The sequence below is a fragment of the Capricornis sumatraensis genome, chromosome X, assembly GCF_032405125.1.
Source record: "Capricornis sumatraensis isolate serow.1 chromosome X, serow.2, whole genome shotgun sequence".
Taxonomy (NCBI): Eukaryota; Metazoa; Chordata; class Mammalia; order Artiodactyla; family Bovidae; genus Capricornis; species Capricornis sumatraensis.
This window is the reverse complement of record NC_091092.1, coordinates 20,040,546-20,112,634: the sequence shown is the minus strand read 5'-3', so window position 1 is coordinate 20,112,634 and position 72,089 is coordinate 20,040,546. Positions and strand designations below refer to the sequence as shown.

At 41.2% G+C, this 72,089-nt stretch overlaps 1 protein-coding gene across 1 annotated transcript; it reads left to right on the top strand.

Moving 5' to 3' along the window:
- The first annotated feature begins 20,992 nt into the window (after positions 1-20,992).
- Positions 20,993-69,296, top strand: LHFPL1 (LHFPL tetraspan subfamily member 1). Its single transcript, XM_068962965.1, has 3 exons — positions 20,993-21,374; positions 33,028-33,126; positions 69,115-69,296. Exons 1-3 carry the CDS (start codon positions 20,993-20,995, stop codon positions 69,294-69,296), a joined length of 663 nt encoding a protein of 220 aa, XP_068819066.1.
- Positions 69,297-72,089: the final 2,793 nt, after the last annotated feature.

Genomic DNA, 72,089 nt, shown 5'->3' with positions numbered 1-72,089 from the left:
GCCTCTGCTTTCCCTCTAGGGAAGTTTCTTACCTTGGCTGTTTGCGTGCCTGGCTCCTTCTGATCTTTTAGGTCTCATGTCAAATATCACCTCAGAGCCTCTCTGAACTACTTCATCTAATCTAAAGTTGCCCTTATTCATACCTCAACACCTTATCTTATGACCAAATTTTATTTTTGTTTTAGACATTATCATTGTATTTTATTAGTTGTTCACTGTGTTTGTTTTCTAAATTTCTTCTTCACCAGAATGTGAGCTTGGTGAGAGCAAGGATCATGTATTTCTGATACACAACACATGGTCAACACTTCATTGCAGAGTGAACAGAGTGGTCCCATCAGTAGTATAATACTGACAACTATGTCCTCTAAGTCATTTTGGAACTTAATAAATGATCTGTTTCTGCTGTGCATGAGGCTGGTTTTTAATTTTCTAAAATCTTTCTCTAGATAGGAAAATTAAATTCTGGGAACGATATAAGTGACTCCCCAAGGTCAAACAGAGTCTTTCATTTGTGGAGTGATTCCCACAGCATTAATTTAGCTTGTGGTATCCCACAAGAGTAGAGAAGGAGGCACAGGAGAGACTGTTCAAGGCCAAATCCAAGGTGCTTGAACCTGCTTTTAGCCTCCCTACTGTTTCTCGATATTTCTCTTAACTCAAGGAAGAAAACCGGGTGGTACCAGAGTTGATGGCTCTTTGCCAAGCACAGCAAGCATCAGCCTACTGAGTGGCCCATTAAAACTCATTAAAAATGAAAGAGACTTGTTAAACAACCTGGAAATACTGTAGTGAGATTGGTTTCTCACAGCTCATCCCTGGTTACCTTAGGACAGTGGTTGATCAATAAAGCACTTAACACTGAAAGATTTTTAACCACTCTGCTGCCTCAGCCTCCATACCCCCACATCCTTCCTGAGCCAGCTCTGTTCTTGAGTGGCTGTGGTGTGTGGGAAGCAGGATGATAAGGGGAGGACTGAGCAATTTGTGTCTCCTTCATAGGTCCTTGTCTCTTTGTGTGCGGTCTCAGTCACTCAGTCCCCTTTGACTCTTGTGACCCCATGGACTGTAGCCTGCCAGGCTTCTTTGTCTATGGATTTCTCCTGGCAAGAATACTGGAGTGGATTGCCATGTGCTTCTCCAGGGGATCTTCCTGACTGAGGGATCAAACCTGTGTCTCCTGCATTGCAGGCAGATTCTTCTTTACCACTGAGCTACCTGGAAAGCGCTCACCACCATCTTATCTCTTTGTGAAAGTTGCTCAGTTGTGTCCAACTGTTTACAACCCCACGGACTGTATTGTCTCTTTAGCCATCCTTTTAATGTGGAGATAAACTTTATCAGGGTTATTCATGTCCTCAGCCCTCCTATTTGACAAACACCTTGGTCTTATAATCTACTCTTGGGGCTTCTGTCTTCCACATTTGAACTTTCAGTATAGACTTCCCTCTGAGCTTCAGGCTCACATAAACTATCTATTTACTATGTGCTAGTATATTCCAGAGATGCTTCTAACAGCCAAGATGAACTCAGTTATTTCTAGTTCTTCACTATCCATCACCAAAGAGAAAGGATGTAGGGAGGTCACACTGCAATCTGCCTTTATTCTTATTTTAATGAAGGATGTCTCCATGCACCTGGTTTCTCAAAGCAGAAATGTAGGGTTCATGCCATGTTTCTCCCTTTCTCTCATACTCCTTTTGATCCATCCCCTCTGTTCCCATGCAATCTGTCTTCTGTCTCCAAGTCTTTTTCTGAATATATTACTTAAGAGCTCCCTGGCTTTAGGAAAGCCATTTAACTTTTTTTTTTTTTTTAATATTTCATTTATATTTTTGGCTGGGCTGGGTCTTAGTTGCAGCACATGAAATCTTCGATCTTCATTGTGGAATCTTTAGTTGCCGCATGTGAAATCGTTTTAGTTGCGGCATGTAAATTCTCAATTGTGGCCTGTGGGATCTAGCTGCCTGACAAGGGATCAAACCCAGGCCCCTTGCATTGGGAGCATGGAGCCTTAGACACTGTATCACCAGGGAAATCTCCCCATTTAACTTTTCTAAGCTCCAGTTTTCTGCCCTGAAAATGGAGGTAATGTCTACTTTATAAGGCTGCTGTGAGGAACAACTGTACTATTCAAATTTAAGGGTCAATTACTAAGTAAAAGGCAAGTTCTGCTTGTGCAGATGAGGCAATGTCTGCCCCTAATTCCCAGCAAATATCCATGATGACAGCCTTGGAGGCAGGTCTTCTAGATAGAAGGCATTTTACTTTTAGTTAATTAATTTTTTGTAGTTCTTCTTTACCTGGTGGCTCAGTGGTAAAGAATCTGCCTGCGATGCAGAAGATGCAGGAGACCCAGGTTCGATCTCTGGGTGGGAAAGATCCCCTGGAGAAGAGCATGGCAACCCACTCCAGTACTCTTGCCTGGAGAATCCCATGAACAGAGGGGCCTGGCGATCTATAGTCCTTGGGGTCGCAAAGAGTCAGACATGACTGAAGTGACTGAGTACCCACATGTGGATAAAATTTTATTTTCATATTTAAAAGATATTATTTTATCCTTAATAATAATGCTCTTTTTTCTGATTTTATTTATTTTTTTAATTGAAGGATAATTGCTTTACAGAATTTTGTTGTTTTCTGCGAAGTAGATGAGCCTATGACGTCCCCAGAAAGCAGGTACATTGGCTGCCAACTGTGTTTTACCCATAACTGCCAGGAAAACATGGTATATACCATATATACATGGTCTCTAGGCAAATGCCCAAATATGCCCTCGGGTGGTGTTACCCCAGCGCCCAAACACTTACCCAGAGAACAAATCCAAGGTTCATATAGCAGGGCCTTTCTTATCGTGTAGTCCTTTCTTCCTGTGGCTGTTGCTTCATGGGATTTTGTGGGCAAGTAGACTGGCTCCTAGCACTGTCTCTGCTGGCCAGCCACTAGCCCTATCAGATTACCTCTGTGGAAAATGCTGTCATATATTTCCTGAGCTCTACATCTCATTTCCTGAGCATTTGGGGGTTATCCTGTAACCCTCACTTTCCCTGCAGCTTCTAAGACTGTACTGAACTGGCAGGAGGCACACTTATTGTTTCAATTCTTTTCATGTCCTTCTGGAGTATGATAGCCCAGACGTTTTGGAGCAGCCCAGCTGGCTACACCGGTCAGCAAAGCCAGGGAAGTGTAGTAATGCTGTGATAACCAATGGGATGTCCAGAAACCAATCTTTGGGAGTGAGGTCCCCAAATTGCCAAAGCTCCATGACTTGCTTCAGGGATCAGAGACAAGGATAATATGGATTTATTGGTTCTGGAATGCTGCTTCTCTTGTTTCATCAAAACTCTTATACCTCAGATTATCCTCTGGGAAATGAATCAGGGTGGTTTAGAAAATCAGTTATGCTATCAGAAGACACTCCCCACATGGTTTGGCTGGCTGTGAAGACAGGAGCTTACACTGATGGCTTTGCAGTGAGAGGTGAGATAGAGAAGAAGGACAGAGGAAATACTGTTGAGAGACTTGGGATAAGACTGTTTTTTTTTTTTTTTTAAACTATGTGGACCATCATTTAGAACATTGCCCTAGGAATAGAATTCTAGTCACTTTTTGATTGACTGATGCACGAGAATAGACCTTCTGTTCCTAGGCAAGACAATTTCATAATTAGTCAGTATTGGGGTACCTTGAATGCAGAGGCTCAAAGGGAAAGGAAAAGTGAAGTTTGGTGATCATAAATGTAAGATGATTACCTGGAACAGATGAAAGCTTTGAGGAAGACCTGGACTGCAAGGAGATCCAACCAGTCCATCCTAAAGGAAATCAGTCCTGAATGTTCATTGGAAGGACTGATGTTGAAGCTAAAACTCCAATACGTTGACCACCTGATGTGAAGAGCTGACTCATTTGAAAAGACTCTGATGCTGGGAAAGATTGAAGGCAAGAGGAGAAGGGGATGACAGAGGATGAGATGGTTGGATGGCATCACTGACTGAATGGACATGAGTCTGAGTGAACTCCAGGAGCTGGTGATAGACAGGGAAGGCTGGCATGCTCCAGTCCTTGGGGTCGCAAAGAGTTGGACATGACTGAGTGACTGAACTGAACTGGAAATACTAATATTGCATTTTTTTTAAAGAGAAGACAGTTTTCAAATATAAATCAGATAATTGCTTAAACTAGGAAGTGTATTCTCATTGGTCTGATCTGGCCATATCAGAAAATCAGGTCAAGGGTCAAAGACTGGTGAAGATAATGACTTAGATTAGGTCAAGGCAGACTAAGTGATAAAGTACTAAACCTCAGTTTACTGCTAATAATCTTGAATAGTAGTACCTCAGAAGCCCTGAGATAAACATAAAATGATGGTTACCGTTTCCTTGTAGCTGCTCCTGTTTTCACAGCAGTACATATGAAGGTGTGTGGTCTTAGAAACCTAGTGGGCTTCCCTGGTGGCTCAGCTGGTAAAGAATCCGCTTGTGATGCAGGAGACCTGGGTTTGATCCCTGGGTTGGAAAGATCCCCTGGAGAAGGGAATGGCTGCCCACTCCATTATTCTGGCCTGTAGAATTCCACAGTCCATGGGGGTCACAAAGAGTCAGACATGACTGAGCAACTTTCACTTTCACTTTAGGCTTCCCTGGTGGCTCAGATGGTAAAGAAACTGCCTGCAATGTAGGAGACCTGAGTTTGATCCCTGAGTCAGGAAGATCCCCTGGAGTAGGAAATGACAACCCATTCCATTATTCTTGCCTGGAGAATTCCATGGACAGAGGAGCCTGGTGGGCTACAGTTCACGGGATCGCAAAGAGTCAGACACAATTGAGTGATTAACACTTTCACACTTTCACATAAATCCTTGCAGCAGCTGCCCTCTGCTTACCTCTCCACCCTTCCCTGGTACCACTCCTGCTGGGTTCACTATGTTCCAGTGCCATTGGCCTTTCTGTTCCTTAGTATGCCAAGATCCTTCCACAGAGCCTTTCCATTTACAATCCGCACTCAATTTCTTCCACCTCTTCTCTTACTTCTCATTCTTAAGCTTGTATACTCCAAGCCACATGAGAGAAGCTTTCCATGATTCCTCTATTTAAAGTAGGTCTCCTATGATACAGAGTGAAGTAAGCCAGAAAGAAAAACACCAATACAGTATACTAACGCATATATATGGAATTTAGAAAGATGGTAATGATAATCCTGTATGCGAGACAGCAAAAGAGACACAGATGTATAGAATAGTCTTTTGGACTCTGTGGTAGAGGAAGAGGGTGGGATGATTTGGGAGAATAGCACTGAAACATGTATAATATCATACATGAAATGAATCACCAGTCTAGGTTCGATGCAGGATACAGGATGCTTGGGGCTGGTGCACTGAGACGACCCAGAGGGATGGTACAGGGAGGGAGGTGGGAGGGGGCTTCAGGATGGGGAACACGTGTACACCCGTGGCGGATTCATGTTGATATATGGCAAAACCAATACAATAGTGTAAAGTAATTAACCTCCAATTAAAATAAATAAATTTATTTTTTAAAAAGTAGGTCTCCCTCATTTATTCTTTGTCGATTTTTTGATGATGGCCATTCTGACCTGTGTGAGGTGATATCTTATTGTAGTTTTGATTTACATCTCTCTAATACTTAGGGTTGCTGAGCACCTTTTCATGTATCTCTTGGTTATCTATATGTCTTCTATAGAAAAATGCCTATTTAGGTCTTCTGCCCATTTTTTGATTGGTGTGTTTGCTTTGGTGACGTCAAGCCTCATGAGCTGTTTGTAGACTTTGGAGGTTAATCACTTGTCAGTCACATCATTTGCATATATTTTCTCCCAATGGTTGAGTCCCTTTGCTGTCCACCTGAAACTATCACAACATTGTTCATCAGCTATTCTCCAATACAAAAAGTTTAAAAAAAACAGTAGATCTCCCTCAACCTCATTACTCTTTCAGTATAACTATTTTTTAAATTAGTATTCATCACTGTTTATTATTATCATGTTTTTTTTTCCACTTGAAACTATCACAACATTGTTAGTCAGCTATACTCTAAAAGAAAATAAAAAGTTAAAAAACAAAAATAAAGTAGGTCTTCCTCAACCTCATTACTCTATCAGTATCACTATTTTTAAATTACTCAGTATTCATCACTATCCATTATTATCATGTTTGTTTGCTTGTTTAATCTTTTGCATCTCTTTGAGTCAAATGTAAACTTCACAAGGGAACTTGTCTATCTTTAACTCTTGTGTTTCCAGCACCTAACACAGAGTCTGGCACATTAGTGATTAAGCAGTAATTGTCAGGTAGCCTTTCTCCAAGAGGGAAACAACAGCATGAGTGATGGATCTCCCCACCTAATATATAGGACTTTTTAAGAATTTTGTTTGCTGACAAACTTTTTCCATATTTTTTTCTTTTTAAAAGTTACTTTCCATATAAACATGCTTACAGAAAGATACTCATAGTAGTTAATATAATACAATTTAGTTTAATTTATACTGCACAAGATGGAATAAAAACATTGTATATTGTTTTTAAAAAAGGATTGCAATCTGTTTTTTAAAAAAATTATTATAAATATAATAAAGATTCTCTCTCAGAAGTTGTTAAAGCAGTCAGTAGTATCCATAAACAAGTTATCTTTGGTTTACTTCTTAATAATACACCCATTGCACTCTAAAGACTCTAAGTTGGTGCAGTAAAAAATTTTGATATGTTTCAGTGTTGGCTGAATAGTGTGTTGAGAGTGGGGAGACGTCTGTGTGCAACACATAAACAACTATGGTAGCTATTGTATTTTGGTTAATATTGTATACAACTTATAAATCTACACAAACCAAGACTGAAGTAATTCCCTGAATCTGAGTTCCAGTAATGTGTGGGAATTGGATTGTACCAGCTCGTGAGAGTAGACTGTGTATGTATCTTTCCAACTCCACTTTCATTGACTTCAAGTTGGTAGCTTGAAATTGGCCATGGTGGGAGTATTTACACCATGGAGATCAGCAAATGTCACCAATTAGGGCTCTCTTGCTCCCATGACACCCAAAACCAGTTATTAAATTAAGTATTTACCTGCCCAACACATCGCTGGTTAACACTAATAAGGTCATCGTCTGAGGGTAATAAGAAAACTCAACAAAAAGTTGTTAGTTCTAATTTTTATACAAAAAAGAAATGTAAGTTTCATCCACACTGTGAAAACTCCGTTAATAGCTGAATGGATAAAGAAGGTGTACGTATCTATATACAATGGAATATTACTCAGCCGTTTAAAAAATGAAAACTTGCCATTTGGGACATCTTGAACAGATCTAAACAGTGTTATGCTAAGTGAAATAAGTCAGATAGAGAAAGACTAATACTATATGATTTCACTTATATGATGAATCTAAAAAATAAATCAAATAAATATACAAAACAAAAAGAAACATACTCATAGAAAACAAGCTGGTGGATGCTAGGGGGGTGGGAGAAGGGGCAAGTGTTGGATGAAATAGGTGAAGAGAATAAAGTGTACAAGGGTAGGTAATATACAATATAAGAAATATATAAATAATACTATAATAACTTTGTATGATGATAAATGTTTGCAAGACTTATGGTGATCATTTTGTGTTAGATTTAAGTGTCAAATCAATATATTGTACACCTGAACCTAATATACAGAGAAGGCAATGGCAACCCACTCCAGTACTCTTGCCTGGAGAACCCCATGGATGGAGGAGCCTGGTGGGCTGCAGTCCATGGTGTCGCTAAGAGTCGGACATGACTGAGCGACTTCACTTTGACTTTTCACTTTCATGCATTGGAGAAGGAAATGGCAACCCACTCCAGTGTTCTTGCCTGGAGAATCCCAGGGACAGAGGAGCCTGTTGGGCTTCTGTCTATGGGGTCGCACAGAGTTGGACACGACTGATGCGACTTAGCAGTAGCAGCAGCAGAACCTAATATAACACTGTACATAAACTATACTTCAATAAAATTTTAATCTCTTGGTAATGTGAAAAAAAGAAATATAAATTTCATTTCTAGGTTTTCAGTCTAGAACTGAAAATATAGTATAAGCAAGGTGTAGCTACTGCATCCAACCTGCATGAGTGACAGGTCATAGGGTCTATGTGGTTTTAAATTTGTATGCACATAATGCAAATTCTCCCAGGTTCAAAGGCAATGGGACTCTGGAAATAAATGATCCCTTCCAGTAAGACTAGAACAGAGCATAGAACCAGAGTAAGAAGAAAGTTTATTAAATATTTTTTAAAAAAGTAGCCCCTAAAGAAAAAGCAGCTCTGACAAAAGAGGAAAAATAATTTAAGTTATATGCTAGCTTAGTTTTGGGGTGGTTAAAATGTTCTGGAATTATATTGCAGTGATGGAGTGTACAACTTTGTGAATATACTAAGAAAATCATGTTGATGTATGGCAAAACCAATACAATATTATAAAGTAATTAGCCTCCAATTAAAATAAATAAATTTAAATTAAAAAAATAAACATACCACATTTTCTGTGAAAAAAAAAAAAAGAAAACCATATTTTATACTTTTAAAGGGTGAACCTCATGGTATGTGACATATGTCTATAAAATTGTCAGTTAAAGACTTAAAGCATATTGAAGAAGTACCTAAATGCAGGTTCAAAAAAGAGTCAGTTAACAGAGAAATACATTTTTGTAGACTTAGCAAATATTTGGTTTATTCTAATCTATAGTGCATTCTTTTTTTTTTTAATTTAAATTTATTTATTTTAATTGGATGTTAATTACTTTACAATATTGTATTGGTTTTGCCATACATCAACATGAATCCGCCACGGGTGTACACGTGTTCCCCATCCTGAACCCCCCTCCCACGTCCCTCCCCGTACCATCCCTCTGGGTCATCCCAGTGCACCAGCCCAAAGCATCCTGTATCCTGCATTGAACCTAGACTGGCGATTCGTTTCTTATATGATATTATACATGTTTCAATGCCATTCTCCCAAATCATCCCACCCTCTCCCACAGAGTCCAAAAGACTGTTCTATACATCTTCTCTTTATTTCACTTTCCCTCCCTTTTTTATCAACACCTTTCTTATAATAATTAACATGTCTCTGCTATAATCTATTGGTATGGATCTAAACCAGTAGTCAGATTTTTTTTTTTTAAATAGCCAGAGTATAAATATTTTAGGCTTTGTGGACCATGAAATCTTTGTCACAACTACTCAACTCTTCAGCTGTAACATGAAAACAGCCATAGATGATACATAAATGAATAAGTTATGTCTGTGTGCCAATAAAACTACAAAAACAGGCAGCCTATTGAATTTGGTGCATGGCACAGGCTCCAGCTTGCTGACCCCTTGTCTAGACTGCAAATGTTGTGGGAGTGTTGATTCTGCTTGGGAAATTCTATTGTGCAGAGCAGTGTTTTGCAAACTAAGAATGGGGGTGAATCACCTGTCACCATATTTTATCTTTGCAGGATCTCTTGTTTCATACTGATCAAAGGCAGGGTGTAGGTATTCCCCAGGTCCCTGACCAATACCCATTTTAGTATTATTAAAATATTATATATCACCCTGTCCCTTAAATGACTAATAAGATGTGTTCCCTTCTCAGTCCTTCCCATATGATATTATGGAAGCAGGGCTTTTCAGATGTAAATTTACCAAGAGCTGCAAGATGCCAGCAATTTTTTTTTTCCCCAAGGTCACTATCAATTGTTAAATTAAGAACAGGAAACAAACCTTTACTCAATATATTTGATTATTATTTAGCATACATTTACGTTTCCATGGTATTCCACTCAAAGGAACTGGAGGCACAGGAAAAAGAGAATTAAAATAAAGGTAAGTAAAAATTAGCTCTTCTTAGAATTGCAGATAGTGATGTTACCCAAATGTCAGGTGTAGCCATAAGCAAAAGGCAGTCATTATCAATGCATAGCAAGGAATCACTATCTTTCTGATGTCAAAATTTTCAGCTATATCTCACACACAGTGTCAGTTAATATTGACTTAATTTTAATGGGAAAAGGTCAGCATTTCTCTTTATATAGTCCCATATCTGAAGCAGTAGTGCTCAAGAGGACATGAACAGGAAGATTATAAAACTTATCTTGGGAGTTCATACTACTGAAAGTTTGACATTCAACCTATGGGGTCACCTCTTCCTCCCCCAGAAACTCCCTTAGTAAGCCATTATTACAGATGGGAATGTGGTTTATCAGTGTGCTGGAGCAGGAAAAAAATTGGTTAGAAAGTGCTGGTGGAAAGTAGCAAGATAGACAAATGCATACATTCATGAATATAAGGCTATATCACTGATGAAAGACAGGAATGCCGGTGGGAAAAATTTCGACAACTTCATTGAATACTCAGGCTACAATGAATGTGCTAAACTGCTAGTTCATTTGCTCTCATATTCTGAATTATAACAGGCCTGATAACCTCCATAGCATTCTGAGAAGGTAAGTGGGCCATTATGGAAGGAAAATTTCTTTGGGTCAGTCTAGTATGCTCTATTAGGGCTTCCCTGGTAGCTCAGATGGTAAAGAACCCACCTTCAATGCAGGAAACCCCAGTTTGATCCCTGGTTCAAGAAGATCCCCTGGAGAAGTGAATGGCTACCCACTCCAATATTCTTGCCTGGAAAATTCCGTGGACAGAGGAGCCTGGCGGGCTACAGTCTATGGGATTGCAAAGAGTCAGACACAACTGGGCAACTAACACACAGCAACACAACAATATGCTCTAGTAAGTTTAGCTAGTTACCATTCCTTCTTCTAATTCATTTTGTTTAGCCGAGTTCCCTGTTCACAAGGCAACTCAGAGGTGAAAGGAGACATATATGCAAAAAGTTGATACAAGGTAGAAGGTAATACATTTCCTGAAATAAATATAGAATGCCAGGGACATTAGAGGTGGGAGAAATGCCATCAGCTTGGAGCAGAGTGTCAGGCAAAGCTTCATGAATCTCCAGACTTCTCAACTCTTCTCTCAAACATAAAAACAGTTATTGTGACTTTTGGTAGTGCTGCTATTATTTTTTGATAGTAGTGTCATTTTTTACAAAAGTATTATTTAGCCTTTTCAATGTGTGATTTTTACTTTTTCAAGGTAAACTTGCGACAGCTTGGAGTCATGGATGGCCCTGTTGGAGCACCTTCCCTGTCATATAGTGGAAATCAGTTTGGGGAAAACAGTCTATTCTGTCCTACTCCCTTCAGGCATGTGCCTAGTGAGTCATTTCCAGCCACGTAAATCGGCTATGTAATATACATGGTGAGATTATTTAGGGTTTGGGAAGTTAGGGAGAACCTCTATTCCTCGGCAGGCATTTGGGCAGCAGGTGAGGAAGTGAGACAGGTATGCAGTTCAAGTGTGGACATGCCTGCACACGCTCATACACAGACACACACACACATACACATGCATGCACACACTCTCACTTACTCTCGCACAGCTGACTTGGCATCTGTGAGGATGGAGGTTTGGGATGCTGTGCCCGCTGAGCTACAAGTGCCTGCATGTCCGAGGCTGACTTTGAAGACTCCAGCATGTTTGGAGTTAATTTCCATTAGGTTAGACTCCGCCTCTCTCTCCCAAAGGTAAAGCAAGTTTTTTTTTTCAGGCATCACTGCAAAGAGCAGCTGGAATTCCCATCCCCTCTGACAAGCTGTGAGGAGAAGTTGTTTCTCAGATGTGAGTCCGAAGAGAGGGAACAAGTCAATCAGCCTTCGTGGTCAGAAGGTAAATTTGCAACTTGGGCCAAATACAATTGAAACAGCTGGATAAGAAACTGTTTGCTCTCCCCTTGCTCAGCCCCCCTTCTCCCCTTCCTTTCTCAGGCTTCCTGCCCTTTCATCTGACAGCTCAGAGAAGCTGTTTTCTTCCCAAAGGCAAACTGGTTCATTTTTACTTCCTCAAGTCTGTTGTTTGCACAGAGGCTAAGAGGAATCGGGGCTGGATTCCCGTTTCGTGTTGACACGGTGTGAAGACCTAAGAGTTAAATGCTGGTTGGTTTCCCCAGGAGAGTTGGTAACTTGAGGAGAGGAAGTCCGTGTCTCTGGGAGTGGAGGGAAGGATTTTGTTCTGACCTGTCTATAAAAATAAAAGTGGATCGGGTTTGCTGATGTGCTGGGTTGACTTCTTAGACTTGCCAAAATTGGGGTTATGGTACTGAAATGGGGTGCTGGGGTTAAACTGAAATGCAGATGTTGAAGTGAGTTGGACTGAAAGTAAAAGATTGCATTTGCTCAGTAAATATTTGAGTTCCTACTGTGTGCCAAAGCATGATGATTTCCAGAAAAACCTGAAATAGTTTAGCTATAAATCCATTCTTGAAAGGAACACTGGGCCAAATGATTCTGTTTCATGGTGGGAAACAAAGCAGAAAGAAATCTCATGGTGAGGAGAAGTCACTGAGATACTGGTTAGGGGAGAAAGGGAAGAAGAATAATATTCTCCTTCTTGAGTGACTCTGAGTCTTCTCTATTACTTAATGGGACGATATTGTCTTCTCTAGTAGATGGGAGAATTACCTATCCTGGTGTTAGGATAACAGCACAGATGATACTTCACCTGAACTCTGTGTTCCATCATCTTCATTTTATCGAGGAAACTCAAACTCAGAGGTTTTAAGTGAGCCTTTCAAATTCATCTAACTTGTAAGGGGCAGACCTCAGGACCCTATCCCAGATCTGGATTCCAAAATCTGGACTCTTGTCCATGAAGATGCTATTTCTCAATCATTAGTTTCCATCAGAATCAACTGAGGATTTTTTGAAAAATGCAAATTCCATAGATTCTAATTTAGTGAATCCTAAAAAGAGGTTGTAGTCTACATTTTGGACAAGTACTGATGGTGATTCTGATGCAGAGGTGTTAGGGGACCCCATTTGAAAAACACTCTTCACATGCCAGGCTGCCTCTCATGTCTGCTGAAGGAGGAGAAGCATTCAGTGCACCTTCTTCCTACACTGCTAGATTCATTGAATGGAGGAGGTCAGCTGTGGTGGCATTTTATTCACTACTGGAGGTCATGGGTAGAAGAAGTACTGGGCAACAATACTAGGGCTGGGGATATTAACTTAAAGTTGTAGGGAAATGCTTTACCAGCTAATCCATTGTTGATAGAACTTAACTGTGTCTTGCCAGAGCAGGCTGCTTGGAGTAGTTCCTAACCCATGGAGGGTGTGAGAGAGGTCTCCTAGCTGACCAACTGAACACTAAAGGTGGTGGCACTGGTCCAGGCAAAATAAGACCTGGAGTGAAGATCTCTGATTGATACCCCACTTTCCAAAGCAAAAGACAGGGAGCTCAATGAGCAGTATTTTATTTTATTTTTACAAAGAAGGGAGAAGCTCATATAAAATTTAGGGAAATCATTCCAATTTCCACCTTTCTAATCTCAGACCCAGGAGAAAGGGAATAGCCCAGGATATAACATGGAGATTCTTTTTATGGGCTTTCCCTGTCTCTCCATGGCCAACGTGATTATTTAGAATTGACCTTCTGGGTTATTGATGACTCGGTTGGTCCTCTCTCAGCACTAACTCCCTGGCTTCCTGCCTCCCAAGATCTTACCTCCTGGTGAACGTCTTCACCTCAGGATGGAGAAATGCAAGTAAATGAACAAACACACCCAACACAGGTACTTCTGATAGTCTTCCTACCCCAGATTAAAAGAGGATGGGAGGAGGGAGAAGACTTAGAAAGACAATCCACAAGCAAGAAAACTGAGGATTTGAAAGACAAGATTTAGACCTAAAGTGAGGTCTTTATAAGCATAGAGTAGAATGGTGGTTGCCAGGGGCTGGAGGAAGGGGGAATGTGTTTTTCAGTAGGCATAAAGTTTCATTTACACAAGGTGAGTAACTTCTAGAGATATTCTGTACAGCTTTGTGCTTGTGGTATGGTGTTGTGCACTTCAAAAACACATTGCAAGGATAAACCTTATGTTAAGTTTTCTTAACACACACAAACCCACAAAACAATACAAGGAGCTTGTTTTTTCAATTGGTTTATTTATTTTTACTTGGAGGATAATTGCTTTACAATGTTGTGTTGGTTTCTGCTGTACAACAGCATGAATCAGCTATGAGTATACATGTCTCCTCCCTCTCCAAACTCCCTCCTGCCCCCATCCCATAGCACCCCTCTAGGTTGTCACAGAGCACTGGGTTGAGCTCCCTGTGTTATACAGCAACTTCCCATTAGCTATATGCTTTACACACGGTAGTTTATATGTTTCAGTGCTACTCTCTCAATTCGTTCCACCCTCTCCTTACCCTCTATGTCCACAAGTCCACTCTCTAGGTCTGCATCTCTACTCCTGCCCTGCAAATAGGTTCATCAGTACAGTTTTTCTATATTTCATATATACGGGTTAACACATGATATTTTCCTCTTTCTGACTTACTTCACCCTGTGTAACAGGCTCTAGGTTCATCCACCTCACTAGAACTGACCCAAATTCATTACAAGGAACTTTTTGAAGATTATGAATATATTCAGTGTCTTGGCTGTGGTGATGGTGCTACAGATGTAGGCATGTGTCCAAACTCATCGAGATAGATACATTGAATATGTGCAGATTTTCATATATCAAGTATACCTCAATAAACCTTACAAAAAGTGAGGTCTTCAAGTCACCATGATATGAATGGGAAACAAACACAATTCTGGGGGTAGATAAGTCATGAGATGATTTCAGGCATAGGAGAATCTGGAGAGATGCCCATTGTGGAGATGTATAGAGGAGAAAATTCTAGGGGAACTCAGGTGGCAGAAAATCACGTGAGCAATACTTGGAAAGTGGTTATAGATTCTTTTTGAGGCTGTGTCTGAAGCAGGTGGCACTTGTGGTAAAGAATCCATCTGCAGTGCAGGAGACCAAGGTTCCATCTCGGGTCGGGAAGATCCCCTGGAAAAGGAAATAGCTACCTATTCCAGTATTCTAGCTTGGAGAATCCCATGGACAGAGGAGCCTGGCAGGCTAGAGTCTGTAGGGTCACACAGAGTTGGACATGACTGAAGTGACTTAGCACGCACTGAAGCAGAAAGATCTAGAATGGTCATGTTGCTTATATACCCAATTTGATACAAGAGCAAGAAATTTTTCTGGAAGGGAAGTGAAGTGAAGTGAAGTCACTCAGTTGTGTCCGACTCTTTGCAACCCTATAGACTGTAGCCTACCAGGCTCCTCTGTCCACGGGATTTTCCAGGCAGTAGTACTGGAGTGGGTTGCCATTTCCTTCTCCAGGGGATCTTCCCAACGCAGGGCTTGAACCCGGGTCTCCTGCATTGTAGACAGACGCTTTACCGTCTGAGCCACCGGAGTAAGACTCTATTTATACACTGAAAACCATATGCCCATGCTTATTAATTATTTCCTAAAGTCTCAACACTGAGTATGATGAATAGGGCTGGCCAAAAAGTTCTTTCAGGTTTTTCTGTAAGCCGTTATGGAAAAAGCTGCGCAAACTTTTTGGCCAACCCACTATTTGTTAAAGGGTTGGCTAGTAGGCTATGCACACTGTTTGGGGATGTGAGGAGAAATGCCCGTTCGTATTCCCTTGCCAATAACAGTGCCAACAAAGCTGCTTCTCACAAACCAGTCCAAAACCAGTAGTGTTTTGAGTCCTTTTTCATGGAGACTGGGGAGGAGATAAGGTGTTGGAAGAATTTGCTTTATTTTTCTCCACCAAGAAAAATACAAGAGCAATGTTTCCTGTTTCACTGATACTAAGTGCGTGCTCACATATAAGTAGGGATACACGGGAGTGAAAAGTTGAGAACAAATGATTACAGACTCGGGAAGGAGACACCACAGGGAGAGGTAGAGTGCCCATCTGGGGGAGGAGAAGTCCAAAGGCAAGGTACCAGCAGGGCTTCCCCTGTGGTTCAGGCGGTAAAGAATCCTCCTGCCAATGCAAGAGATGCAAGAGACACAGGTTCAATCCCTGGGCTGGGAAGATTCCCTGGAGGAGGGCATGGCAACCCACTCTAGTATTCTTGCCTGGAGAATCCCACGCACAGCAAAGCCTGGTGGGCTATGATCCACGGGGTCACGAGAGTTTGACACAACTGAGCAACTGAGCACAAGATACCAGCAATCTGAGTTAATCTGTGTTGATGAAGGGCTCTTGTCTGGATGACAGTGGCCAATCTGTCCTCCATTTCCTCTGAGGACCTGACCAAAGGAATTGGTCTTAAGTTGGGAGTTGGTGATGGACAGGGAAGCCTGGAGTGCTGAGATTCATGGAGTTGTAAAGAGTCAGACACGACTGAGTGACTGAATTAAATTGAACTGAACTGTATCAGAAAAAGGTTTAAAATGAGACATAAATGATTTATTGACAGTGAGAGTCATCAAGCTACTGAGAAAAACTGGTGAGTCCTCTTTTCTCTAGAGTTCTTTAAAAGCAGTGTAGATGATCATTTGATATGTATGGCTTAGGAGTGTTTTCTGCATCTTGTAGGTTGAAATGACCTCTATCCATGAGTCTATTTTAGAATGACCACAGTATCCTTACTACTAGTCTCTAGTAAGGACAATAAATTTAGAACAGTCTTCATGCTTCCACCCTGGTCATTATAACTTTCTAGCCACACTCACTGCATCTCATACAGCCACTCTCAGAAACAGGCATGTGATCCATTGAGGAGATAGAGCAGCCAAGGGGGAGAGACCATGTGATAAACAAAGAAAGAGGGACAGTAGCCAACCTAGCAATACCTGGTTACTGGATCATTTAGCAGGAGCACCAGGGTGAGTTCTTGGTTTCTGAAATCCAGTGTGGCTGTGTGGTGAGGCCTTCCAGGACAGGGAAACAAAGTGATTGCTACATGAAATATACAAGAGAAGTAAAGTGAAGTATAGCATTGTGTGTGACTTTTATTTATGTGAATGTAAAAGAGACTTGGCTAGCTCCTGGGAATGAACTTGATTGCTTTGGAGGGCTGTCATGAAGGGAGGTTACTCCATGACAGGTGGCTCAGTAACTCAAAGCATTTGGTTGAATGCATTTCTCTGTGTGAACGTATAACAGTGTATATGCAGACCCCACATGGCCCATTGCCATAGGAGAAGCTGGGCTGGGGCTTATTTTGTGCTCAGAAAATATTGAGCAATGGGATCTTTGACCTCCCTTTTTTGACTGCATGAGGTCAAGCCTATGATTCAGAAAGATTTTACCTTCAGGATATAAAGATTTCATCTCTCCATTATTTAATTCCATGGTCACTTTTCACTTTTTATTGTTTGAGTCCTGGAGAGAGAGCAAGAGAAAATTATCTGTGTCAGTGATTCTCAACCTGCTGTCCATGGATTGTGCTGGCTCACCACACTTCTAGTCCTAGATAGAATAACTAACTCATCCATTTGGGGACTTTCCTATTAATAGTTTCATCCCTGACAATCCCACATTCCTTAGTCCCAAGTTAACTAGCATGGTTGGACATCCTAGTTCTAAATGAGATAAGAAGAAAGTTTTTCCTGAAGTTGAAAGTATTTAATTTAAATTCTGAAAGCCAATGAGTTTTTCTAAAGCTAAGCATATGTAATTTAAACTGAATTTTGTAATTCCACCTTCCTATCTCTTGGCTTCAAAATGGCATCTTTAAAATGAAATGATGGTTGGTAGTCTTATAGTTTTTTAAACAGCCTGACTTGGCACAGATGGTGATTACCTTATATCAGAAGCCCTCCTCCTATTTTACTATAGTCCAGGTACCACTCACCGATTTAGTCCCTTTCTCTGCCTTATACTCTCTGCCCTTCTATTGGCTTTTGTCCTGGGACTTGATCTCAAGATGATAAACATTCATGGTGGACATATGGCGTTAGTTCTGACTACAAACTTGAAACATCTAATGCCCTGATCCTGGTGGTGACATGCTGGGTAGAGAAAGTCGCTTTCCTCCTGCCTTGCCTGTCCTTCCTGTCTGATTTTTTTTCATCATCCTTAAACAGATTTGCCATTGTGGGTGGGAAACCATGGAGGCTTTTCGTCAAAACACTTCTGGGGAGATGAGGAAGAATATGGGGAGGGTGAAGTGAGAGGTGAGAAATGATGGTGCTGCCATTTGAGTCACTGTGTAAATTTGAGCAAGTTCCTTAGCTTTCTTTTTAAAATTTATTTTTAATGGGAGAAAAATTGCTTTACAATGTTGGTTTCTGCCATACAAAATGCAAAACAACAGTAATTATACATATACCCCCTCCCTCTGGAGCCTCCCTCCCTTCCCCACATCCCACCCTTCTGGGTAATCACAGAGGACCAGGCTGGACTACAATAGCTTCCCACTAGTTATCACTTTACACGTGATAGTGTATATATGTCAGTGCTACTTTCTCCATTCATCTTGCTCTCCTTCCCCCACTGTGTCCACAAGTCCACTCTTTACATCTGCATCTCCATTCTTTCCCTGCAAATGGGTTCATCAGTACCATTTTTCTAGATTCCATATTTGCTCATTTGTAAACCAGGGGGTACTACCTTTCTTACCAACCTGAGATTGTTTGGCAAAGCACATGAAACAATGGTCTTGGAAGGGAATATGATGGTGCACCCAGCAGCTGTTTATCAGCTTGTTTCCTCTCATCCTCTGGCCTGGGCTTCTTCACCAGGAAGTGATCTCATAAGAGAGAGCTGCTTGCATTTTCCATAATCTTACATGCTCTAATATAGCAAGCAGAGGCATTACCTCATTGCGGCCAAGCATACCTGCTTTCTAACAGCAATTACTCAAGACTAGTTTCACTTCTCCTGTTGGCTTTCAACCCTGCATCACATCTTTCTTTCATTCCCCCAACTCTCAGGCACAAAGCCTCATTCCCTGGGGCCCAGCTCAGGGCACTTTCTTCCCAAGCCCTAACATTCCAAAGTAAACACCTGCAATTTATAGTCTCTGCTCCCTTCCTGCGCAAAACACACAGCACACAATATATCTGTATTGGGAGGGGAATTGTGGTGAAGCAAGAAAAGAGCATTATACTAAGAATCGGATAACTGGACTCTGATCCAGCCAGGGTACTTCACTAGTTCTTTACCCTTGAGGAAATCATTTCCTCTCTGTATTTCCATCTGTAAAGTGATAGAGGAGGAGGGTGGTTTGCACTGTGGAGTACAACAGTACAGGCTTAGGCATCTGTAGATTGGGTTTCTTATTCCAGTCTGGCTGCTTGCTAGCTTCTCCATGATTTGGGGGAAATCACTACCCACTTACAAGGCCACACCTCCCCATATGTTAAAAAAAAAAAAAGGTTGAATTAGGTGATTCATCAAGATTTCTGCCAGCCTAGAAATTGGATGCTTCTCTAGAATGGATTTCATTAAACATACTTGGATGGCAGTGCCTGCTTCATGCCAGACATTGTTTGATGATAGTTGTGACACAGCTCATGACTGGGCAAGGTCCTTGAGACCCTGAGTACAACTGCTACTTGTTTCTGGCCATGTCTCAACTGGCAAGGTGGTGACCCCAAGGACAGATCCTATAATTTCCCTGCCTTTGGTCCCCTACCCACCTCTCCCCTTTCCCACCACCTGTAACTTTAAGCAGTGGTGATGAATCATGAAGAAGTTTCTGAAACAGATTCCACCATCTGTTTGCTGGAGATGTTCACAGTGCTGTCAGCAGGCTGCAGTGTGGTCTCTGGCTGCTTTCATCGAGAAACAGGCCAGAAAGCAATGGCAGATGAATGTAGTTGGGAGGGAAGCAGTTGATTTTTGACAGTGGGGTCTGTGAAAGCCATTTGTGAGCAGGGCTGAGGAGATTAGATCTAAAAAGGCACTCAGCGTCTTGAATCTGAGATGACTTGTTCCAAAAGGCATTTTGAAAGGCCCTTACAGCTTGAGATCTATGTTCCTGCGGCCAGGCAGGGGAAACCAGATCTGTTTCAGAGAGAGAAGTTTTCATGATTATATTCAGCAAAGGACTGGGCAGCTCTTCTTAGTAGACAGTTTAGTGTTAAACAACTCTCACTGTTTGGGAAGGTGCTTCCCATTTTGTTCTTGGGGAAAAGTGACTGAACAGAGCTCACTCAGTGATGAACATAGGGAATGAGACTAGGTGCCCCTTATTTTATTTACCCATTTCAACCTAACTGATGCAACACTGAGAAAGCCCAAGTTAATGCTCTCTTGGATATCCTACTAAGGTCAAATGGGCACATGCTTTAACTCCAAGGTGAGTGCTCCTTCCATCTTTTCCCTTGGAGTATGGGCAGGCGCTGTGAGTGATCTTCCTTCTTCCTTCATTCTCTGAAAGCACCTTGGTTCCTGGCCCTCTTGAGGCAGTACCTCCTTCCAGGACTCAGGTAAACAAGGTCGTTCCATCAGAAACTGGGGGCTCCCTGGAGAGCCTAGGTTTGATTCAGGCCTCCCTCCTACCCCTGGTTCCAAGCTAGATGTCCAGAACTAAAAGCTGTCTGTTTGGGCTGCATTGGGCTTCCCAGGTGATGCTAGTGGTAAAGAACCTGCTTGCCAATGCAGGAGATGTAAGAGATGTGGGTTAAATCCCTGGATTGGGAGGATCCCCTGGAGAAGGGCATGGCAAACCACTCCAGTATTCTTGCCTGGAGAATCACATGGACAGAGGAGCCTGGTGGGCTATAATCCATAGTGTCACAAAGGGTTGGTCACAACTAAAATGACTTAGCATTCACACACTCAGGCAGGCTGCATTGGAGTAGACGGAACAGTCACTAATTCACTTCTGTGGTTCTTCCATTGCAGCCTAGAGATCATAGAAGTCTGAACCAGGTGGAAGGAAGGGAAGATGGGAAAAGTGGTGGAGAGCAGAATCCCATAGGGACCCAAATGGTCCTCAAGACAATAACCTTATCCAGAAGTAAGGGCCAAGAAGCACATGACTGAGCCCTGGGGCTGGCCAGGCAGATGAAAACTAGGCTGGTGGAGCCTACATGACAACTTTCTGCATTTGGTGCTGTGAACCGACTCATCTCCCCATCCCCACCGAGAAACCTGGGACTATGAGGAGCAGCCTGACCCTGGTGGGGACCCTCTGGGCCTTCCTGTCCCTTGTTACCGCCGTGGCCAGTTCTACCAGTTACTTCCTGCCTTATTGGCTCTTTGGATCTCAGCTGGGGAAGCCAGTGTCATTCAGCACATTCCGGAGGTGCAATTACCCTGTGAGGGGAGAGGGGCAGAGTCTGATCATGGTTGAAGAGTGTGGGCGCTATGCCAGCTTCAGTGCCATCCCCAGCCTGGCCTGGCAGATGTGCACGGTGGTGACAGGTGCTGGCTGTGCTCTGCTGCTCCTGGTGGCACTGGCTGCTGTCCTGGGCTGCTGCATGGAAGAACTCATCTCCAGAATGATGGGACGTTGCATGGGAGCTGCACAGTTCGTGGGAGGTAAGACTGTGTGGCTGAGATTGGGGAGGTTGGGGAGCTTTGCAGGGGTGGGCATAGTGGGCGTGTTGCCTTACAGGGAAATCCACTCTGAGCTTCTCCTCTTTGTCCAACTCTAAGGCTGTGAATGGGCTAAGGCTGTGACTAGGCTTCCCTGGTGACTCAGATGGTAAAGAATCTGCCTGCCAATGCAGGAGACGTAGGTTCAATCCCTGAGTTGGGAAGATCCTCTGTGGAAGGAAATGGCAGTCCACTCCAGTATTCTTGCCTGGGGAATCCCATGGACAGAGGAGCCTGGGGTGCTACAGTCCAGGGGGTCACAAAGAATCAGACATGACTTGGCAACTGGACAACAACAACAAGGCTCTGAATGGGGGCTCCTTTGAAATACCTGGTCTGGGACTCCCCAAAGTGCAATCTACATCAGGGTTTTATTCAGAGCAAGATTGGCTAGTAGGCAGAATTGATATCTGGTTTTTTGGCCCTGATTTTCATCACATTCTTTTGCCTGCAGAGTGCCTATTTAACAGTATTATCCAGGTCTGCTTTGCAGAGGAAGCAACTCTAGTATACTGCTAGTATGGTATACAACTCTATACTCTAGTATTACAGTTCCCAAGTAAACTTGACCTCTAAGATCCCTGATCACTGGTAGTTATCTGAGGACCGTGATCTCATTAACACATACACAGAGATGCTAATTACTGAATGAGTTTAATATGCAGTCCTCACCAAAAAAATACATCTCTAATAGTGAAATGCTAGCTACCAGGCAGATTGCAGTTGACCACTTATCTGGCAACATCTAAGGCTAGCCCTGACTGGTAGCCATCAACAATCTATCTAGGTTTCCTCTGTCCCTGACTCACCCTGCTTATCTTTTCCTTCATTCAGTCTGCCTCTAAATTTAGTGCAGGAGACCTGGGATGCTGCAGTGTGTGGATGGGCTAAGAAAGAACAAAATGCAAAAATGGCAGACAGTAGGAAAGCAATGGGAGTGGTTTCATTTGAACTGAGAAGAAAAAGGGAAGTTTAGACACAGGCAAATATGTGTGTGAATATATGAGCTATTTTTCACACCTGGATGGGGAAATGGAAAAAAAGTGCTGGTAGAATCTATGGCTGAAGTTTGTTGTTGCTCCTGAAGTTTTAGAATTCCTATTCAGTATAACTGTCATCTCCATTAGCAGCACAGTGTGGGTGACTGGAGCCAGGAAACTTCGATCCCACTTCTGGCTCTTTCACTAAGTTGCCCTGTGGTTTTAAGCAAATGACTGACCTCTCTCATGTTCACTTCCTTTCTTTCCTTGAATTGGTTCATTGGCAAGATAGCCCAGATCCTAATTTTCTTCTTCTCTCTGATGACTGCATTCAAGTGGTCTTGGGGTGCAATGATAGTGATGAGCTAAGACAGTGCTTCTCATCAGGGACTGACTTTTTACACCCTTCACCCCCCACCCCCACCAGAAGACATTTAGTAATGTCTTTGAGACATTTATGGTTATCACATATTCGGGAGGGTGTTACTGACAATCAGTGGATAAAGGTGAGGGATGCTGTTAAATATACCACAATGCATAAGAATAAAACAGTTGCCTACTCCCAAAAATAAAGAAATATCTGGCCCCAAATGTCAATAGTGCCGAGGTTGAGAAACCCTAAGCTAAGATATGATTTCCTTGCCTTCTTATGAAAAGTACCGGATTCTCTTTTGTGCCAGTTAAGGTGATGTTTTCTGTTTCCCTCTTTCCTTAGACTCATTGTAAAAAATTTAAGTTTGAATTAACATTCTAGTCTAATGAACTAATCCATAAACTGAGTGGGGAAGAACTTTAACTGAGTGGCAGATGTCATGCAGAGGCAACAGAAACATCAGTATAAGTTTCATCTCATATGATTCTGCCATTTTATATTCCCCATTGGCTATTGCTCATAAGAACATAGTCACAGTGTTTACGCTTAGATGAAGATCTTTAAAACTCAAGAATAAAATGCCATTTGACAGTAGTCATGGAAAGAATTAAGACCCAAGGTGTGCTACAAGGTTTCTCTCTGGGCAAGGGAATAATATTGGACAGATGGCTGAATTTCCACAACTTCCCCATCTGTAATACCAGCCAACTAAGAGTCATTTTCATTTCCTTTTTAGAAACTGGAGCCTGTCAAGGTTATATCAGATGTGAAGGAATGGTAAAGCCTGCTTGAATGTATCATATTTTCTAGGCATCCCTTGGCATACAACCATTATCCAAGGTTCTTCAGGGATCTTGTGCTTCACTCCTCAGAGATGGGCACTGTTAGTGGCAGAAAGCCAAACCTGAAGAGTGCTTTGAGCTACACGGATAAAAGACATAAGAGAAAGCTGTGGGGGTTAAGTTGAAGCCTGTTGTTCAACTGAGAGAAATTGATTTCATTGCTCCAGGCCGGACTGCTTCTCAGCAGCTAGTGCATTAACCAAAATATATCAGGGGGAGGAGCCCATTTGTTTCAGGTTTGGTTTATCTCTGCCAGACCTCAAACCACTGAAGAGATGGAGTATCCATTAAGAACTACTCCCTCCCTTCTGCCTGACTTTTGTTCCCCAGTTTGGCGGCTGTCCACAGAGATGAGTGGTGGGAAGTGGGAGAGACAGGAAGAAATAAAGAACTGCTGGCCTGAGTCAGATTCAGCAAGGTGACCTGATGGGGCCCTTGGGTCCTATTTGCTCCACCTGCAGCCAATCCAGCTGGACAAGTGTAGGGTCCAGAGAGCCTTCCACTGGGACCTTCATGCCCTCCTCTAACCAGGGAAGGAAACATCTGGTTAGGAGATTATTTCAACCCCGGGGATGCTGAGGTTTCCAACCAGCTGGCCCCTGATCCCAGAGAATAAGGTCATTATTTACATTCCCCTGTGTATACACATGCAAGATGCTTGTGAATTATCCTCTACCTTCAGTGAGAGCTAACTGAAGAAGAAATAGGTGAGAAGTAAATATAAAGAAGTCTTGGCAGGAAAAAGTGTAAGATCTTGGATCAGGTTACTTGAGGGAGGCCAAGAATCTTTCTAGAGCAGAGAATGTATCAGAATCACCTGGAGTGCTTAAAAAAAATGGTTTCTCTCTCACTCTTTCCCATACTGATATACATAGCAACAGGTGGAAGGCTACATGTTTTTAAAAATTTCCCCAGTGACCCTGATGTGTGTGTTGTGTTCCCTTTCCCCAACCCAAGTGAGAACTACCACTCTGGACTTTTTTGTTTTGGTTTAGTTAAGCAGATAGAATTCAACAAACCCAGACAGGCACTAATGTTTTGCTCCATGTAAGGTCCTAATGCTACATGCTTCAAGCTGAATGAAAATTGCCACTGGAGACAGATCACTGAGAATGTGATTCAAGGAAAGGGTGCTGTTTTCTAAAAACCATTATCTTCTCTGCAAACCAAGCATTTCCTGAAAAGTCTTCCAAGCTGTCATCAGTCATCATTTAACTTATCTTTACCATGTTGAGCAAGGATTATAAAAGTGGCTTTCTGTTTGGGAAATGGTATTTAAAGAAGTTAACCTATTAACAAAGACTCATGTGGAAGATTTGAAGCAGAGCAGAGAATGTGGTCCAGGCCTTCTGACTCTCAGCCCTGGGCTTTATGCACTGGTGTCATTGATTTTTCTTTATCTCTTTTTTTAAATATAAATTTATTTATTTTAATTGGAGGTTAATTACTTTACAATATTGTATTGGTTTTGCCATACATCAACATGAATCCGCCATGGGTATACATGTGTTCCCCATCCTGAACCCCTTTCCCACCTCCCTCCCCATACCATCCCTCTGGGTCATCCCAGTGCACCAGCCCTAAGCTGTATCATGCATGGAACCTGGACTGGTGATTCATTTCATATAGGATATTATACATGTTTCAATGCCATTCTCCTAAATCATCCCACCCTCTTCCTCTCCCACAGAGTCCAAAAGACTGTTCTATACATCTGTGTCTCTTTTGCTGTCTCGCATACAGGGTTATCATTACCATCTTTCTAAATTCCATATATATGCATTAGTATACTGTATTGGTGTTTTTCTTTCTGGCTTACTTCACTCTGTATAATAGGCTCCAGTTTCATCCACCTCATTAGGACTGATTCAAATGTATTCTTTTTAATGGCTGTTTAATCTCTTTAGAGAGGAAGTTCTATCACAGTGTTTCTCAGAGTGGTCCTTGAAGAACTTGTATAAGAATTTCTTGGTGTGCTTATTAAATGCATATTCCTTAGTGCCTTCCTAAACTTCTGAAAGAGGTGGGAATACCAGACCACCTGACCTGCCTCTTGAGAAACCTATATGCAGGTCAGGAAGCAACAGTTAGAACTGGACATGGAGAAACAGACTGGTTCCAAATATGAAAAGGAGTACATCAAAGCTGTATACTGTCACCCTGCTTATTTAACTTCTATGCAGAGTACATCGTGAGACACTCTGGGCTGGAAGAAGCACAAGCTGGAATCAAGATTGCCGGGAGAAATATCAATAACCTCAGATATGCAGATGACACCACCCTTATGGCAGAAAGTGAAGAGGAACTAAAAAGCCTCTTGATGAAAGTGAAAGAGGAGAGTGAAAAAGTTGGCTTAAAGCTCAACATTCAGAAAACTAAGATCATAGCATCTGGTCCTATCACTTCATGGGAAATAGATGGGGAAACAGTGGAAACAGTGTCAGGCTTTATTTTTGGGGGCTCCAAAATCACTGCAGATGGTGACTGCAGTCATGAAATTAAAATACGCTTACTCCTTGGAAGGAAAGTTATGACCAACCTAGACAGCATATTAAAAAGCGGAGATATTACTTTGCCAACAAAAGTCCGTCTAGTCAAGGCTATGGTTTTTCCAGTGGTTATGTATGAATGTGACAGTTAGACTGTGAAGAAATCTGAACGTCAAAGAATTGATGCTTTTGAACTGTGGTGTTGGAGAAGACTCTTGAGAGTCCCTTGGACTGCAAGGAGATCCAACCAGTCCATCCTAAAGAAGACCAGTCCTGGGTGTTCATTGGAAGGAATGATGCTGAGGCTAGAACTCCAATACTTTGGCCACCTCATGAGAAGAGTTGACCCATTGGAAAAGACCCTGATGCTGGGAGGGATTGTGGGCAGGAGGAGAAGGGGATGAGAGGATGAGATGGCTGGATGGCATCACCGACTCAATGCACATGAGTCTGAGTGAACTCCGGGGGTTGGTCATGGACAGAGAGGCCTGCTGTGCTGCAGTTCATGGGGTCGCAAAGAGTCAGACACGACTGAGTGACTGAAGTGAACTGAAACCTCCCGAATAAGAGCTGATGCCTGGCACTCTGGATTCTACATAGCCTGTCAGGCTGACTTATTTATTTTTGAAAGTATAGTATAAAATATTTCAGATATATGCATCATAAGGCTTAAGGAATAGACTATTACTGATGTTGTTGAAGTTTTCATACCCTGATCGTATTCCCTTGTCTCCACAGCAAAGGTAACTACTCACATCCATATATGTATTACTACAGGAAAAACCATAGCTTTGACTAGATGGACCTTTGCTGGCAAAGTAATGTCTCTGCTGTGTAATATGCTGTATAGATTGGTAACAGCTATTCTTTCAAGGAGCAAGCATCTTTTAATTTCATGTCTGCAGTCACCATCTGCAGTGATATTGGAGCCCCCCAAAATAAAGCCCCTCACTGTCTCCATTGTTTCCACATCTATTTGCCATGAAATGATGGGACTGGTGGAGAAGGAAATGGCAACCACTCCAGTATTCTTGCCTGGAGAATCCTGTGGACAGAGGAGCCTTGTGGGCTGCTGTCCATAGGGTCACACAGGGTCGGACATGACTGAAGTGACTTGGCATGCATGCATGCATGGTGGAATTGGATGCCATGATCTTAGTTTTCTGAATGTTGAATATTAAACCAGCTTTTTCTCTCTCCTCTTTCACTTTCATCAAAAGGCTCTTGAGTTCTTCTTCGCTTTCTGCCATAATGGTGGTGTCATCTTCATATCTGAGGTTATTGATATTTCTCCCAGCAATCTTGATTCCAGCTTGTGCTTCATCTAGCCCAGCATTTCACATGATGTACTCTGCATATAAGTTAAATAAGCAGGGTGACAATATACAGCCTTGACGTACTCCTTTCCTTATTTGGAACCAGTCTGTTGTTCCATGTCCAGTTCTAACGGTTGCTTCTTGATCTGCATACAGATTTCTCAAGAGTCAGGGCAGATGGTCTGGTATTCCCATCTCTTGAAGAATTTTCCAGTTTGTTGTGATTCACCTAATCAAAGGCTTTGGTGTAGTCAATAAAGCAGAAATAGATGCTTTTCTGGAACTCTCTTGCTTTTCTGATGATCCAATGGATGCTAGCAATTTGATCTCTCATTCCTCTGCTTTCTCTAAATCCAGCTTAAACATCTGGAAGTTCACAGTTCACATACTGCTGAAGCCTGGCTTGGAGAATTTTGAGCATTAGTTTGCTAGTGTGTGAGATGAGTGCAATTGTGTGGTAGTTTGAGCATTCTTTGGCATTACCTTTCTTTGGGATTGGAATGAAAACTGACCTTTTCCAGTCCTGTGGCCACTGCTGAGATTTCCAAATTGCTGGTATATTGAGTGCAGCACTTTCACAGCATCATCTTTCAGGATTTGAAATAGCTCAACTGGAATTCCATCACTTCCAATAGCTTTGTTTGTAATGATGCTTCCTATAGCCCACTTGAGTTTGGAGTCCAGGATGTGTGGCTCTAGGTGAGTGATCACACCATCATGGTTATCTAAGTCATGAAGATCTTTTTTGTATAGTTCTTCTGTGTATTCTTGCCACCTCTTCTTAATATCTTCTGCTTCTGTTAGGTCCATACCATTTCTGTCCTTTATTGTGCCCATCTTTGCATGAAATGTTCCCTTGGTATCTCTAATTTTCTTGAAGTGATCTCTGGTCTTTCCCATTCTATTGTTTTCCTCTATTTCTTTACATTGATCACTGAGGAAGGCTTTCTTATCTCTCCTTGTTGTTCTTAGGAACTCTGCATTTAGATGGGTATATCTTTCCTTTTCTCCTTTGCCTTTAATTTCTCTTTTTTGCTCAGCTATTTGTAAAGCCTCCTCAGACAACTATTTTGCCTCTTTGCATTTCTTTTTCTTGGGGATAGTTTTGATCCCTGCCTCCTGTACAATGTCATGAACCTCCGTCCATATTTCTTCAGTCACTCTGTCTATTAGATCTAATCTCTTGAATCTATTTCTCACTTCCACTGTATAATCATAAGAGCTATGATTTAGGTCATACCTGAGTGGCTTATTGGTTTTCCCTACTTTCTTCAATTTAAGTCTGAATTTGGCAATAAGGAGTTCATCATCGGAGCCACAGTCAGCTCCCAGTCTTGTTTTTTGCTGACTGTATAGAGCTTCTCCATCTTTGGCTGCAAGGAATATAATCAATTTGATTTCGATATTGACCGTCTGGTGATGTCCATGTGTAGAGTTTTCTCTTGTGTTGTTGGAAGAGGGTGTTTTCTGTAACCAGTGCATTCTCTTGGCAAAACTCTGCTAGCCTTTGACCTGTTTCGTTTTGTCCTCCAAGGCCAAATTTACCTGTTACTCCAGGTATCTCTTGACTTCCTACTTTTGCATTCCAGTCCCCTATAATGAAAAGGACATCTTTTTCGAGTGTTAGTTCTAGAAGATCTCGTGGGTCTTCACAGAACCTTTCAACAATGAGGATAAATGACCCTGTGACTTTGTTTTTAAAATAATTTGTCTCCTTGGACATCTTTATCCATCTATGATCAAATGTGATATAATCCTCTGATACAAGTGCAATGAAGTATGCACTTGTATGTTACAAGTTCATGACGTATGTTTACAACCTATTGTGCTCACCTGTCTGAAAGGCAGGAGGGAGAATGGGGGATGGGAGGGGTGGTAGGGCAGGTTGAGAAGAGCATGTGGCCACCTGCACTGGGGCAGAACACATACCTGGCAGATTCCTACTTTCTGACTTGGTGCCTGAGAAAAATGGCAAGAAAACAACTCCAAGCAGGTGACTTTTCAATCAAGCCTTGTTCTGCTTTTGACTTTTCAACTGTTATGAGGACAAAAATGTGAGGAAGAAATTAGCATGGTGAATATAAGTAGAAAGTGAAGGAAAAGCCAGAGGGAGTGGCTGCTGTTTAATAATAGTAATAAATCTTTATTGAGCACATTCTATGTGCCTGGCAGCTTTATGAGCACTACTTTTTGAAACAGCCCTGTAAGTTACAGTACTATTATTCCTATTTTAAAGATGAGGTAACTGAGGCACAGAGAAATTAAGTAACTTGCCAAAGTCACACAGCCTCTAGGGGGCAGAGCTGGAATTTGAAATTAGGTTTTGGGACTACAGAACCCAATCTCTTTCTCTTTCTCTTTTTCCCCAGCTTCATTGAAATGCAATTGACATAACATTGTGTGTTAGGTGTACAATACACTGATTTGATGCACGTATGCATTGTGAAAGGATTATCACAATAAGGTTAGAGAACACATAAATCGCCTCACATAATTGTTTTGTGGTGAGATCATTTAAGATCTACTCTCTTAGCAACTTTCAAGTATATAATATTGTATTGTTCTCTTAAGCCATCGTGCTGTTTCTCTGAATCTTAATGCCTATAAGATTCCGAGTGCCTTCTATAGATGCTGTTGCCAAAAAGTGATCATTTCTGGACACCTGTCTCTAGAAGAACAACACTTCTAAGGATCTCTCTTATTAGTAAGAAAAGCATTGCCAGCAACTGGCTCTGCGAGCTTGAGTAAATTGCTTTCCCTCTCTGGGTCTCAGCACCCACATCTGTAGTGGAGAGGGACTGGAGTAGATACTCTCCAAAGGCCTTTCCTTCTCTGAAATTCTGTAGCTGTATTGAGTGTCTAGGATGACCTCTCATCTCTACCATGGAGATCCTTTCAGAAGGCTCCCCCCTTGGGAAGTGGGAGCAAAGGAAGCTGTCTGTTAGATAGGCAGAGCATACTCTGACACAGGCACATTTATTGAGCACTTATTACATACCAGGCAATAAGTAGGTAACAAGGATACATAGTTGAAGAGAAATATGATACCTGCCTTCAAGGAATGCACAGTCCAGTAATAAAAGCAGGTGGCAGTTTTAAGGGCTTATATCACAGAATATTCTGATCACAGAAGTAAGCACAGGGTATTTCTGGAGCAGAGGGAAGGAATATGTAACTTTGCTTGGGGTAGGCACTGGGGATGGTGAGGAAGGGTTTCCTGGAAAAGGTAATCTGTGACTTGAACTTCTCAACATGGTAAAGTCTAAGGAGCAGGAGGGCTGGAGAAGGTGGAAGGTTTCTCCAGCCATGTCGGGAAAGGCATTTAGCTAACACAGGCCCCTGCCTGAAAAGTCAAGAGCTCATGCCCATCGCAGAGATCTGAGTGTGGAGGCTGGAATACAGAACTGCTATTCTTTTACAGACATGTGTTTTTTTCTTCCTACTCTGTGTGGAAAAGCTCATTTTTTGTTAACTCTTCTCTCAAACGGTAGACACTGAAAGCAGGAAAAGGCTGAGGTTTCGTTTCCAATTCTGTCCTTAACCCATTGTGTATACTCTGGGATCACATACTTTGGTGCATACCTCTTCATATCATATGATTTCAGTTTATCTGTAGTAAAAAAAAAAAAAAATGAGTGCTGTTTCATTGCCACTGGATAAATTCCAGAGCCTAGAAAAGTCTTTTGAGTGACCAGTTTCATTTCAAGACTATCAGACAGATAAGAATGTCTTCTAATTTTAAGCATTCCACTGAAGGGAATTTCTAACCTTAATTGGTCATTCTTTTTAGTTTCTAAACCCTCTCTCACCATCAGAAAGTTCCTTCTTTTTTTCCTATTTAAACTCTTCTTGTTTTTTCTTTAGGTCCATATCTTTTTCTCTGGCCTCACTGAATATTGAGAACAGCTCATGTTGCCATCGGAGAAGGCGATGGCACCCCACTCCAGTACTCTTGCCTGGAAAATTCCATGGACGGAGAAGCCTGGAAGGCTGCAGTCCATGGGGTCGCGTAGAGTTGGACATGACTAAGTTACTTCACTTTCATTTTTCACTTTCCTGCATTGGAGAAGGAAATGGCAACCCACTCCATTGTTCTTGCCTGGAGAATCCCAGGGACGGGGGAGCCTGGTGGGCTGCTGTCTCTGGGGTTGCACAGAGTCAGACACGACTGAAACGACTTAGCAGCAGCAGCATACTATGTTAGGTTTTGCATCCACACTCGTGGTAGGTGACCATCCCATGACCTGTGGTGTAGCACTCAAGTATAGTGTTCTTGTATTTAGACTCTCTTGGTTGTAAGTAGCAGAGACTCGAGTTCTCCAATGAAAAGGGGGATTTATTATAACATAAGAAAAGTGGAACTGGAAAGCTACTGACAAGGACTGAATTCCCTAACTCTTTCAGGAACTCTTTCATGGAGTTTCCCTTCATGATGTATCTGATTTCTGCCACTGTGTTCTCTTCTTTTACCAATCAGCTTGCTCATCTTGCCCAGAACTGATGTCTATTCATAACTTTGGATTGAACTTGGCTTCAGCTTGACACAAACTTGATTTTACCTCCCGGTGTTTTTCCCTATCTCCTGCTCCATCTGCTAACTAGCATGTTTCTGTGTTCCTTGATTAAAATTTCCAGAGACAAGAATCTGGCCCAGCTATTCTCTTCAGAGCATGATATACCATCCATTACTGGCCAGCCAATGAGTTTGGTTTCTCTTGTGTCAGATGCCAACGCTTAGTCCAATTCACGATCACCAAAGGCAAGGGAAAGTGGGTCACAGGTTACAAAATGTAAACCTAGGCAGTAAACAAGAGCTGTAGTTGACACAAATGTCCTTAAAAGGCAATGCCAACAAGTAGACCCAGATTTATATCTCTGGTCAGAACAGTAAGGTTATCACTAAGATTGCACAGAGTTGCCCTCTAATAATTAAATGACAGATGAAGAGAAGGGGCAGAATGAGAGATGAAGGCAAGGGGCACAGTGGAAGGTTTTGAAAGCTAAAGAAAGTAGGAATGCTTAGCATGAAGCTGGAATGGTCTCTCAGAAGTGTTTCTGGAGGAGGGAATGTGGTCCCCTGCTCACCAGTAGAAGGCTACGTAATATGTATACTTTGTGTAGATCTCAGTCTGGCAACTGATTTCAAGTTACAGAAATCATAACCTGTCTTCAACTAGTAGGGACTGACCTGACTCTTAGAAAAGGCTGAATTGTAGGGACAAGTAGCTGTCTCTACCTTGTTGTTCTTTGTAAATCAGACCAAGATAGAAGAGGACTCCGGTTAGAGAGGCCAACTCAGCTTTGTGAATCATTGTCAAAAACATTTTGGCTGTTAAATGTACATTGCTTGGTCTCAATCCCCAATACTGTCCTTTTTTTATGAGTTGGCTCCTTTACTGTCTGTTGAAGCTCACCACCCATGACACAGTAAAGACATCCTGTTGAGTTGATAGTGTCATAGATATCTAGGGTAAAAGAGGAAAGGTAAACTCTGAGTGAAAGAGGCTGAATTTGAGCTGAGCTAATCCAGAGGGGATGTTGGGATGACAGAGGCTTGTTGTATTTTTTTCTGCCTGTGTGTATTTTTTTTTTCCAGGACTGCTGATAAGCTCAGGCTGTGCATTATACCCCTTAGGATGGAATAGCCCGGAGATAATGCAAACGTGTGGGAATGTCTCCAATCAATTTCAGTTAGGTAAGATGGTTTGTGCAAGATGGCAGTGACGGGGAATCAGTTCCTCAAAGTGGTCTTAGAGGGGCCTGTACTTGCTAGTGGTGCTTGCCTGAGTCTCTCATTGTGTTAGCTTGTGGGAAGTGGTATCTTGCTCAGTCTCATGTGGCCTTGATAATTTACAAGGATTGAACATAAATTCTGCTTCTTAAATGATGTCTTACCACACCCTTATGTACTTTTACCCAGACCGATTTTCTCCCTGTCTGCAGAGAGCTTCCCTGGTGACTCAGATGGTAGAGAATCTGCCTGCAATGCAGGAGACTTGGGTTCGATCCCTGGGTCCAGAACATCCCCTAGAGAAGGAAATGGCAGCTTACTCCAGTATTCTTATCTGGAGAATCCCATGGACAGGGGAGCTTAGTGGGCCACAGTCCATGGGTTCACAAGGAGATAGACATGACTGAGTGACTAACAGTTTCAGTTTTATCTACAGAGGGATTCTAAATGCTTAGAGACTGCAGATCTGTCATCCTTTGAATAAGTCCTAGACTCTATTAGTATTTCTTTCTAGGCAACTATTTTCCAAATACAAATCAATAGTATCTCTTCTCACTCTCCACTGAGCATATAACAAGACGTAATTTGTTTTATATCATGCATTAGGAACCTAAGTTAAACATTGGGAACTGTTACTGGCATTTTTACATTGTTACTGGCGTGTTAATGACAAGAGGTGTTAAATATTAAAATGGGTGACAGAAATAACTTTGGACTCTTCTGTGGTTGCCAACTTCTCTGAGAATGGCTTAAGTTCATTATTGTGAACTGGGAATAGATTAGACCCTACCTGGAAGATTTCAAAATACTTGTCCAAACTACCAGGATGGAATGTCTAGGTTTCCTTGAGTATTTTCAATTGTAGTAAAGGATTTTGGAACAATGAGGTCACCCATTCGCTGTAGCTTATGCTCCCATACTTTCCTTTTCTCTCTGTTGCCTCAGACTGTTTTTTGAGCCTTACCTGACTCAGTTTTGGAGGGAGGTGTTTACTGTACAAACATAAGGAAAGGGCTGTAGAGAATATGTGACAAAATGAAGACCCTAGCATGCATGTCCAGTGTTCCTGGCTCAGGGTAGGGCTGACTGGTAAACACAATGATTCTGCCATAGGTGAAGGAAGGAGTAAAGAAATTCAAAAAGAAACTTTGGGGGCAGGGACTGAAGAAAAAAGAAGCAAGACACTGATGCTGCTAACCAGGGTAGAGAAAGCTGAAGATTTAGCACACATCTCCTACTGGGTTCTTACTCCTATAATTCTACTTTAAAAAAAAAAATAATGGCTTTAACAGAGCATTGTTAGGGCAGTGAAACTATTCTGTCAGACTGAGTATCTACTATAATGGTGGACACACCCAGGTGGCTCAGCGGTAGAGAATCCATCTGCCAATGCAGGAGACACAGGTTCAATCTCTGGGTTGGGAAGATCCCCTGGAGAAGGAAATGGCAACCCACTCCAGGATTCTTCCTGGAGAATCCCATGGACAGAGGAGCCTGGTGGGCTAAAGTCCATGGGATTGCAAAGAGTTGGACACAACTGAGTGATTAAGCACCTTTGTCCAAGCATATTGAATGTATGATACCATGAGTGATTTGTAATATACCCTATGGACTTTGGGTGGTTATGATGTGTCAATGTTGATTCATCAATTGTAAACAATTTTCCACTCCATTGTGGGATGTTGACAATGAGGGTGGTCGGGGGTGTGTGGGACAGGGTGCAAAGGAGAAATCTCTGTGACTGTCTGCTCAACTTTGCTGTGAATCTAAGACTGCTCTAAAAAGTCAGATTTATTTTTTTAACTGAAAAAAAGTAACAGTTTTATTTATATAAAATTTGCATAGTATAAAATTTGCCCTTTTAAAGTGTACAATTAGTGGGTTTTATTATGTTCACATGGTTGTACAATCATCACTACTGTCCAATTTCAGAATATTTTCAAAATCCCCAAAAGAAACTCCTTACCCATTAGCAGCCACTTCTCATTCCTCCCTGTGCCCAGCCCCTGGCAACAGCTGTCAATTTATATTTGCCTGTTCTGGACATTTCAGATAAATGGAATCATATAACATGTGGCTTTGTAGGTCTGACTCCTTTTACTTAGCATAATGTTTTCAAGGTTCATCCGTGTTGTAATTTGTATCAGTACTTCTGCCTTTCGTGGATGAATAATATTCCATTGTATAGCTATATTTTATTTATCCACTTATCAGTTGATGTATGGAGAAGGAAATGGCAACCCACTCCAGTATTCTTGCCTAGAGAATCCCATGGATAGAAGAGCCTGGTGGGCTGCTGTCCATAGGGTTTTGCAGAGTCAGACACGACTGAAGCGACTTAGCAGGCATGCATGCATTGGAGAAGGAAATGGCAACCCACTCCAACATTCTTGCTTGGAGAATCCCAGGGACAGAGGAGCCTGGTGGGCTGCCGTCTATGGGGCCACACAGAATTGTACACGACTGAAGTGACTTAGCAGCAGCAACAACAGCAGTGGCAGCAGTTGATGTATACTTTGGCCTTTCTACTTTGGGGCTATAATGAATAATACTGCTATAACAATTTGTATACACATTTTTGTATGGAAATCTATTTTTATTTCTCTTGGGTGTATGTCTAGGTAGGCACAGAATTACTGTGTCAAATGATAATTCTATATTTAAGCCTTCTGAGGACCTTGCAAGTTGTTTTCCAAAGTAGATGCATCATTTTACATTTCCACCAGCAATGTACAAGGGTTCCAATTTTCTAGCATCTTCACCAATACTTATTTTACATTTTAAAAATTATAGCCATCCTAATGTGTGAAATGATATCTCATTGTGACTTTAATTTTCATTTCCCTCCATGACTGATGTTAAGCATTTTTCATTTACTTATTGGCCATTTCTATATCTTTGGAGAAATGCCTATTCAAATCCTTTGCCGATTTTTAACTGGGTTTTTTGCCTTTTTGTGTTGAGTTGTAAGAATTTTTAATGTATTCTGGACACTAGACCCCTTTCAGATATATGACTTGCAAGTACTTTTTCTCATTTTGTAGGTTGTATTTTTACTTTCTTGATGACATCCTTTGAAATACAAAATTATTTAATTTTAATGAAATCTGCTTTTATCTAATTTTTCTCTTGTGGCTTGTATTTTTGGTGTCATATCTAAGAATACAATTAGTAGTGCCAAATCTAAAGTTATGAAGATTGTTTTGGCTACTCTGGCCCCCTTGTGTTTCCCTGTGAATTTTAGGTTCAGCTTGTCAATTTCTGTAAAAAAGTGAGCTGGGATTTTGATAGAGATTGGATTGAATCTAGACATCAATTTGGAGTATATAATCTCTTTAGCCATATTAAGTTTCCCAACCCATGATCACAAGATGATGTTCCAGTGAATCAGGTTATCTTAAATCTCTTTTGATGATATTTTTTAGTTTTCAGTATACAGGTCTTACAATTTGTTTGCTGACATATATCCCTAGGTATTCTGTTGTTTTTGATGATATTGTAAATGGAATTGTTTTCTTAATTTTATTTTTGGATTGCTCATTGTTGGTGTATGTGTGTGTGCTAAGTCGCTTCAGTCGTATCTGACTCTGTGCCATCCTATGGACTGTAGCCAGGCTCCTCTGTCCATGGGATTCTCCAGGCAAGGATACTGGAGTGGGTTGCCATGCCCTTCTCCAAGGGATCTTCCCAATCCAAGGATCGAGCCTGGTTCTCTTGCATCTCCTGCATTAGCAGGTGGGTTTTTCACCACTAGTGCCACCTGGGAAGCCCATGTTAGTGTATAGAAATACAAATGACTTTTCTGGATTGACCTTGTATCCTGAAACCTTGCAGAACACCTTTGCTAATTCTAATGATTTTTTAGTCAATTGCTTAGGATTTATTATATACCTGATCATGTCATCTGAGAAGAGAGGTTTTACATCTTCCTTTCCAATCTTTTCCTTGTGTAATTGCCCTGGCTCGAACCTCCAGGATAATGTTGAACAGAACTTGTGAGAGTGCACATCCTTGTCTTATCTGTGATCTTAGGGGCAAATCATCCAGTTTTTCACCACGAAGTATTGATGTTGGCTAGGCTATATTTGGACTTTCCCAGTGTCTCAGCAGTAAAGAATCTGTCTGCAATGCAGGAGACACAGAAGACATGGGTTTGATCCCTGTGTCAGGAAGATCCCCTGGAGGGGGGTAGGGCAAACCACTCCAGTATTCTTGCCTGGAGAATCTGATGGACTGAGGAGCCTGATGGGCTACTGTCCATAGGGTTGCAAAGAGTTGGCTATGACTGAAGTGACTGAACATGCATGCATAGGCTATTTTCATAGATGGCTTTTATTGGGTTGAAAAAGTTCCCTTTTATCTATTCCTAGTGTTGTGTTTTCATTATGAAAAGATGCTGAATTTTGTCAAGTGATTTTTCTACACTTACTGAGATAATCATATGTATTTATTGATTGATTTTCATATATTAAACCAACCTTGAATTTCTGGGACAAATCCTAATTGATCATGGTGTGTAATCCATTTTATATGTTGCTGGGTTTGCTTTGCTCATATTTTGCTAAGGATTTTTACATCTATATTTGTTAACCTGTAGATTTCTTTCTTGAAATGTTGGCTAGATATTGGTATGGGCATAATATTATTCTAATAGAATCAGTTGCTGCTTTGATTAATGTAGCAATAAAATACCAGAGTGAAAAACTGGAGATGTGAGTTGCATGCAATCATTTGGCAATTTTCTGCACCAGTCACCACCGCTAAGGACTTAGTTCCCAAAAGGGCAACTTTGTTTATGGCTGTCTCTGTCCCAAGTTGGTGGCCTTCGATTGTGTTTACCACAGGATCATTAATTTTCTCATCTCCTTTATTTAACCTTCTCTCCTGCACCATATATTTGCCTAAGGACAACAGTGCCCATCTCCTTAGTGCACTAAACACTGTGCTCTGTGAATCCATAGGGATGAAGGAATTACAGAATTTTGCTTGAGTCAAGTCCTCTTAGTTCCTTTTTTGATTCACTGTTGCATTCTTCCAACTGCTCATGTCTCTTATTCTTCTGAGGCTTGCATTTGTTGCCCATATTCTACAATAACATGCCCCTATATTAGGACTTTCCTTGCATCCTGTCTCCCCCAGCCCCACCGCCTGGACTCAGCCTGAGTTCCCTATCAATCTTTTAGTATAATCAGAGTACAAATAAATAAGGCAGTGGCTGGACCTGATGGAATTTTCAAAGAGTTTCAGTGGAATGAATATTCATGGGAAATTTTAAAGTGCCTCTGGGTTTGACTTGCATCATAAAGGCACCTAAATGGTCCTGTAAAACTTGATCATAGAAGAAAGATATAAAGATATATAGAAAAGTTTTGGTGTTCCAAATACTAAGATCATATGCAGTCTACTTAAGGTCTCTCTCTGGTCTTCTGGGATATCTACTCCTTATGTGTGTTTTATCTTCTTTAGAGAAAGAGATTGTATGTGTGAATATGTATTTGTGTGTGTGTGTGTGTGTGTGTGTGTGTGTGTGATAAACAATCTGAGGCAGAGAGGGAAGATACAGATCTCAAAATAAAAACTTACAGTTGCAAAATATATCTCAACCCCCTTGCCTTCCAAAAGTTTGAACTCATTCTTTCCAACCTTCTCCTGTTTCTAGGATCTGCTCTCCTATTTCTCAGTCCATCTTCCAGGTGCCATGGGGGTCCCAGTCCTCCCCTAGTGACTGCTCCACCCCGCTGGAAAATCACTTACCTGGCTCTTACCCACCAGTCAAGTTTAGGGAATTGACTATCTTCTTTTTCTTCATTTAAAGAAAAAATTAACTTGTATGGAACCACACAACACCCTGAATAACCAAAGCAATCTTGAGAAAGAAGAACAAAGCTAGAGGCACCACACTTCCTGATTTCAAATTATATTACAAAGTTATAGTAGTCAAAAGCAGTATACTGTTGGGGTAAAAACAGACACATAGATCAATGGAAGAGAATACAGAGCTCAGAAATAAACCCACGCATGGGTCAGTTAATCTGTGATAATGGAAACAAGAATATACAATGGGAAAAGGGTAGTCTCTTCAATAAATGGTATCAGGAAAACTTGATGTCCACGTGCAAAAGAATGAAACTGGACCACATCTTACACCATACATAAAAAGTAACTCAAATTGGATTAAAGACTTTAACATAAGACCTGAAACCATAAAACTCCTAGCAGAAAAACATAGGCAGTAGACTCCCTGACATGGATCTTGGCAATGATTTTTTTTTTTTTTTTTGGATTTTACCCCAAACACAAAGGCAACAAAAGCAAAATTAAACAAGTGGAACTACATCAGACTAAACAACTTCTGTACAGCAAAGGAAACCATCAACAAAATGAAATGTAACCTACCAAATGGAAGAAAATATATGCAAATCATGTATCTGATAAGCTGCTAATATCCTATATACATATGTTTATATATATGTAGAGAGAGAGAAGTCATATAAATCAATAATTTAAAAAATCTAATTTAAATATAGTCAGAGGATATGAATAGACATTTTTCAAAAAAAGACATGCAGATGACAGTTGTCCAATAGGTACACGGAAAGGTGCTCAACATCACGAATCATCAAGGAAATGCAAATAAAATCCACAGTAAGATATCACCTCACACCTGTCAGAATGGCTATCATCAAAAAATACAGGAAATAACAAGTGTTGGTAAGGATGTGGAGAAAAGGGAACATTTGTGCACTGTTGGTGGGAATGTAAATTGGTACAGCCACTATGGAGAACAGTATGGAGGTTCCTCAAAAAATTAAAAATAGAACTACCATATGATCTAACAATTCCACTTCTGGGTATTTATTCAAAGGAAACAAAGGTTCTTGCTTGAAAAGATATATGCACCCCTATGTTCATTGCAGAACTATTCATAGTAGACATGACATAGCAACAACCTTAGCATGTCCACCAATGAATGAATGTATAAAGAAAATGTATACAAAGGAATATTATTCAGCCTTAGAAAGCAAGAAAATCTTGACATTTGCAACAACATGGATTGGCCTTGAGGGCATTATGCTAAGTGAAATATCAATCATTCAGACAGACAAATACAAGTACTGTATGATCTGAAAAAAACAACCAACGACAAAAGATAAAAATAAATTCTTAGATACCGAAAATAGGTTGGTCATTGCTAGAGGCCAGGATTGGGCACTGGGTGAAATGGGTAAATGGAGTCAAAAGGTACAAACTTCTGTTTATAAAATGTATAAGTACTAGCAATGTAGTGTATAGCATGGTTACTGTAGTTAATGATAGTCACATCTGACTGTATGACCCCAGGGACTGTAGCCCACCAGGCTCCTCTCTCCATGGGATTTTCCAGGCAAGAATCCTGGAGTGGGTAGCCATCCCCTTCTCCAGGGGATCTTCCTGACCCAGGGGCCAAACCTGGGTTTCCCGCACTGCAGGCAGATTCTTTACCATCTGAGCCATCAGGGAAGTCATATTTTATGATACTGCATTGCATATTTGAAAGTTGCTAAAAGAGTAGATCTTAAAATTTCTCTTCATAAGAAAAAAATGTGTGGTGATGGATGTTAACTAGACTTACTCTGGTGATCATTTCATAATATATGCATATAGTAAATCATTATGTTGTACATCTGAAACTAATATAATTTTATATGTCAATTTTATCTCAAGAAAAAAAAGAAATTAATGAATCATATTTTAAACAGAGAAAAAGAATCATGAGCTTGAACTGAAACCTACAAGGAGAGGGACCATGTAGATCAATCAGTGGTCTCATTTATAGCTAATAAGATCCAAAAAGTACAGTGACTTTCTCAAGTCCCCACTAGGGATTTGAGACTAGCCCATTGATTCTCATATATACTACTAAGATATTGCCCAATGGCAATCCAATATCTGTTTGTTAAATGTATCACCTATTCAGTAAGAAGGGAAGAGTCAGACAACGGCTGCCAGCAATAGCCAAGTGCAAATTTCCTCACACTTAAATTTGACTAAGTAAATAAAAGATATAAGCTGAGAAAGGTGTTTTGATGGTTGTTAATTAAACTCTAGATATCAAATAAAGATTTCACAGACTTGATCCATACAAATGAATCTATCTTGGTTCAACTTTAGCTTTGATGCATTTAATGCCACCTTCACCAAGCCTTTAATTGGCTTCACCAAGAGTAGGAGCCGGAGAAGAACCCATGAGAGGATTGGCTAGGGGTAAGAGTGGGCTTTATCATCACTACACCCTTAGTTCTGTGACCTTGGGCAAATCTTTTAGCATTTGGGAGCTTATTGCTACTTCCTGGGGTTGTTGTGAGGATCAAATGACATCACACATGCAAAACATCTAGTACAGGGTTTGGAATGTAGTAACCTGTCAATAGTTGTTGTCTGGTATCATCATCATCATCATCATTATAATGATACCAGTTATTGAAATGAAAAGGTTCTCCGTACTTTAGTTTTCAGAAGAAGCCTCTATTACAGCAAGGAGCCACTTGTACAAAGCATGATGAATAACAACACAGTCTAATAGTAGAAAGACCTGGGTTCAAATGTGAGCCCTGCCACTTAAATAGTTGTGCATCTCTGGGTGCACTACTCAACCTCCCTGCATTTCCATTAATGGGGATGGATAAAAATATGTTTTTTCCTAAGGTTATTGAGAGGGCTAAGTGAAGTAAAACAGGCATAAAAACATTTAGTACACTCAGTCAGTCAGTCGTGTCTGACTCTGCGACCCCATGGACTGCAGCACACCAGGCTTCCCTGTCCTTCACCAACTCCCAGAGCTTGCTCAAACTCATGTCCATCGAGTTGGTGATGCCATGCAATCTCTGTTGTCCCCTTCTCCTCCTGCCTCTAATCTTTCTCAGCATCAGGATCTTTTCCAATGAGTCAGTTGTTTGCATCAGGTGGCCAAAGTATTGGAGTTTCAGGTTCAGCATCAGTACTTCTAATATTCAGGACTGATTTCCTCTAGGAGGGACTGGTTTGATCTCCTTGCAGTCCAAGGGACTCTCAAGAGTCTTCTCCAACACCACAGTTCAAAAGCATCAATTCTTCGGCACTCAGCTTTCTTTACAGTCCAACTCTCACATCCATACATGACCACTGGAAAATCCATAGCTTTGACTGGACAGACCTTTGTTGGCAAAGTAATGTCTCTGGTTTTTAATATGCTGTATAGGTTGGTAATAGCTTTTCTTCCAAGGAGTATGTGTCTTTTAATTTCTTGCTTGCAGTCACCATCTGCAGTGATTTTGGAGCCCCCCAAAATAAAGTCTGTCACTGTTTCCATTGTTTCCCCATCTATTGGCCATGAAGTGATGGGACCAGATGCCGTGATCTTAGTTTTCTGAATGTTGAGGTTTAAGCCATCTTTTTCACTCTCCTCTTTCACGTTCATCAAGAGGCTCTTTAGTTCTTTGCTTAGGTTGCACTAAATATAACCTGCTGTTAGTAGGTAATCAGCCCATTTCTCAAAAGCCTCTTTGGAGAAGATGTCCCAGGCTTGACTTCTGGGAGGGAGGGTGGGAGGGACCCAGTCAGCTTGATAATGGCCCACAACAGAGTCTACCTAAAGGCCTTGTGAGTGCTCCCTGTTTCCTCTCTCAGAGGCCCATTTCCTCTATTTTCCCATCATTTCCTGTCATTCTTGCCAGTTCAAAGCCTTTTACGGTGACTCGGGGTTTAGCTTTTATGGTTTCAGTTTACAGGGATTTCCTGTTACCTTTCCTCTCTGCCAGTTTCCTTCTTTAGGGACGGAGTGTTCTTGTGCTCACCAGAGCACAATAGAACAGGTTAATACATGCTCATGTCCACAGAGGGGCAGCAGAGTGTGGTAGAAACAGCCCCTGCCTGGGTTTCAGAACAGTTGGGTTTTAATTTTCCTGATCTTACTTGGGCATGTCACTTTCTCATTCTGAGCCTTGGTTTCCCTGTTTTGACACAGAGAGCCTTGGACTAGCTGATGAACAACCAGAGGCCCCAAATACCTACTGAGCTCCCTGTCATGACCTGCCTACCTTTTTTATTCTTTTAAATCTATTTTATGTGTTTTCTAAAAATGTTATGCAACATTTTTAGATGCTTTTATAAAAAAAAAAACACAAATCTACATTTAGCTGTTGATGTAAAGAACCAATTATCTTGCTTCACACATGCTTAATGTGGGATGAATTTGACGAGTTAAATAATATGTTTTTATTTTTTTTATTTAAACCTTCCTGCCAGCCAGATACACTCCCTGTTTTTCTAAACAGTTTCTCACTTCCACATGAGCATTAGCACAATCCAAAAACCTTCATGGCATATGGTTGCAATTATCTTTTCTCCTGAGGAGGTAAGTCAACCGATTTAGAGAAGCGTTTCTCTAGACCTCCAATGGTGTCAGCCATGGGAATGGTGTCTTAGGGTTTCAGTCATGTGGTGCTGGCTCTCCCACCTACTTCTGTGGGGAGACATTTACAATTTCATATTTACTTTGTTCTTAAAAACCAGAAAGATAGTGAAGAAATAAGCCAATTGACTTAAGGCAACCCTCCTAGAAGAAAGGAGCCTTTTAGTATCAGTCATCCATGGCATCACCAATTCAATGGACATGAATTTGAGCAAACTCTGGGAGATAGTGGAGGACAGGGAAGCCTTGTGTGCTGCAGTCCATGCGGTCACAAAGAGTCAGACATGACTTAGCAACTAAACAACAACATGGGGGTGGAGTCCAAGGATTGGCCAAAGGCATTGCCAAAAGCATCTCTTTGATGGGCAGCATCAACTAGAATGCCCTGGGCAGCCAGTCCTTCCAGAAAACTTGTGGTTCAGGTGTTCCTTAAGGTTTTTCAGTTGCCCTCCTAGTTCACTCAGAGAGGAATCTCCACCCAGAGAGGAGTCTCCACCCAGAGAGGAGTCTCCACCCTGAGAGGAAGCTGGTCTAAGCTGGAAGAGGAAGGAGGGAATCAGTGGATGAGGGAGAAACTTAATTCAACTGCAGATCCCTGGTACTTGGCACGCTCTTGGCACTCTCTAAATGTTGCATTGAGTAGAATGAACAAATTGTAGAGTGGTTATGTTGCCATCTTACTGCGTGACCATAGCCAAGTGATTTAGTTCTTTATTTTATTGTAGTGATCACTAGCACCTATATTACATTGTGTAGTTATAATTTCTTTGTAGTAATTGGAATAATTATGTTCTAGTCTCTTAGCAAGTTTGGTGACTATAATACAGTCTTGTTTTCTATATTCACTGTACTGTGCATTAGATCGCAAGGTCTTATTTAATATTTGTTGCAAGTTTGTATCCTTAACATCTGTCCTATTTCCTCACCCCCAGCCCCTGGTAACCATTTTATTCTATTTTTTTATGATTTTGGCTTTTATAGATTTCACATGCAGAGTTCAGTTCTTTACACCTATTTCCCTATGGCTAAAGTGAGGATAATTTTATCTACTTTCAGAGATGGTTTTGTTAATGAAATGACAAAGTCTACTTGAACCTGATTTATGAAAACAATGCCCAACAAGTGTAAGTGATAAAACATGAGGAAGCTGCTTTGTTAACTTCCTCCTCCCTCTCATTTCAGTAGCTAAAATTCAGGGCAAGTTTTTTCACTGACCATTTTCTATTAAAAATAGAGACAAACTTAAAGTGATGAGATTCTACACATCTCATGGAATGCTAAGCTATTTTCATTTTGAATGTAATAGAAAAAATGGTGGTTCTTATAGACATTTCTGTCTTTCCTGAAATTCCCCGTATAAGAGGAGGGTGCTTACCCCTGGAGTAGTTAATCTCTAGGGTGGTGTCTAGCCTGGTGACTCCAGAGTGAGTGTCATGTGTGCTGTCACTTCAGTCGTCTCTGACTCTTTGTGACCCATGGACTGTAGCCCTCTAGGCTCCTCTGTGCATGGGGTTCTCCAAGCAAGAATACTGGAGTGGGTTGTCATGCCCTCCTCCAGGGGATCTTCCTGACCCAGGGATCGAACCGGTGTCTCTTAAGTCTCATGCATTGGCAAGTTGGTTCTTTACCACTAGTGCCACCTGGAGGGAGACAAGCTCTAAAAAGTCCCCAAGGGCAGGTCCTCAGCTTCACTTGGCTTTATTTCCTTATCCAGAGTCCTGGAGAGGGTCTAGTAGGCTCACAGAAACAAGGCTCAATTGTGAACCAGTTGTCTATACATCAGACCACCATGAGGTGGCAGTAAAGTCAGGCGGATTTCTTTTCTCCGCCGCTTTCCCGGTCCTGCCTCTGGTCCTCCGATCAAAGAATATTATTCACACTTCATTTCTTTGTTTCCATTTTCCTCCACTCGATTTCCCTCTATAAACCTCAACATTGGCTTTCTTTGTTCTCCTCACCTTTAATGAGTGTTTGTCTTTCCCTGCTATTCGAGGATTATACTGTATCCTAAACCTTCGTTTTAAAATCAGAAACCATTTTTTAATTCAGTTCAGTTCAGTCACTCAGTCGTGTCCAGCTCTTTGCGACTCCATGGACGCACGCCAGGCCTCCCTATCCATCACCAGCTCTTTGAGTTTACTCAAACTCATGTCCATTGAGTCGGTGATGCCATCCAACCATCTCATGCTCTGTCGTCCCCTTCTCCTCCTGCTTTCAATCTTCTCCAGCATTAGGGTTTTTTTTTCAAATGAGTCAGTTCTTCACATCGTGGCCAAAGTATTGAAATTTCAGGTTCAGCATTAGTTCTTCCAATGAATATTCAGGACTGATTTCCTTTAGGATGGACTGGTTGGATCTCCTTGTAGTCCAAGGGACTCTCAAGAGTCTTCTCCAACACCACAGTTCAGAAGCATCAATTCTTTGGCACTCAGCTTTCTTTATAGTCCAACTCGCAAATCCATACATGACTACTGGAAAAACCATAGCTTTGACTAGACAGACTTTTATTTGGCAAAGTAATGTCTCTGGTTTTTAATATGCTGTGTAGGTTTGTCATAATTTTTCTTCCAAGGAGCAAGCGTCTTTTAATTTCATGGTTGCAGTTAACATCTGCAGTGATTTTGGAGCCCGAAAAAATAAAGTCTCTCACTGTCTCCATTGTTTCCCCATCTGTTTGCCATGAAGTGATGGGAGAAATATCAATAACCTCAGATATGCAGATGACACCACCCTTATGGCAGAAAGTGAAGGGGAACTAAAAAGCCTCTTGATGAAAGTGAAAGTGGAGAGTGAAAAAGTTGGCCTAAAACTCAACATTCCGAAAACGAAGATCATGACATCTGGTCCCATCACTTCATGGGAAATAGATGGGGAGACAGTGGAAACAGTGTCAGACTTTATTTTTGGGGGCTCCAAAATCACTGCAAATGGTGACTGCAGCCATGAAATTCAAAGACGCTTACTCTTTGGAAGAAAAGTTATGACCAACCTAGACAGCATATTAAAAAGCAGAGACATTGCTTTGCCGACTAAGGTCCGTCTAGTCAAGGCTATGGTTTTTCCTGTGGTCATGTATGGATGTGAGAGGTGGACTGTGAAGAAAGCTGAGTGCCGAAGAATTGATGCTTTTGAACTGTGGTGTTGGAGAAGACTCTTGAGAGTTCCTTGGACTGCAAGGAGATCCAACCAGTCCATTCTGAAGGAGATCAGAGCTGGGATTTCTTTGGAAGGAATGATGCTAAAGCTGAAACTCCAGTACTTTGGACACCTCATGCGAAGAGTTGACTCATTGGAAAAGACTCTGATGCTGGGAGGGATTGAGGGCAGGAGGAGAAGGGGATGACAGAGGATGAGATGGCTGGATGGCATCACTGACTCGATGGACGTGAATCTGAGTGAACTCCAGGAGTTGGTGATGGACAGGGAGGCCTGGCATGCTGCGATTCATGGGGTCGCAAAGAGTCGAACACGACTGAGCGACTGATGGGACCAGATGCCATGATCTTAGTTTTCTGAATGTTTAGTTTTAAGCCAATTTTTTCACTCTCCTCTCTCACTTTCAACAAGAGGTTCTTTAGTTCTTCTTCACTTTCTGCCATAAGGTTGCTGTCATCTGCATATCTAAGGTTATTGATATTCCTCCTGGCAATCTTGATTCCAGCTTATGCTTCAGCCAGCCCAGCATTTCTCATGATGTACTCTGCATATAAGTTAAATAAGCAGGGTAACAATATACAGCCTTGATGTACTCCTTTCCTGATTTGGAACCAGTCTGTTGTTCCATGTCCAGTTCTAACTGTTGCTTCCTGACCTGCATATAGATTTCTCAAGAGGCAGGTTAGGTGGTCAGGTGGTATAATTTTTTAATTAGGGGTGTTAATACTGCAGCAACCATTTCACTGGGTTCTTGTGATAAAATGAAATTATATACCTAAAACATTTAGTATAGTGTCTCCACTCAGTAAGTGTTAACGATAACTGCTATTATTATATGTTAGACTGACCCAGAAGGAATTTTTTTAAAGTAAAATTAAATGTGTTTCAAAGGCGGGAAACAGAAAGAAAACTGGGGACAACTTCTTCACGTGCTAAAATCAATTCTCTGGCTAAGTTAATGATACAGGGGTGAAAATATATGTCTGTGTATTGTGTCATATGACATTTCCAAACCATCTTATCCAAGCCCCATCCAGGTGAACTGGAAAGAATTGTGTACAAATGTATCTTTCAGATGAAAGCCCCTACGACTGCACTGAGCATACTGTAGATTCTCAATAATTGTTGATTCCCTCCTACTTTTTACCTAAAAGCTCTGAATATGATCTGGTTCAGGTGATTCCCCAGTGCACTGTACATCAGAATCATTTGGGCCCTCCCCCCAAAGATAACAATTCTGTACGTCTGGAGTAGAGCCTAGGAATCTGTTCTGTAAAGCTCTTCCTAGACACTTTTGGGAACTAGTGAATTAATTGAAAATTGTTCAGCTGAGAGAAAACAGAGCTGAGAAGTATTGATCATTCTAGGTGCCATGCTAAGTGCTTTATGTGTGTCATCTCATTTGATCTGCACAGCTGCTCTGAGAGCTAGGTGGTGTCACTTCTATTTTCCCCATGGGGGACCTGAAACTCAGAAAGGTTAAATGCCTTGCCTAGAGATTCAGTAAATGACAGGGCATGGTTTCAAACACAGTTCCTTGTAATCCTCGTCCCAGGCCCTTCTCCCTGTACTGCAGACTTGCCAAGCACACGTGGGCCTGGTCCTGTCTCTACCCTCTGACCAAGTGAAAATCTTGGTCAAACACTTCATCTGGCTGCTCATTGCCTTCCTTGATAACAATATTCCTGCCTCTGACTTGGACTTGATGAATGAACAAACAGAAGAGAATTAAATGAGATAATGGATGGAAAAACTAGCTTGTAAAGTACAATACACATATTGTATTATTTGTGGCTTTGGTTATTGTTTAGTCTCTAAGACCTGTCCGACTCTTTTGTGACTCCATGGACTGTAGTCTACCAGGCTCTGCTGTCCATGGAATTTCCCAGGCAAGAATACTGGACTGGGTTGCCATTTCCTCCTTCAGGGGATCTTCCCAAACCAGGGATCTAACCTGTGTCTCCTGCATTAGCAGGCGGATTCTTTACCAATGAGCCACCTGGGAGACAAGGCATTGGTTATTGCTCAGGGATCCTGGATCTCAGGAAAGTGTGTATGGCCTATATCTATTGACCAATGGAACCTGGAAGGAAATAGATGACACACACAGCTGGCATTGCTGGTATGGCATGAAGTCAATAGCTGGAATGAGGGTGCATTCACTCCAGAGTTCTGAGGCAGGTCAGCTTGCCAGACCTGGCTTTTTAGTACTTAAAAGTATTTGAATATTATGTCAAAAATAGACAACAGTCACTCAATAAGCATATTCTGGATACTTACTGTATACAAGATGCTGAATGGAGCACTGTACACAATTCACAGAACTCAAGATTACAGTCTTCAAGGAGCTTGTAGTTTATTTGAGGAGACATGATATATATATTTGAGGAGAAATTTTATACATATAAAACAATGGTTATCTAATGAATATGACCACAGTAATGTCAATCCCAAACTATAAGGATGCCGGTCATCAGAAGGAATAAATACTGCTAGCAATGTTATACAGTGAGAACCCCATAATCTATCTTCTTTCCCTTAGTATCAGTTCTTATCTGGATTATAGAAAACAGCCCCTGACTTTCTCTTTCTCTATTCCTCAAGATACTGCACACGACCGCCCTGATGTCTCCTGTTCTGTGTTCAAAAGTGATGTTTCAAAGCTGCAAATCTGATGTCATTCTCACTAATTGGCAATGGTTTCCCCACTGCCTTAAGGATAAACCCTAGATTCATTTATATGGTCCACAGGGACCCCGACCATCATTTCCATCGCCATCCAAGTTTCTCTTGCCCAGCCACCCTGAAAATACCATGTTCTGTCAAACTTTGGCAACCTTGCCTGTGTTCTGCCCTTTGATCAAAAGTACCCTTCTCACCTTCCGCACCTTGTTGTTGTTGTTCAGTCGCTCAGTCGTATCAGTCTTTGTGACCCCATGGACTGCGGCATGCGAGGCTTCCCTGTCCTTCACAATCTTCCAGATTTGCTTAAACCTATGTCCATTGAGTTGATGATGCCATACAACCATCTCATCCTCTGTCATCCCCTTCTCCTCCTGCCTTCTATCTTTTCCAGCATCAGGGTCTTTTTCAGTGAGTCGGCTCTTTGCATCAGCTGGCTAAAGTATTGGAGCTTCAGTTCAGCATTAGTCCTTCCAATTAATATTCAGGGTTGATTTCCTTTAGGATTAACTAGTTTGATTTTCTTGCAATCCAAGGGACTCTCAAGAGTCTTCTCCAACACCACAGTTTGAAAGCATCAATTATTCAGTGCTCAGCCTCCTTTGCGGTCCAACTCTCACATCCATAGCTGACTACTGGAAAAACCATAGCTTTGACTATACAGACCTTTGTTGGCAAAGTAATATTTCTGCTTTTTAATATGCTGTATAGTTTGGTCATAGCTTTTCTTCCAAGGAGCAAGCATCTTTTCATTTCATGGCTGCAGTCACCATCTGCAGTGATTTTGGAGCCCCTCCCAAAATAAAAAGTCTCTCACTGTCTCCATTGTTTCCCCATCTATTTGCCATAAAGTGATGGGACCAGAAGCCATGATCTTTGTTTTTTGAATGTTGAGTTTTAAGTCAGCCTTTTCACTCTTGACTTGTTCACCTTCATCAAGAGGCTCTTTAGTTCCTCTTTGCTTTCTGCCATAAGGGTGGTGTCATCTGCATATTTGAAGTTATTGATATTTCTCCCAACAATTTTGATTCCAGAGTGTGCTTCATCTAGCCCTAAGCAGGGTGACAGTATACAGGCTTGATGTACTCCTTTCCCAATTTGGAATCAGTCCGTTGTTCCATGTCTGGTTCTGACTATTGCTTCTTGACCTGCACACAGATTTCCAGGAGGCAGGTAAGGTGGTCTGGTATTCCCATCTCTTTATGAATTTTCCACAGTTTTTTGTGATACACACAGTCAAAGGCTTTAGTGTAGTCAATGAAGCAGAAGTAGGTGTTTTTCTGGAATTCTCTTGCTTATTTTATGATCCAGTGGATGTTGGCCATTTGATCTCTGGTTCCTCTGCCTTTTGTAAATCCAGCTTGAACATCCAGAAGTTCCCAGTTCATATACTGTTGAAGCCAAGCTTGGAGGATTTTTAGCATGACCTCGCGAGCATGTGAAATGAGTGCAATTGTGTGGTAGTTTGAGCATTCTTTGGCATTGCCTTTCCTTGGGATTGGAATGAAAACTGACCTTTTCCAGTCCTGTGGCCACTGCTGAGTTTTCCAAATTTGCTGGCATATTGAGTGCAGCACTTTCACACAGTATCATCTTTTAGGATTTGAAATAGCTCAGCTGTAATTCCATCACCTCCACTAGCTTTGTTTGTAGTGATGCTTATTAAGGCCCACTTGACTTCACATTCCAGGATTTCTGGCTCTAGGTGAATGATCATATCATTGTGGTTATCGGGGCCATTAAGATCTTTTTTGTATAGCTCTTCTGTGTATTCTTGCCACCTCTTCTTAATCTCTTCTGCTTCTGTTAGGTCCACAGCATCTCTGTTGTTTATTATGCCCATCTTTGCATGAAATGTTCCCTTGGTATCTCTAATTTTCTTGAAGAAATCTCTAGGCTTTCCCATTCTCTATTTCTTCACATAGTTCACTTAAGAAGGCTTTCTTATTTCTCATTGCTATTCTTTGGAACTCTGTATTCAATGGGTATATCTTTCCTTTCCTCCTTTGCCTTTCATTTCTCTTCTTTTCTCAGCTATTTGTAAGGCCTCGTCAGTCAACCATTTGCCTTTTTGAATTTCTTTTTGGGGATGATTTTCATCACTGCCTCCTGAACAATGTTATGAACTTCTGTCCACAGTTCTTCAGGCACTCTGTCAGATCAAATCTCTTGAATCTATTTGTCACTTCCAGTTATAATCATAAGGGATTTGATATAGGTCATACCTGAATGGCCTAGTGGTTTTCTCTACTTTTTTCAATTTGAATCTGGATTTTGCAATAACGAGTTCATGATCTGAGCCACTGTCAGCTCCTGGTCTTCCTCACCTACCTTTTTATTTTTCTTGAAAACACCCTGCCCCCTTCAAACTGGATTTGACCCCCCTAATCTGTACCCCTTTGTCGCTCTATTTCATAACACTCATCACACTAATACTGTATTTCCTTGTTCTACATCTGTCTCTGGTACCCTTTTACTCATCTGATTTGTTGATCTTGCATATGTGAGAACAACATGTTTAAAGAGCGTAACACAGTGCCTGGCACATTGAGGCATTTGACCAATATTAGCTATTTATATTCCAGTTGCAGAACTAATTAGCTGAGAAAACTCAGGTGGATGCAAGAAGAGGTCTATTGAGCAGATGTTAGAGAAGAGGGGCTAATTTTTCATTCATAGAGGTCAAATATCCTACAGAGCTCATACTGAGTTAGAGGTCCAACACTTTCTTAGCTGTTTTTTTTTTTTAATTAAAAAAAAATAAAACCTGTCTCTTGGGGAGAGTACGTGTCTTAGTCTGTTTGGGCTGCTATGAGAGATACCAAAGACTGGGTAGCTTATAAACAACAGAATGTTTTTCTCTCAGTTCTGGAGGTTGGCCAGTCCAGGATCAATGTGTCATCAGATTCAATGTCTGGTAAAGAAATGCTTCCTTATTTGGTACATGACCATCCTTTTACTGTATTTCACATGGCAGAAGGGGGCAAGGGAGCTCTCCTCCTTTATAAGAAGACTAATTCCATTCATTAAGGGTCTGTCCTCATGACCTGATTACCTCCCAAATGTTCCAACTCCAAAGGCCATCACTCTGAGCATTAGCATTTAACACAGGACTTTGGGGGGACACAGACTTTTAGTCTGTAGTAATTCCCAAAGTTCTTGTGAGAAGCTGCTCCAAGTGTGCTGTGTGTGCTCGATTGTTTCAGTCATGTCCAAATCTTTGCAGCCCCATGGACTGTAATCCGCCAGGCTGCTCTGTCCGTGAGATTTCCCAGGCAAGAATACTGGCATGGGTTGCTATGTCCATCTCCAGGGGATCTTCCCAACCCAGGAATCAAACCCGAGTCTCCCACAGTTCCTGCATTGGCAGGGATTGTTTTTTTACACTGAGCCTCCTGTGAACCCTAAGTGTAGTTGATGGAGTATACAAAGGACAACACAGAGTGACATGGAGGTCTTTTCAGGGGCAAGTGGGGGGTCAATCTTGGTAAAGACCCAGTAGCATAATTTATATTGGTCTGAGACATAATTCCTTCTTCTCACCCCCAGTGGAATAAAAAACATGAGCAGAGTAGCTGGACCTCAGGCTAGTGATGCCAGAAATGATATAAATCGGAAAAGCAGGCTGGCAAAGTATGAGGATAGATGAGAATCAAATGCTCAGTAGTGGTGGGGAAGATTTCAATAGGACTCAATTTGTTTAGCAGAAGTTTGTGTAAAAACAAGAAAACAATCAACCAAATCTCTGTCACTGTGAAGACTTGATTCTACAGAGTGCTACCCTGACTTTCTAGAAAGTTCCCTGGTCTTCCCTTGCTTTTTAGAACATTGGGTTGGACCAAGATGGAGTTGGCAACTCAGAATGTCCTACGTCCCTGGCAGACCTGACTGAGCCAGCCAAATAGTGGCTATGGTAAAGCGTCTGTCTACAATGCGGGAGACCCAGGTTGGAGCCCTGGGTTGGGAAGATCCCCTGGAGAAGGAAATGGCAACCCACTCCAGGACTATTGCCTGGAAAATCCCATGGACAGAGGAGCCTGGTAGACTGCAATCCATGGGGTTGCAAAGAGTCAGACACGACTGAGTGACTTCTCTACTCACTACACTAGCAATAATATGGTTACCTGAACTACTGAAGTTTTCAGAAATTTTCTTGTTTATTTGTTTGATTTGCCTTCCTCTCTAACAAGGGAGCCTGAGAGGCTCCTGGAATCTTCCATAGGTTCTTGGCTTCCAATCTAAGCTCCTACTAATACTCATATTCAGTGAAGCAAGTGAGAAGAGAGCTATTCTCATGGCTTGGGTATCTTTTCACTGGGGGCTCTGGTGGGTGTGGGTACCTTTGAATTCACTGGCTTTGCTTTATCTTTGACAATTATGCATCTGTACTGAATCTAGCAGAGAAGGTTCTCTACTCATTTAATTTGGCCTTGCCAGCGTTAAAAATGTTTTTATGCTGCTACCTATGGCCTTCCTTGGTGGCTCAGATGGTAAAGAATCTGCCTGCAATGCAGGAGACCCACGTTCAATTCCTGGGTCAGGAAATCCCCTGCATAGGGAATAGGTATCCGCTGCAGTATTCTTGCCTAGGGAATTCCATGGACAGAGGAGCCTGGTAGGCTACAGTCCATGGGATCATAAAGAGTCACGCATGACTGAGTGACTAACACTTTCACTTTCATGGAGACCGCGAAGTCAGCAGTATGCTTAGCACTAAATTCAGGTCCCCATGGAAAAAAAAATATGTTGAGTAAGCAAGTAACAACCTGCCCTCTTCCTCACTGCTTTCCTAGTCCACCAACCACACACACCAAGCAGCAATTGGGGCAGCAGGTTGGAGATTTGGTCTCATAAGCTTAGAGGGTGCTGCAGTGATGGAGAGAGTACCTGTTTTTCCTGAGCTGAGTCTGCTTTGAAAAAATAGGACCCTCAAGAGGAAGAGGTCTGTTGAAGATCTCAACTCAGTGTGCATTGTGTTCTCAAGTGTTCTGCTCTCCTCCTAATGTTCTCTCAACAAACTCCCCCTGCCTTTCTTCTCATACTCTTCCACCTTCCCCTTTAGTCTCATTGTCTTATTTAGTCTCACTGCCTCCTTTGATATCTCTCTAGTCCTTCTCCTCTCAAACTACTCCTTGGAATTCCAAAGGAAACTTGGGTATCTCTCTGTAGCTGAGGGTCTTTCCCTCAGGGCCAGTGTAGGCAGCCTGATTTGATATGATGAAGGCTATGAAAGCCCCAGACATCCTGTGTAGCTCACATCTATGCCATCCCTCTGCTCTGGGTACTGAGGTTGAGAGCTACGCTGGTTCCCACAGCAGGTCCTTCGACATCCTGCAGTCACTCCTTCCCTTATTTTGCCTACCTAAGGCTTGAGCAGTGTTTTTCACATTTCCTGGTTATTGGACTAAATTAGACCAAAAAAAAAAAAAAAAACCCCACAACAAACAACAGCTGTTAATATGGTTCTCTTTACATTCTTCATCAACCACTTCCCAACATTCTGACTCCATGACTTGCTGGAATTTGTATTTTCTCTTTGCACAGGATTTCAGTCCTCTCTCTACACCCTGGAGCTGCTTGTATTTTCAAAGCAAATTTATTCCTTCTTCCCCTACCTTAAGGCTTACCTCCATCAGCTTCTCCTCTACCACACTAACATCTAGGTCTTTTTCCCACTGATCTCAAGTCACAAGCAAGTCTTTTCCTGAAGTATTAGCTCTCAGAACTTGACTTTTGCCAACTCTTGTGTCAAATCAAGGGCTTCCCAGGTGGCGCTTGTCATAAAGAACCGGACCTGCCAATGCAGGAGACATGAGACGTGGTTCGGTCCCTGGGTTGGGAAGATCTCCTGGAGTAGGAAATGGCACCCCACTTCAGTATTGTTGCCTGGAAAATTCCATAGGCAGAGGAGCTTGGTGAGCTACAGTCTATGGGGCTGTAAAGAGTTGGACAGCATTGAGCACATATGCACGTGTAAACAAAGAAGGCAATGGCACCCCACTCCAGTACTCTTGCCTGGAAAATCCCATGGACAGAGGAGCCTGGTAGGCTGCAATCCATAGGGTCGCTAAGAGTCGGACACGACTGGGCGACTTCACTTTCACTTTCCACTTTCATGCATTGGAGAAGGAAATGGCAACCCACTCCAGTGTTCTTGCCTGGAGAATCCCAGGGACAGGGGAGCCTGGTGGGCTGCCGTCTATGCGGTCGCGCAGAGTCAGACATGACTGAAGCGACTTAGCAGCAGCAGCAGCAGCACGTGTGAAATCAAAACTTAATGTATCTATAAATTCCATTCCATTTCATTTAGCTCTCATCAGTTTTCAAGGTGTTAGTGGTTGCTATATTCTTTCTATATCTCTGCTTCTCTGTCTCCTCCTCCAGCCTTTTAGGAGCCTAGCATCTGATCCAATGATTCTAAAAGGGAAGACTTGAGAAACTGAAAAGACAGACTTCCCTCAGTCTTTCTCTCTCATTTTATTAAGACTTTAATAAATAAGTTTTACTTCACAGCAACATTGAGGGGAAGGTACAGAGATTTTCTATATACTATCTGCTCCCACACATGCATAGTTTCCCCCATGATCAACACCCCTACCAGAGTGGTACATTTGTTACAACTGATGAAGCTACACTGACACAACATAATCACCCAGAGCCCATGTTTGAACACTATGGTTCATTCCTAGTATTGTACCTTCTATGAGTTTGGGCAAATGTATAATGATGTGCATCCATCATTATTTTGGGTTGACCAAAAAGTTCATTTGGGAAAACATCTTCCAGGAAAAAACTTGAATGAACATTTTGGCCAACCCAATAGTATTCTACAGAATATTTCACTGCTCTATCTTCTGTTATCAAAAAAAGCAGAGACATTACTTTACTGACAAAGGCCTGTCTAGTCAAAGCTATGGTTTTTCGAGTAGTCATGTATGGATGTGAGAGTTGGACTATAAAGAAAGCTGAGTGCCAAAGAATTGATGCTTTTTAACTGTGGTATTAGAGAAGACTCCTGAGAGTGCCTTGGAATGCAAGGAGATGCAACCAGTCCATCCTAAAGGAGATTAATCCTGAATATTCATTGGAAGGGCCGATATTGAAGCTGAAACACCAATACTTTGGCCACCTGATGCAAAGAACTGACTCATTTGAAAAGACCCTGATCCTGGGAAAGAGTGAAGGCAGGAAGAGAAGTGTACGACAGAGGATGAGTTTGTTGGATGGCATCACTGACTCAATGGACATGAGTTTGAGTAAACTCTGGGAGTTGGTGATGGACAGGGAGGCCTGGTGTGCTGCGGTCCATGGGGTTGCAAAGAGTTGGACACGACTGAGTGATTGAACTGAACTGAACTAAGCAATCCTCTGTGCTCTGCATAGTCATTCCCACACTCCTGCAACTCATGGCAACCACTGATCCTTTTCCTGTCTCCATCTTTTCTCCTTTTCCAGAAGGTCATATAGTTGGAATTGTACACTATGTAGTCTTTGGGGAATGGCTTCTTTCACTTAGTGATATGCATTTAAGGTTTTCCCACATCTTTTCATGCCTTGAAAGCTCATTTCTTTTCAGCACTGAATAATAGTCCATTGTTGGGATGTACCACAGTTTGCTTATCCATTTACCTAATGAAGGACATGTTGTTTGCTTCCAAGTTTTGGCAATGATGGATAAAGTTGCTGTAAACATCTGTGTGCAGGTTCTTCTGTGGCTGTAAGTTTTCAACTCCTTTGGGTAAATACCAAGTAGTGTGATTGCTGGATCATATGGTATGAATATGTTTAGTTTTGTAAGAAACTAACTATCTTCCAAAGTGGGCACATTCTCTTTTTATGGCTTTCTTCTCTTCCTCCAAGGAAGACTCTTTTCTTTGGATTACTTCACTGGCATTGTTGGCTTTCAAGCTGGAACTACAACCATGCCCTCTGCAGAGAAATATTCTCCATCAGACTCATTCCTACTCTTATTCCCAACTCTGACACCCACACCACTGTTGGGCCCCATGAAAAGCATTAGCTTATGGCTAACGCTTCCCACTTGCTCATCATGAACCATTGACATTTGGCCAGACACCAAGTCCCTGAAAAGCATAGGACTAGATCTCTAGGGAGGAGGGTCAGTTTAAGTAGCAGACAATGGTGACTTGTTCTCTAAACAGTGGAGATGTAATAATATAACTTAATGCTGAATCAAAGGAAATAGTCAAACTCCAAACCAATTTGATTTGCAGCTTGGAATAAAAGGCAACTTTTCTTGATTTAAATGTCAGGCCCACTGCTGAGTGATGATTTAATAACTCTTATGAGGGATCTTGTCACAGCAAATTCAACACTGGAATAGAATGACTCACAGAGAGGGTGTTAGAAATGATACAGAAGAGCACAAAAAGAAACAGGCTTATCTCAAGGCTTATCTAGAAGCTTTGCATAAAGCTAATTTGCAGTTAGGACCTCTTCTCTAGCCCTATCCTGCCACCCAGTCTTTCATGTCACAGATAACTACCCATGTATGTAGATACAATCCCCAGGTGTGATGTCAACTCACTGCAGTATTTTCTGGGGACACAGGTCCTTGAACAGTTCCAGCATGCAGGCTCGGTCCATGCATTCAGGCTGAAAGGCTAGGCGCCTGTGAGCCTGGCTATTTCTGAAGGTGATCTCAAAAATTCATCTCGTCCTATTGCTCTATCTTTACAAAGGTACTTAATTATTTTCTCCCATTTTAAGAGTGAGAGAGCTGAGATCCTATAGGGTTAAGAGATTTCTTCAAAGACTTCAGTTTCTTGACTCTCAGGGAATCAGTAGATCCTTCTCAATACCATATGAGATCTCTCTCCTTGACCTTCCCCAGCTTCCCTGGGCTAGCACACTAGAATGCTCAAGGCTGACCAGGCCCCAGTTTCAGCCAGCTTGCCAGGTCAGTGAGGAACCATGCATAGCTGTTCTTAAGGAAGAAGAATCCATTCTTCTGGGGTAATCTTTCAGTCATCAAGATTCATTTCAGAGGTAATACAAAGTATAAAATTGTGGTGTTTGCCTCGATGACAGTTGCTCCATCTTGAAAATATGAACATTTTTGTCCAGATGATTCTTTGTGGTGGGAGGCTGCTTTGCGTCTTGTTGGATGTGTTGCAGCATCCATGGCCTCTGGTTAACTGGCCTCTGCCTATAGCACAGGATTACTTCCAGTCCCTTTTACACAGAGCTTTTAGGTTAATCTCCCAAAATGTAATTCTAACTCAGTGGTTCTTAGTACCTCCACCCCTGGGCACATGGCCAAGTCTGTCAATATTTTTGGTTTTCACAGTTCAGTGGAGCAGGGATAAGTTGAAGACATCTAGTAGGTAGAGGCCAGGGTGTTACAATTCACAGAACAACACTACCCACCCCCATTACAACAAAAGCCTAAGATGCCAATAGTGCCAAGGATGAGAAACTTTGTTCTATCATATCATTATCTGATCAGAAATTACCATTGTTCTCCACTCCAGAGTCATGATCCTTCCTTGTCTAGATTCAGCTCATTATTTGCCATCTACAGCTTCTTTTCTGAAATGACTCTGAATGGAGTGCTGTTTCCGAACCATGTGGTCTGCATTCTCACTTGTATAACTTTGCTCACCAACCTCTCCTCCTGCCCAGAATGCCCACTCCTCATGACTAAAGTCTTGTTGAAATGCTAGCTACTCTATAAAACCCTACCTGAACCTAAATCCTCTCAGCTACAAGTAATTCTTTCCCTGGATATTATGTACATTTTTTACTTGTATGTCTCTCAAAACATTTATCATATTCATAATAGAATGGAAAATTTGAATTGGAAGCTGCCTTTAGAAATGTCTCCAGTAAAATTCCCTTCACTTTAGTAAAAGGAAATTGAGACCAAGAACAGTGAATTAATTAGGTGAAGGTATCATGCATGTGTGTGTGTGCTAAGTTGCTTCAGTCGTGTCCGACTCTTTGCAACCCTATGGACTACAGCCCGCCAGGCCCCTCTCTCCATGGGATTCTACAGGAAAGAATACTGGAGTGGGTTGCCATGCCCTCCTCCAGGGGATCTTCCTGACATCTCTTGCATTGGCAGGTGGGTTCTTTACCACTAGCGCCGCCTGGGAAGCCCAAAGGTATACTTTCTCATAAAACTTGGGCCATAATAACTTGTATTGTTGATTCCACTCTCCTGGCATGGTTGAAACGGATAACCATGGACTTAGTCCTGGCATTCAAATTTCAACTCTGACCCTTGTAAGTTGGTAAAGTAATTAAGTTTCTGAGATTACTAAATCTTCAGCTTTAAATGGAGATAATCATGGCTGTTGTGAGAATCAAATGAGATGATGTATTCAAAATGTATGGCACATAGTAGATACTTAATAAATATTTGTCAGATGAATAGAAGGATCAACTGTATTTTAAGAAATAGAATTTAGGGATTGGTGATGTTCCATGGGGCTTCACTAAAAGATGATTGGAGGTAAAGTGTGGTAGCTTATTCCCACGGCTTCCTACTTTTACATCCTTCCACAGAAAACACGAGTTCTTCTGTAGGCCATGAGACCAGTGTCCAAGCTTTCTGTGGAGTATGTGAATAATGACAGCATCTCTCAACTTGGAAATGTAGTTCTTAAAAGGTTTGCTCTTTCCCCTCGTTTGCAATGCTAATGTTTTAACCTCTCTGTTCCCTCAGGTAGATGACAGGTAGGATTGTCGGGAGAGGATTGGATAGGAGATATATTTCTTCTATTTCTCTTTGATTTCCTGTGTGATAGCAGCCTTGGGCTTAGATGCTGTTCAGTGGCTTAACTGGCATCTCTGTGAGAGGAAATTCTGCACTTCAGGTGGCCATGGGGGCACTTTGGTGTTGGCTTTTAGCCCAGGGATACCTGATTCTGACTTGGCTTCAATAAGGTTTATTAAGACCTTTCTAGCTAGCTCTTCACTCTGGAGCTGCCCACTGTGTCAGCTTTCTTCCTGCTTAGGGCTTTGGAGTAATGGCATGCTATGCATTTATTCCTTTCATTTACAGAAACAAGTCTTTCCCTGGCCCCAGGGTGCATGGACCTAATAGAAAAAGCTCTGCCCCTCCAATGGGGGTGGGAGTGACCAGACAGGAAACTGAAGCAGCAGCTTGAGACATCTGATGCCTGCCTAGACTAGATTGGAAGGATTACAGAGAGGAGGAAACTCTCCAAAAGTGGCCCCTCCACAAAGCTGGCTCCTGCCTACTCTGTCATGTGAGCACAGGAGATTTTCATTTGAGGGGTTAGGAAAGAAGCTCTGGTGAGTGAGTCTACTGCAAATTGACACAGGATCCCCCTCTGTACGGTTTACAGATTAAGGGTCCTGGAAGAGGCTTTTGGGAGGATGAGAAAAACAATAGAGGGCAGAGAACCAAATTGAAAGTAAAGATACTTGATCTGGATCCCTGCCTGTACCTGCTGTTTCTGAGAGAGTTTCTAAAGGCTTTAAATTGAGCCTCAAAGTCCTGTCTGTGAAATAGGTACAATATAGCCTGTAGCCTTCCTTGTAAGGATGGCAAAACTGGAAGGTTTGCCCTTCTCTAGAATTTTCACTCTGTGAAACCCTAAGTATATAAAACCTCCTACTTTTACTGAGTGACTGAGTGAGTGAAAAAGTGTGTCTAAAGGAAAGTGTGACAAGGTTGGAGTGGGGGATCCAGATCTATTGTCTGCTTGCCTCCAGATGTTATTTTTCACTTTACTCTTCCCAGAGTTCTACTGTCATTGTTCACGTTGCAGTTACTCAGAAAGTTGGATTCCTTTCTTCTCTTTCACATTCAGAGTTGAGCTCTGAAGAATGATTGAACATTGACTACACAGAGTGGTGGGAAGTGTATATGTATGTATGCACATGCAATAAGCATTTTAGGCAAAAGGAACAGAATGCGCTTATGCTTTATAGTACATTCCAGAAACAAATAAAATCGCTGGTTTTGTCATTTTAATTCAAAGTTTAAGTCATAGTTTTGGGTGTTGAGGGTTGAAAATGCAAATATATCTATCTTTGAAGTATTGTTAGGCTAAATCATACTGAGCATCCACTGTTGACAAAGCATGGGGGGCATTATCAAAAAAGAAACAAATACATTTACTCTGTTGAGCCAACAATCTGGAATGAGGTAAAGAGTAAATGAAAAATACATGATATGAAAATATTTATTCCAACATTTTATCTAACAGATATACTTATGTAAGTGCTATATAGATAAATTCCTGGAGGGCTACCTGGTTGAGGTGACTTGAGCTCACTGGGGTTAGCCAGGGAAGATTTCCTGGAGGTGCTGAATCCTGAAGAGTATTTTTAGGAAGATATGAATTGGTGAATAAAAGGAAAGAAGCTGTTTATAGCAAGAGAGACAGCATGAGTGATGCCTTGGTGGTAGAAAGATTATTTCTAAGGTGGGAAATTAGGGATAAATTAGCCTGGCCCTAATGGAAAAGCAAAGCAGCCTAACTTGGGGGTATCTTAGACTCTTTATATAACATGCCAACCAGACAAGAAAAACAAAGAAAATTAAGAGTCAGTGGGAACCATGTGAAAATAAATAATTGGTTATTGAAAAATAAATTGTCATGAGGGGAGATCGATCAAGATGGTGAAGTGAGAGGACTTGGGGACCACATCCTCCCCGTAAAAACATCAAAAATGTATTATGTGTGGAACAAGTCTCACTGAAAATCATCTGGAAACTGGCAGAAGGACTCCTGCACAAGCAAGTCTATATGAAAGATACATAAGTAATTTGATAGGAAGGAAGAAAAGGACCTGAGTCCCTGGGAAGGGAGAATGCAAGGATGGAGACAGTGAGAGTTACAGATTGGGTCCCCAGTCCTGGGGTCCTATGTATAGGAGACAAGCCATTTTGGCTGGTTGGAAAACCACAGGGATTATTGAAGGGTGGTGGAGTAGGGTTGTGGGACGCCTGAACTCTGCTCATGTGCTTGTGTACACATGCTTGCTTGCTCCATAGGCAGGGCATAGAGAGCTCTTCTCTGGTGACTGCCCAGTTTCCCATGAATGTCTTGCTGTGCCCCAGCCCAAACCAAGAAAACGCTCCAGGCTTACTCACTCCACATCACAATGCAGCACTGGATCTGGGGCAGCCACAACCAAGGAGAAGACTCAACCATGGGATACAGAGGTGATCGGTTCCTAGGGCAAAGTCTCGGTAGAATAGCAGTGGCTATCATGGGTGCTTATTCAAGCAGTGTATCAGAAGCAGCCGAGACCTCTGAGGATTCCACTATAGCTCAATCCCCAATTTACACTGAGAATTCACATGGGCCCTGCCTGCCTTGTGATATGGCATGGTAACATGGGTGGCAGAGGTTGGAGCAGTAGTCAGCTATGAGGAACAAAGGGATCTTGCATCTGAGGCTTTGAGCAGAGAGGAAACAGTTTCAGTCGTCCGTATAGGCAGCTTATTGGAGACAGTTTGAATCACTGTCTGCAGCTGACTTGAGCAGAGAGGCCCCCTTACTTTAGCACTCTCCATCTCTGGGACAAGGGTCCTGGTTTAGGGAGAGGGGAAAATACATGCATAAAGGCAACAGAGTCAGCTTGAGCTCAGACTTCAGAGCTTTTCCTCCAGCAAGATGGGATCAGATCCAATCTTTGACAGAGTGGTAACAGCCACTGAGCAGAAGTCCCACCTCACACTGGCTCCAGCTCTAGCCCCTCCATTTCCAGCCCAAACACATGGAAGTGAAACAACATGCTACTAAAAAATCAACGAGTTAATGAAGAAACCAAAGAGGAAGTCAGAAAATACTTGAGACAAATGAAAATTGAAACACAACACATCAAAATCTATGAGATTCAGCAAAAGCAGTTCTAAGAGGGAAGTTTATAACAACAAAGGCCTTCCTTAAGAAAAAAATAAATCTTGAATAAACAACCTAACCTAAGGAATTAGAAAAAAAGAACAACAACAACAACAACAACAAACCAAAGTCAGTAGAAGAAAGAAAATAAAGATCAGAGAGAAAATAAAGATAAAAAAATAGAAAAGATCAATGAAACCAAGATCTGTTTTTTAAAAAGATAAACAAAATTGATAAACTTTCACCTAGCATCACCAATAAGAAAGGAGAGAAGGCCCAAGTAAACAAAATAAGAAATGAAAGAGGAGAAATAATAACCGCTACCACAGAGATACAAAAAATAATGAGAATACTAGGAATAGTTATATGCCAACAAATTAGGCAGACTAGAAGAAAGAAAATTTCTAGAAACATAGACTCTGCCAAGATTGGATCAAGGAGAAATAGATAATTTGAACCAACTGATCACTAGTAGTCAAATTGAATTTGTAATTTCAAAAATCCTCCCTGTAAACAAAAATCCAGAACTAGATGGTTTTATATGGGAATTCTACCAAACATATGAAAAGATGATACTTACCCTTCTGAAACTATTCAAAAAAAATTGAAAAGGAAGGAATACTCCCAGATTTATTCTATGAGGCCACCATTACTCTTCCCTGGTGGCTCAGATGGTAAAGAATCCGCCTGCAATGCAAAAGATCTGGGTTTGATCCCTGGGTCAAGAAGATCCCCTGGAGAAGGGAATGGCTACTTACTCCAGTATTCTTGCTTGGAGCATTCCATGAATAGAGGAGCCTGGCAGGCTACAGTCCATGGGGTTGCAGAGTCAGATGCAACTGAACAACTAACACTTTCATTTTACCATTACTCTTATACCAAAAGCAAACAAAGATACTGCAAAAACAGAAAATTACAGGCTAATATGTTTGATGAACATAGATGAAAACATCCTCAACACAATATTAGCAAACCAAATTCAACAAAATATAAAAAGTATCATATACCATGATCATGTGGGATTTATTCCAGGGAAGCAAGAATGCTTCAGTATTTACAAATCAATCAATGTGATACACAGATTAATAAAATAAAAAGTCACATGATTATTACATGATTAATAGATGCAGGAAAAAATTTTTGACAAAATTCAATATCCATTCATGATAAAAACCCTCATCACAATGGGTATAGAGTGAATGTATCTGAGTATAAAAAAGACCAGTTACAGCAAACCTACAGCTAACTTATGCTCACTCATCAGTGAAAAGCTGAAATCCTTTCCTCTAAATTCAGGAAGATGACAGTGATGCCCAATCTTGCCATTTCTATTTAACATGGTATTGGAAGTGCTAGCCATAGTAACTAGACAAGAAAAAGAAAAAGCATCCAAATTGAAATGAAGAAGTAAAACTGTCACTTTTTACAGATGACACAATACAACATATAAATAAACCTAAAGTATTCACCAAAAAACTATTAGAACTAATAAATTCTGTAGGATTGCAGGATATAAGATTAATATACAGAAGTCTGTTGCTTTCCTATACATTGTTAATGAACTATCAGAAAAATAAAGTTAAAAAAATCCACTTTAAAATCACATCAAAAATAATAAAATTCTTAGGAACAGACTTAACCAAAGAGGTGAAAAACCTATACTCTGAAAGCTATAAAACATTGATGAAGGAAACTGAAGTGATACAAAGAAATGGAAAAGCTAGCTCATGCTCTTGGATTAGGAGGCTTAATATTGCTAAAATGGCTATACAACAGAAAGAAAGAAATCTACAGATTTAATGCAATCCCTCTGTTCGGCTCAGTCGCTCAGTTATGTCCGACTCTTTGTGACTCATGAATCGCAGCACGCCAGGCCTCCCTGTCCATCACCAACTCCTGGAGTTCACTCAGACTCACGTCCATCAAGTCAGTGATGCCATCCAGCCATCTCATCCTCGGTTGTCCCCTTCTCCTCCTGCCCCCAATCCCTCCCAGCATCAGTCTTTTCCAATGAGTCAACTCTTTGCATGAGGTGGCCAAAGTACTGGAGTTTCAGCTTTAGCATCATTCCTTCCAAAGAAATCCCAGGGCTGATCTCCTTCAGAATGGACTGGCTGGATCTCCTTGCAGTCCAAGGGACTCTCAAGAGTCTTCTCCAACACCACAGTTCAAAAGCATCAATTCTTTGGTGCTCAGCCTTCTTCACAGTCTAACTCTCACATCCATACATGACCACAGGAAAAACCATAGCCTTGAATAGACGGACCTTAGTCAGCAAAGCAATGTCTCTGCTTTTTAATATGCTCTCTAGGTTGGTCATAACTTTTCTTCCAAAGAGTAAGCGTCTTTTAATCCCTAAATATTAAAACACTAACCCTAATAAAATACTCATAATATTTGTCACCAAGCTAGAACAAATAATCCTAAAATTCATGTAGAGCCATAAAATACTCAAAATTGCCAAAGCAATCTTGAGAAAAAAAAGAACAACTAGAGGTATAACCCTTCCAGATTTCAGACTATACTACAAAGCTGCAATAATCAAAATAGCATAGTACTTGCACAAAAACAGACAGATTAATAGAACAGAATAGAGTGCCCAGAAATAAACCTACACACTATGGTCAATTAATTCATGACAAAGGAGACAAGAATATACAATGGAAAAAAACCAGTCTTTCCAATAAGTGGTGCCTGAAAAATTGGACAGCTATGTATAAAGCCGTAATATTTCTTCATACCACATACAAAAATAAACTTAAAATAGATTAAGAATCTAAATGTAAGACCCAAAACCACAAAATTGCTAGGAGAGAACATAGGCAGAACACTCTTTGACATAAATTGTAGCATTGCCTTTTTTGGGTGTCTGTCTTCCAAGGCAAAAGAAATAAAAGCAATAATAAACAAATGGGACCTAATTAAACTTAAAAGCTTTTGCACAGCAAAATAAACTATCAACAAAATAAAAAGAGAACCTGTGAAATGGAGGAAAATGCTTGCAAATAACATGACCTACTGTGATTAATACCCAAAATATTAAAAAATAGCTCATACAAGTTAATATTGTAAAAACAAACAACCAATTTAAAATTGGACAGAAGATGGTGTTGGGAGGGAGGAGGGAGGGGGGTTCAGGATGGGGAACACGTGTACACCTGTGGCAGATTCATGTTGATGTGTAGCAAAACCAATACAATATTGTAAAGTAAAATAATAATAATAATAATAAATAAATAAAAATAAAATAAAATATACAGTACTATATGTAAAATAGATAACCAACAAGGACCTACTTTATGGCACAGGGAACTATAGTCAATACCTGCTAATGACCTATGATGGAAAATAATCTAAAAGAATATTTATATATATAAAACTGAATCACTTTGCTGTATACCTGAAACTAATATGACATTGTAAATCAACTATATTTCAATAAAAAAATAAATAAAATTGGACAGAAGATATGAATAGAGATTTTCCCAAAGAAGATATACAGATGGCCAACAGGTACATGAAAAGGTACTCAATATTACTAATTATCATAAATTCAAGTCAAACCAATGAGAGATCACCTCACACATGTCAGAATGGTTATCATCAAAAAGCCTACAAATAACAAATGTTGGTAAGGACATGGAGAAAAGGGAACACTGTACATTGTTGGTGGGAATATCAATTGCTGTAGACATTATGAAAAACTGTTTGGAGAGTTCTCATAAAATGACTGTATGGTCTAACAATTCCACTCCTGTGTATAGATCAGGAAAACATGAAAACACTAATTCAAAAAGATACATGCATCCCAATGTTCATAACAGCATTATTTACCATAAAAAGCATATGAAAGCAACCCAAATGTCCATCAACAGATGAAAGGATAAAGAAGATGTGGTGTATATATGTGTGTGTATATATATATATATATATATATATATATACATACATATATATATATATATACATACATACATGTGTATATATATATATATATATATACATACATATATATATATATATATATACATACATACATATATATATATATAAAAGTTTGTTCAGGTTTTTCCATATGATGTTATGGAAAAACCCAAACAAACATTTTGGCCAACCCAATGCAATGGACTATTACTCTGTCATAAAAATATTGATAATGTAATTCTGCCATTTGCAGCTATATGAATGGATCTAGAGAATATTATGCTTAGTGATTTGTCAAACAGAGAAAGACAAGTACTGTATGATATCACTTATATGTGGAATTTAAAAATATAGTACAAACGAATGTATATGGCAAAATAGAAACAGATTCACTGATATGGAATAGAAACTTCATTACCAGTGGGACTAGGAAAGGGGGGCATGACAAGATAGGGGTATAGGATTAAGAGATACACACTACTGTGTATAAAATAGAGAAGTAACAAGGATATATTGTATAGCACAGTGAATTATAGCCATTGCCTTATAATAAATTTTAATGGAAGTATAATCTGTAAGAGCTTCCCTAGCTCAGGTGGTAAAGAATCTGCCTGCAATGCGGGAGACCTGGGCTCAATCCCTGGGTTTGGGTTCAATCCTTGAATTGGGAAGATCCCCGGGAGAAGGGAATGGCAACCCACTCCAGTATTCTTGCCTGGAGAATCCCATGGACAGAGAAGCCTGTTGGGCTACAGTCCATGGGGTCTCAAAGAGTCGGACATGATTGAGTGACTAACACTATAATTTGTAAAAGTACTGAACCACAATGCTGTACATGTAAAACTAATATAATCTTGTAAATCAACTATACTTCAATTAATACATATAAATTGCCCTGAAAATCAGTCTTGACATCACCACTGACTGACTATAGTCAGGACTTGCTTTCTATAGGACTGTGATATAGGTGAAAGCCCCCTTTTTTTTCCCCTCAGGATTCCTTTGCCATTTTGTATTACTGGGCATCTACTCCAATTTCTGGAGTCCTATTTGCTTAAGCACTTGATTTCAGCAGTTACTTATTACTCTGATCCCTTGTGATATAATAGCTCTCTTTCTTTGGGCATTGACTTTTTCTGATGGATCTCTGAAAAAACTCAAATACTTCAAAGGAAAGAATCTACCTGTGCTAGAATAAATGATGGGTGTGGTGGATGTTTGTGAACAGGTGACTTTTCCCATTATCCTTCAGACTGAAATTACCCCTTAGAAGACTGGCCTTGATTCCAGTGCATATTTCTTCCCTGGATGTTGAAAGATTAGGTTAGAATAGAGACACATGGCATGGAGCAAGTAATTTGATTTTGCCTGCAAATTTCCCCATGATACAGGATATAGTTCTTTGAAAACAGTTCATGCAGTGTAGTATATCAGTGTGGTTAAAAGTGTGAAGCTGCAGAGTTAGGAGGAGCAAGTGTTTATATCCTGATTCTACCACTTCCTATCTGTGTGATTTTCCACAAACCTGTGCCTAGGTTGCCTCATCTTGTATAAAATAGGTAGGGATAATAAGAGTACCTAACTCCTATAGTTACTATTATGTTCATTGAGATATATGTCTAAAGAACTTAACATAGTTCTTGACACTTGATCAAGTTGTTCTTGTCATCATTGTTATTAGCATCACCACCACTGCCATTACCCACACCACCCCCATTCTGTTACAGATGTGTAACAAAACAACATTTTACAACCTCTTGCTAAAGCTAATACCAGCCATCAGCAAAGGAAGAAAGAGAAAAGAGTGAGCCTAGTCTCATTCACTGTTCCCTACTCTCACTTTAACCTGAACATCTCCAAGAGAATGTATGCGAAGACAGTCTAACCCTTATGTCTCTATCCCTGTTTCCACAGGTACCTGTCAGCTTGGCTGGGCCTATTACTGTGCTGGAGGTGGCGCAGCTGCAGCCATGTTGATTTGCACCTGGCTCTCTTGCTTTGCTGGAAGAAACCCCAAGCCTGTCATGTTGGTGAAGAGCATCATGAGGAACACCAATTCTTATACCATGGAGCTTGACCACTGCCTCAAACCTTGAGATTTGGCAGAATTGGAGAGGGTGGGAAAGAGGAGGGAAGGGAGCCTTGAAAGGAAGTACTAAGACTAGGCCAGTTGCTACCCACTTGCCAGTCATGTAACACAGTGTTTGTATGCTTTTTAACTCATCATTCATTTTCACTTTGCCTTAAATCAGTGGGTCAGTGGCTATTTACAAAATTCACCAAGGACAATAATTCTCTCAAATGTTTATCTAGCTGGTGAGTACCCACTGGCCTCCAAGTCCCAAAGTGCCCTTTAATACAAAATAATAAGAAAGATCCTCAGTTGAAAGCTGTACAATCAAGCAGTTCTTCAGAATTCTGCATCTTCTGTCACTTACCCCAAAGCTTAAAGGTTGGATAAAAACACTTATGGGCTTTCCAGGTGGCTCAGCAGTAAAGAATCCACCTGCAATGCAGGAGACATGGGTTCAATCATCCCTGAATTGGGAAGATTTCCCTGGAGAATGGCATGGCAACCAACTCCAGTATTCTTGCCTAGGAAATCCCATGGACAGAGGAGGCTGGCAGGCTGCAGTCCATAGGGTCACAAAAGAGTCAGATTCAACTTAGTGACCAAACAACAGCATCAATAGCAACAACAAAAACACTAGTGCAGGGAGGAGCCATTAGATGAACAGGGCTGGTTCCTACTGCTCCATTCTTTTGGTCCTCCCTTGATATTTGTTGCCTTCTGCAAACATCTATGAAGCGCCCCTGCCCAATTTTTTATGCCTCTCTCATGATTGTGCCTTGACTCTTCCTCTTTTTCCTTGCTTCTCTTCCTTTCTGGTTGTGACGAAGCTTGTGGGGAGAGCAACTGCCAGTGGAAAAAAACAGTAATCAAGGATGCTTGCATGTAGCCTAAGATTCCTTCCTCATTATGCTTCAGAAAATATTCATAAGAGTTCATTTTGTGTTCTGGCCGGGTGACTGGCATTAAAATAGTGGCAAGTATTCCCTCGTCTCTTATAGATACAGAAATGGTTTTCATCAGATGTTCTGAGCAGAGACTAGCATTTGTTGTGTGTTCAATAAATACTAATTCAAAATGATGATGACAAGGATGTTTCTGCTGGTTCCTTATAGAAATTCTTACTAGAGTTCATTTTCACTGACAAGGAAATCCACAGTGGCCTTTTGCCCCTATAGTCATTCCCAGCATGATACATGTTTCTCTGCCTGTTTCAAAGACTTTCAAGTGCTTTCCCTTCCATCTGGGGTGAATTAGACATAAAAGAACACAGTCCTGATGTCACCTAGGGCTGATGTATTTTTAGGCCTGGCCTCCATCCCATCTGTGCTCAAGGCTGATGGATGGTGAGGAACTTCGTGTTTCTCAGGAAGAGAATTTATCTCCCCTACTCTTCCTTAATTAATTCAGGCTAGCTCTATTGTTCCATAAGTACAGTTTTAGGGACTAGGGACGGCTTGTGACTCAAAAGGCCAGTTCATCTTTTTTCTATTCTTAATCACTCCAGTGTGGTTTTTATACAACCCAGGACAGCCCTATCTGGAAGGAGAGAAATGGCAAAAAGTGTTCTTATTAGTTATAGGCCATCCTAAGAAGGGCCAATCAGGGTCCATATATCGGCCTTATGGAGGTAAGTGAATTCAAGTGTATACTCCATTCATGAGGTCATTCATTCATTTAATCACTCATTCAGGACACACTTTTTGAATATCTATCTAATATGCCACTTTCTATGCTAAGTACTGGGGAGAAAAGATAAAGATACAGTTATCCTAAAAGTGATAGGGTATTGACAGACATGTAAATAAATAATTGTCAAACAGTGTGTTAAGTGCTAATAAGTGAAGGGGTGGGGGTTAAATGTTCACATACAGGGGCTGTTAAACGAATTTGGGGATGAAGGAGTTAATGGGAAATATTTCTAGAAAAGATGATGTCTAAGATGAGTCTGAGAGATGAATAGGGAGAGATAGCAAAGGCTAAGTGTGTACCATACAAGGAAACATGGAAAGCAGGGCATGGAGACTTGACAAGACATGGCTCCATCACAAGAACGACGAATAAAAGTGTGAAAAGGGAGGTGGCAAAAGCTGAGGCTGCAAAGGGAAATACTAATGGGATCTTCTAAACCAGGATAAGGAGCTTGGATTTTATCCTAAAGGAGGGCCATTGAAAGGGAAGTTATGTGAACGTATTTGTGTTTTTCAAAGATCAGTTTGACAAATATGGGGAGAATGGAAGAAAATAAGGAGAGGCTATAGATATTTCAATAGTCTAGGTGTAAGACAATCAGGTCCTGAACTAAGGCAGTGACTGTGGGGCTGGAGCAGATGGACTAATCTGAATGAAGATATTTAGAATATTTTGTTACATACCAGAATTAAAATACCTTATTAATAATTTTATACTGATAAGAACAGATACTAACTACATTTGCTTTTAGCCAAAAGGCCAAGTAATGTTGAAATGATAATATTTGGGGTATACTGGGTTAAATAGAACATATTAAAATTTTATAAAGGCATGTAGGAAATAGATCCCATAACACTTGATGTCTAGTGGTTTTGTGATGGTGAGGACAAGTGAACATTTTGGTATGATCACTTTGGGATGTAGGCTTTCATCAAGATGGGGAATAACATAGGAATACCAGATAGTAGGGAACTGATATTTGAATTAATGGCAAGTATTTTCCCCATGAAACTGGATTAAGTGTTTAAGGTAAAGAAAGTTGAGCATACCTCACTGGGAGGAAAGCAATGTAATTAGGTTTGTAGCACCCCCTTTTCCCGAGCAATATGACTAAGAACAGGTGAAA

Bases quoted from the DNA above. Each gene is read 5' to 3' on its own strand.
- LHFPL1 (XM_068962965.1), top strand. From the start codon at position 20,993: ATGAGGAGCAGCCTGACCCTGGTGGGGACCCTCTGGGCCTTCCTGTCC. The intron at 21,375-33,027 runs GTAAGACTGTGT...TTTTTTTTCCAG, and splicing joins AGCTGCACAGTTCGTGGGAG to GACTGCTGATAAGCTCAGGC. The intron at 33,127-69,114 runs GTAAGATGGTTT...CTGTTTCCACAG, and splicing joins CTCCAATCAATTTCAGTTAG to GTACCTGTCAGCTTGGCTGG.